At 38.7% G+C, this 72,089-nt stretch overlaps 2 protein-coding genes across 2 annotated transcripts; both read left to right on the top strand.

Annotated features, from left to right (window-relative positions):
- The first annotated feature begins 52,180 nt into the window (after positions 1-52,180).
- On the top strand, positions 52,181-52,813 carry LOC149212794 (uncharacterized). The gene has a single exon (XM_089388822.1). The coding sequence runs from the start codon at positions 52,181-52,183 to the stop codon at positions 52,811-52,813; it is 633 nt and encodes a 210-aa protein (XP_089244948.1).
- Positions 52,814-53,621: 808 nt separating this feature from the next.
- LOC149212793 (uncharacterized) lies at positions 53,622-54,626 on the top strand. Its single transcript, XM_089388821.1, has one exon. The coding sequence runs from the start codon at positions 53,622-53,624 to the stop codon at positions 54,624-54,626; it is 1,005 nt and encodes a 334-aa protein (XP_089244947.1).
- The last annotated feature ends 17,463 nt before the right edge of the window (positions 54,627-72,089 follow it).

Here is a 72,089-nt window from a genome sequence, read left to right as displayed (position 1 = left end):
GATAGGCCAAGGCTCCAACCAATGCATCTCCACAAAGTTGAGGTTGGAATCCATAGAGGGGATATTGAATTCAAAATGGGATGAAAGGGCACTGAGAGTAAAGATCTTGGGAGGTGGACGACAGACTTTGAAAATAGATTTATTTCTTAATAGCCAAATTTGTGAGTAGATATATTTTGGGAGAGCCACCTAGGAAACTTTGAAGGATTTTTTGGCCAGAAGGGAACCTGAATAGAAATTTGGCCAAGAGGAAAAGAACGGGGCTATGTTAGGGGGAAATTGATTTTTAGAGAAGAGATGACCCAAATCAAGAGACCAAATAGATCTGGTGTAGGGAAATGATAGGAAGAGATGGGGGATGTTTTCTTCTAATTCCTCATAGAGTGAGCTTCGAGAAGGGCCAAAAATTCCACCCTTCCCCAAGTTATTAGCTGTGAGGATTTTTTTATGCAGAAGTAACCATCAAAAGAAGTTCACTTTAGGGATGGCATTACGTTTCCAAATATTGCTCTATATTGATGACTTTAGAGGAATTTGATGGTTGAAGAGGAGGAGGGAATAACCTTCCTTCACAGAGTAGGAATAGTATCTCCACCCATAGTGGTATGATGCCTCTTGTCGAAGTAGGGGGCAACCATTTAATTGGTTTTACAAAGATTCCAGCGGCTGCAAAATATTAGCAGGAATATTCTCAAACCTCCGACCACTCCAATTGCCTTTTTCATCCCAATCTGAGATCTGATACAAGTGGGAAATACCAACCTAAAGGATATTATCCCGCAAAGGGGAGATGTAAATGTCAAAACCCAAAGAGGGGTGACCTGAAATGGATTTGGACCATAAGTTTGTAGATCTATCATTTCCCGAGATTCTGCTAAGGTTGTTAAGAATAAGGGAGGTAAAGGCTTGAAGGAGCTTCCAAATGGGGGTTGAAGAACTGACTTCACCTCGAGTATTCAGTTGTTGATATTTAGCATGTAGAAATTGAACCCACCATTTCTTTATCTGTATTTTAAATCTCCAGTAAATCTTAGCACCCATTGCTAGATTTTCCAAGGAGGGAGCTCTAATCCCCATCCCCCCATGATGCTTAGGGGCACGAATAATCTTCTAGTTAACCAAGTGAATTTTTTTGGTTTCATGTTTCCCCACTTCCCAGAGGAATTTTCTTATGTAGAATCCAAGTTGATGCATGACATTTGAATCCACTAAAGTATAAAATGGGCACAAGGGGATCGTGGATAGAATGACCTTCCCCATAATTGTCCTTCTCACGTTATTAAGCTAAGACATCCCCCAATTCAGAAGTTTATCTTTTATTTTATCCAAGATCTCCTACCACAGTTTGGAGGGAGTTCTATTTAAGAATATAGGGATACCAAGATACTTTAATTCCTACCAGTCCTTGATGTGTTTATACCCTAAAATATCTTCAAACTTCTTAGCTTTCTGTGCAGTAGTGTTCCAAGTGGAGATGTGACTTTTGTTATCATTTTCTTCTCCTCCATAGGATTTTAATAAATTTCCGAAGGAAGATTTGAATATTTTGATGATTAATGATGAACCTCCTCCAATGAGGATGGTATCATCGGCGAATTTCCCATGGTCTATGCTCTTTATCCCTAGTGTAAATATGATGCCTAGGAGGTTAGATCTTTCTCTTTTACACTCAGGCCTTCTACTCAAGGAGTCGACCATTATTATATAGTGGAAGGGAGATAGGAGGATTCCCTACCTCAACCCTCTAGATGATATAAAGAAACCAAAAGATCTTCCATTGATCAAGGGACCAATCCAGGGGGAAGAGACACAGAGGGCTACCCATTGGATAAAAGGAGTTGAAAATCCCATTTTCTCCATTAAATTGAGTAAAAATTCATGCCATACCCTTTCAAAATAATTAGCCATATCAATATTGATTATCATCCCCTAATCACCTCTTTTCCATTTCGAGTCCACTGCTTCCTTGATCAGAATGTCATTATTAATGATTTTCATACTAAGAACAAATCCTCCTTGATTAGCTGAGATTAGATTGGGAAGGATCTGTTTGATTCTGGAGGCCAACAACTTCGAGATGATTTTATAGGATACATTGCAAAGAGAAATTGGGTGAAACCTCGAGAAGGAGGAAGGGTTGGGTTATTTGGGGATTAAATCCAAGAAAGAGTTATTCCTGCCCCTATACATAGGTGTTTGAGAGAGTATCCTATTATTCTGCATAGATCCTTTTTTATTAAATCCTAGAAGCGATGGTAAAATAGGGTTGAAAATCCATCCAGACTCAAGGCTTTATCCAGGAGAAAGGAATGACAACCTTCAAAATATCCTCATTGGAAGAGGGCACAATGAGATGGGAATTAATTTCCTCGGAGATTAGGGTGGGCACATGTTCTAACATGAAGTCTTCTAAATCCTAATCCCTCTGATTGTAATTCTGGTAGAGGGCTTGGAAGTGTTTAATATTAGCCTCTTTGATTTCTTCAAATTCTGATATGATTTGGCCCCCATGCTGAATTTACGTGATGGAATTTTACTTTTTCTATGCCAAGCTTGTTTATGAAAAAAATTGTGTTTCGGTCATCGACCTGAAGCCATATGCTTTTGGATTTAATTCTCCAATAATCTTCCTCCTTTCTGAGAAGGGAGTGTAGATTCTTAAAATTATTTGCTTCTCTCTACATTACCTCTGAGGAGATAGGAGCTTGTTCAATATATTCTTGGATTGACACAAGATGTTGCTTTGTCTCCTTTATAGGATACTACCTTTCCGCTTTGTTTTCAGCGAGCCAGGTTTTGATGTCCTTCTTCAATATTTTTATCTTGGTTTCCCAAATGTACATTTGGCTTCCAATCACCCACACCGACCAAGATTTCCCAACCAGCTCAGAAAATTCCATAGATTCCAACTGGAGAGGGGAGAACCAAAAAGGAATGGGGCCAAGGTTCCAAGAATGGGAGAGAAGGAGGAGGATGGGTCTATGGTCAGAGCAACACCAGGGGAATATAAAAATTGAAGGACCATATTTTCCAAGAGGATGAGGTCAGAAATGAGGAAATGGTCAATACAGGTAGCAATATGGCCAAGGCCAGAGTGCTTGTTATTCCAGGTGTAGAGAAAGCACAAAGTTTTTACATCAAACAGACCAAAGGAGAGCATCAGGTCTTTCATTGCTTCTTAGGAGGCATCCCAAACAATTGAGCCCCCCATTTTTTCTTTTTGACTGATGGTGGTATTGAAATCCCCTCCTAGAATACAATTTATTCCATAATTGGTGTGTTTCAGGTCCATTAGGGACTACCCACATTCATGTTTTTCTCTGAAGTGAATAAGCATATATATATTGACAAGAGTACACATCCGCTTAATGTCCAAAATGTTAAAAGTTGTTGCAATCTAGTGAGTAGTTTTGTGAGAACTTACCAATTGCATATACTTGGGGTTCCACATTATGCAAAGACATCCTAAGGCTCCTCTCAAGCTAATAGCTACCATGTTACTTCCATTCCATTTTTTTTTTTTCTTGTTAGAGAGTTCAGACTCTCCTAGCTTCATCTCTTGGAACAGGACAACTGTGGGTTTTTCCTTCTGTATTAGGGATTTTTCTTCCATAGTCCTTTTCTCTGAGCCAAGTCCCCGACAGTTCCAGGAGATAATATTCATTATTTTATTTTGGAGGAGGTTGTCCCTTTCCAAGTACCTACCCTATTTCCTTTCTTTCCTCCTTTATTTCCATGTTCCGCTATTTTCCTAGGGATTATATGGTGGTACCCTAGTTCTTTGTCTTTTTCTATTTGTTCCAATTTGATCTCTTTATTGGATTTACGGCTCAATCTTATGAATCTCCTTTCCTTATGGTCTACCATTGTTTTTTCATACTTCTCATCCGTTGAGCTTGAGATTATGGCAGGTCATGTCATTTCTTTAGAGGACAAGAAGTCTTCTTCTTCTATTCCCCCCTTTGAAGAGTCTTCTAAACTACTACTGGAGACTTGCTTTAGGGGGATTAGCTCCTTCTGAGGTGACGAGGTTGCAAGAGGGGTAACTCCTTGATATTGTGAATTCTCCAAAGGAGGGTCATGTTGGTGCACATCCTTAGGCAGAATCCCAACAAGGGAATTATATCGATTGGAATTTTCTTTGGCATTACCACCTTGGCTAGAAGCACCAACAAACAAATTTTTATGTTGATTTTCTCCATGATTCAGAGGGGGGCCAAAGGCATTTATAGAGGGGGGATTTTGATGTTGATTATTTCCTTTTTTCTTCTCTGCGTGCTGCCATTGTTCATTTGGTCCATTCTGTTGAGGATCTTGAGGGGACCACACTTTTAAACAACCTTTAGAAAAGTGGCCATATTCATGATAGATCTTGCACTTAAAGGGGAGTTGTTCATAGTCCACCTCCTATATATGAGTCCAATTATCCATGCAGAGTTGGACCTCTACCAGGAGTCCTTTTTCAAGGTCCACCTCCATACAAATTGGTGGGCTCTAGTATTGTAGCAATAATGCTACAACTCCTGGAGCTTCCCTCTTTAATTTTATCAACCCGGTAGTTCGTAACAAACTTGGAAGCGACGGTGCTGTATGCACAGTACTAGCTCTTGTCGCAGCTGTCACTTGGTCAGCTGGCACAAGTCCGATAGGGGCTCAAGCCAAATTCTATGAGATCTTAGAAGAAGCTTTTGAACTGATGGGCGAAAGCTAATATCAAAAGAAGCTAATCTATTTGCAAAAAGGAACTGAAAGCCAACAAGAAACGCAAACCCTAGCAAACCCTAATTCTACCAGCTAGTCTTACTGATGCAGAGATGGGGATGCAAACTACTGAAAGCGATGCCATTACTTCTATGAAGGTGAAATGCAGGTGTTTAGACTACCTCTATCTGAAGAAAACACTTTTTGTATTTTTGTTCCAATTATTAGAATTATCATGCATGTGCTTTTAACTAGCTTTTTACTGTGCAGAGGTGGATCAAGGAGGCGGAAGGTTTGAAAAAGGTTGGGAAAGTTCAGAGAGGGTCTAAGGGGTCCCTAACACCCTTCCAGAGAGTCTCACAAAGTTTGGCTCCCAAGAAACCGTGTTTATGAGCTTCTACAGGAAGTCTGCAGGGGTTCTACAGGATGTTTCAGAACTTCTACAGGATGTTCAGTAATTCCTACAGGATGTTCTACAATCAGATTTTTGGGTGATGGGTGAGTGGAAGAGGCTGCATGGGTGGATAGGGAGGTAGGAGAGGGGTTTGTAATGACTTAGTGACAGAGAGATGAGATGATGAGGGGATGTGCTAAGCTAGCTTGTCTAAAGGAGGGTAGAGGGAATGGAAGGCCGAAAAGGTGGGATAACGTGGGTGGTAGAGTGGCTGAGAGACAAGGGGTCTAATTGGAAGATGAGTAACTGGTCTGGGTAAGGCTTAGAAGGATGAGAGAGTGAGGGAATAGTACTGCACAGTGCAAACTGAATCAAATTCTTCCACGTCCTGCATATAATCAAAACATTCCTAACTGTTTAATGGAACCAATGAACAACAACGTTATTCTTAAGGAAAACCATGTATAGTACTGAAGCAAGGAAATATTCCAAGAGGTCTGAACGCATGGGAAACTTCTACAAACGAAAATATTGCACCACAGATTGCATGAATTTGTAAACCAATGTTTTTGGTGGGCAGCACTGTCTGCAATTCCAGCCCCTAGAAAGAGGTGAAAATGAGTGTGCAGGCAACCCCTTTTTTAGAACTTTTATCAACTCCAATCTCTTCACTCTACTCTAAACAGCTGAAGCAATTTTGTCTTATGAAAATGACCTACTTAACCACACCAAGAAATCTAACTCAGCAAACTGCGTTCTGAATGCATGTAAATAAAAACCATAATGCTGAAAGAAAGGATAACAATACAGAAGAAGGAGGCCTTAGGCTCTCAGGTTGGGCCCAACCCCGAGAGCTATGGCTCCTTTAAAAGCTCAGAACTGAGATCAAATCCGACTGCTTTCCATTAAAAAATAATAATCATAAGTCACATAGTATGCCAACAATGGCTACAAAAGAGCAAAACTAAGCTAGCAGCTCGTAGTGCAGGATGTGCAACAATGTTTCCAAAAGTCCTTTTCGAAGGCTAAAGCCCTATCATTTATACATCTCGAGGCCCCAAGCTGGCCTCCTAAATCAGTGGGGCTTGGCTGACCAAACTAAGAGTGAACTGCTGCTTCCTCAAAATCCATTTGGCTGTCTTTAAATCCGGTTGTGGTGGCTGCTGGAGCTCGGAGTTGGGGGTGAAGATCCCGAGGAAGGTCATTTTAATGCTGTGGACAACCCTCCTACGAATCCTCAACCCCATCTTTGCTGTCTTCTGTCCTTATCCGCTCAGTTTTGTTCCAATCATGTGTCAAAAAACCTGAAATGAACACGTGTTAGCCACCTAGGAATAGTCACTGCCCTTATTCGTACAAATGACATAAACATACTAAAAAATGATGCATAAGTTATGAAAGATGAAGGATTGAGCAAAGGTAGTTAGGCCAAATGAGCCCAAAATGTTACCAAATTTGGGGCTCATCATCACCCCCCAGCTAAAATGATTGCTCATCCCTGAGCAACTAATCCAGCTCCTCGTCCTTCATTGCTTTCACCGCCACCCTCACATCCCAGGCTTCTGAAGTGGTCTCTTCTTCACTGGCATGGAACCCAGCCTTCCTTTCCACCTCCTCCCACTGCTTTTTCTCTTCTTTTTCTGTGCTGCCTTCCATCAATCCTAACAGCAGAGGTGGGCTTAGCTTGAGGCCAATCCAGCTGGCTTGAAGGTTCTGTAAGGACTTTTTGTAGAGGGGCACCCATGCTAGAGCTTCCCTCATTCGAGTTGGAATATGGTATTCTCTGATTTTAAGGTTGTGGGACAATGTGTTCCATCGGCGGGTGCAAGCATGAACACAGTTGTCCCCTAATAGTCGCTCCATATCCTCGAAATGTGCTATGGCCTGTGCCTGCTGATCCATGTATTTCAATAAAGTTTGAGGGTTGGTGGCTAAGTGTTGGTGGGCCGATATCAACGCAGTGGGATCCCCTGGCTCTGCTCTAATCAGCAGTGGCTCATGTAATTCTCGGTCCATGACCTCCTTGACTTCTGCTGCCCTCTTCTCTTCATGGTTCAACCATGAGGCAAATGCCATCAATTGCATATCCCCTACAACTGTGTTGGGATCCCATGTAGTCACATTAGGAAGGGCCAAATTATGGAGATAAAACTCCGAGAGTTTGGCCTTATCCTCTGATGAGCTGCTATTACATAATGTTGTGAACTACTGGGGGTCTTGGAGTTGGGAGATACCCCTCTGTGCCAATGCATTTATCTAAAATTGCAGCCACTGGTCTCGTAGGTACAGGCCATAGGATTTGGCTGGCTGTCTGCATTGGAGAGCATCCATGGCCCAAATGGCCATGCAAGCCAGTTGCGCCTCTTTTTGTTGCAACTGCTGTTTGAGAGCTTGTATCTCGATTTGTGCTTGCAGTTCCCCTTCCTGTAGATGCGAGGTTGGCTCCCCAAGACCAACTTGCAGTCCTTCTCTGCCTTGATGTTTTGCTGTAGTGTCCCCTGAGGATGTGCCCTTTTCCTTCTTTAGCTCCTGTAGCTGCAGTCTAAGTTTCTCGTTCTCTTCCTATAGGAACACCCGCTGGCAGTTTGCCACGTGTTTAGCCATAGCTAATTCCTTTCTTGCTTCCTTGAGTTGTTCCTCCAAGGGGCCTATATCTGCCACACCTTTTGATTTAGCTATTTTCATCCACGTGTGGGTCCTTACTCTTTCTTCCTCCAACGCAAAGAAAAGTGGCACGGTGAATTTTTGTGGAATAATTTTTCCAGCCTCCAAAAAGTTATAATACGAGCTCAAGCTTGGTTGGGGACTTGGTTCTGGAATATGCTCCTTCTCTTCTTCCCTTGGTGGCTCTACTTCGTCTTCCCTCGGTGGTGATGAGGGTGCCTCTCCCTCCATTCTCTCTGTCTCCTTAAGCCGGGCCAAGGTTTCCTGTAGAGTGGCCTCAGCATCCTGTAGTCGGTCTTTTGAAGCCAACCTGTCCATTCTTTCCTTCCAAGTAGTTGTCTTTGGGCTCCCCCTCTCATAAGTGACTGATATCTTTGAGGGGGACCTCTCCCTTGGCGAGGTAGGAGTATCTTCTATAGTAATTGGGTTGCTGGATGGAGGTTGTGGCCTGCCTGTTTTGATTCTCACACTTCTCCTGGATTTGAAGTACAGAGGGATCTCCCTCTTTCATTTTTCCTTCGGCTTAGGAGGTGTACTAAGGGCGGCCAGCACGGCTGCTGCCTCCCTTGCAAGAATTTTGGCTCTCTTCTCCTTTGGTTTTCCTTTCTCAGGGCTTCCTATAGAAGGCCCTGTATCAGCTGATTTCTGGCTTCCTGTAGAAGCCGTTTTGGGTTTTCCTGTAGGAACAGGTGGCACCGTTTTAGCTTGTTTGACTGAGGGCGCTTTACCTTTTGAATTGGTTGAGGCTGCTTTCGAGGTGCCTTTACTGACGTGGACAGGTTCAGTTCTTTCCATCCTACTCTGTAGCCTTTTCTCTCTAGGTGTCAATGTGGATTTGTCACCCTCCTTTTCGGCAACCTGGGGTTTCTCTTGCCTCCCCTTTTGTTCTTTCTTCGGTGCCTTGGCCGCGGGTTCTTGGCCTTTCCCTTTCTTCTCTGTGTGTACTGGCTCCTTCTCCTCGCTGCTGGAGGTGGTGAGCTCCTCGGTCAACATCTTGATATCGCCATCCTTAGTCAGATTTCGGAAGGCTTCCCACGAGAGCGGGACTGTGTAGGTGTGGAGTGCATCCTCCACGAGGAGCTTAATGAGCCCATGATGGGCTACCTGGTCTGGCGTGCCTTCTTTTAACTTGGTGGCACATTCAGTCATAGACTGCAGGAGAAAGTAAGGAATACTGAGCTTGTTTTCTGAGGGTAGGTCCATTTGGTGCCTCAATTCTGTGAGTAGCCGGAAATGGTACCCATAGACAATGTTGAACCGTCCTTCGCATGTGATGTATTTCATAATTTGGAGGCTGACCTCACTCCAAAGTGGCTGTAAGCTAGCTCTGCGAACCCCGTTCTTATCCTCTGAGAATTGCTCCTCCGGTGGGAAAAACTCCTTTTTAGCCTTTTGGCCTAATTTCCTCTCCTCCTTGTCCCACGGTACCCCCATTGGGAGGTCAGTGACTCTGCTGATGAACTGTGGGGTGAGTCTGAGATTCAAACCCCTGAAATTAACAATGGCCAGCGTTTTTGATTTTGGTTTCAACGCTCGCAGGAACTCCTCTGCCACCTCATCATCATAGCCTTGAAGTTTGTCGCAGAACGACATCCATCGCGCCCGAGTGAACAATTCTACCACCTCCAGGTTCTCCCGTAGTTTCTTTGAGTCTGTCGGTTCTTTTCTGATGAATCCACCCGGCATGGTGAAAGCCTGCTATGTTAGCCGGAGGTGGCGGGTGCGTATCAAAAGATGGTCTTTCGGATTTCTTTGGGACAGAGCGTAGAACTATGCCTCGGTCACACACACAATTCGAATTCTGGGCTAGCTACAGATGAGCCTTGACAGGGGCTCGATTACACACCACATCCTGTAGAAAACCCCGCATGTGCTTCGATGAAAACTTTCATGCAAAAGGAAGACTGTAGTTTTACATTTTTGAAGACGTCGACTTCGCCACCCTTTAAACCAATTGCATGGGAGGAACAGGTTCAGGCTTACCTTTTCCAATTCGCCACCTTTGACGTGAATAGACCAACTTTCCTTCGTAGCAGCGAGCTTCCTGTAGCGCAGCTTCTTGTAGAAGTCGCACACAGGTTCCGGAGAGCACGTCAGTGGTTCTGCTCCTTCTGTGCCACCACCAGACGTCAGAACGAGCCGAGGACTTGGAGTAACGAGCTTCAGAGAAATTCGGACGCTACTCGACTGCAAACAGCTGGTGATAAATGAGTGGAGTGACGATCTAGGCGGTGGATTTGAATCCCGGTCGAACTCGTGGCGCGGGGGTGAGCTGTCCCTGCCGGACCGTTGGTCGACGTCACCTACTCATTCCACTGCAAATCTCCCTGACTGCCGCATCATTCCCCGCAGATCTGCCGCCGCCATTTCCGTTAAATCGCCGCTTCTCCCCGAATGGACGCTTCTCACGTGTCCATTACCCATTTTTCTTGCCACGACTACCACTTCCCAAATCTGACTAGACCATCTGACTGGTCGTGGTGGCTAGTGGAATGGCTACCCGACTGCTCAACCCGTTCATTTCCACACTTGCAAACATTCTAGAGTATTATTCATGTAATTTGACGAAATAAAGGCGAGGCACTTACCTGTGCGGCCGCGACGTTGTTTCCAGGTTTCGAGATGAGGGTGATTGGATTTGCTTGCTGCTGCTATTTGCACAGGCCCGGGGGTCCTTCCTTGCAGACTGCCGCTGATGACGAAGCTTGTGACTCGGCTGCATGTGCCCGCTCTATGTGTTGCAGGCGCTTTGATGGTGTACACTCTAGCTGGATGAACTGCTACGGGATTCCTGTAGGATGTCCTGTAGCAGTTTTTCCTCCTCGGGTGCATGCTGAGATAGTGGAGATGGTGGCATCACAGTCACAATCGCAGGGCCCTCGGGTGGCTTTGATAAGTAGTGCATGGTGTCTCTGCAACTTTTTTCATTTATTTGAGAATTGCTTCCTCTGATAATTCAATGTTCTGCGTTGACTGTGCAGGTATTTTCATTGCATGGCAACTGGGGTGGTAGAAGGAGGTGACAGCAGTGCGTGATGGAGAAAATATTAGCTTGCATGCCTCCGTGTCGGACCTCGGGCATTAGATCTCCCCACACAATTGGTTCTGGGCCGTCCAAAACTTCTACAGGAAGTTTCCTGTAGAAATACAGAACTTCCTGTAGAAAGTCCTGTAGCTTCCTGTAGAAGGCTAAACTGTGATCAAATCGTGCCCAGACCTTGGAGAAGATGGGTGTTTCCGGAGGGGGTGCTAGTGAGGTCACCTGGTAGCATAGTAAGGACCCTTGTCTTTGAGTTGAGGGGCCTCTTTTCCTTCATAGAATACCTGCAACCTGCATGCATTGCCACATTGTGAACTTGCTTTCCCTGTTTTTTTTTTTTTTTTTTTTTGAAAGACAGCAGGGGCGCCTCCATGAGGTTTTCACCCTTACCATCTGCCTTGAGCGCCTCAAAGAGGTTTTCACTCAAGGGTATTTTTCAAACATTTTCAGAAAGATAGTAGGGACGCCTCAATGAGGTTTTCACCCCTACCATCTGCCTTGGGAGCCTCAGAAAGGTTTTCACCCAAGGATCTTTATTTTATTTTATTTTTTTTAAGATCTTCAAGGTATGCCCAAAACAGAGGTAGAACCCTGATCTATGACCAGCACTGATTTTTCCACAGTTTTGATGAATTCTTGTCTTGAGGGAAGTTTCCTGTAGATCTTTAGTCGATGCCCATTGAAAAGCATAGGGATGGCCTCCTCATCAATGGTCTGAATAAGAACAGATCCATTGTCATTACATTTTTCCACTGCATATGGTCCCAGCCGTCTGGTTCTCTGCTTCCCCTTGAAATCCTTATGCCTGGAATCATACAACAGCGCCCAATCTCCCGGCTGAAATTGCTTGTCATTGAGGTGTTGGTCATGCCACACCTTCCTCTGAAGTTGAACCACTTCTAAGTGGAGAAGGGCCTGCATTCGGTGCTCGTCCAATCCATTCAGCTGCAATAGCCTTTCTTGTTGGGCATGGCTGAGATCCAGGTCCAGCTGAGCTGCCATCCTCAAGGTGTTGTATTCAAACTCAATTGACAGCAAAGCTTTCTTCCCATAGACCAGCTCATAAGGTGTGAAGCCGGTTGTGGTCTTCCAAGTGGTGTTGTAAGCCCATGTGGCCTCAACCAGGCGATCTGCCCAATATTTCCTGCTGCTTCTCACCACCTTAGTCAAGATCCCTTCTAATGCTCTATTCGTGACTTCCACTTGCCCATTTGCTTGAGGATGATAGGGGGTGGAAGTCCTATGTTTGATTTTGTGATGAGCGAGTAGGTCTTCAATTAAGTTGGAGATGAACTGGCTTCCTTGATCGGTGACTAACTCTCTTGGGTAGCCAAATTTGTAGAAGATGTTTTCTCTTAAGAACTCGGCCACCTTTTCTTCTGTCGCTGCTTTGATTGCCTTGGTTTCTACCCACTTTGTCAGGTAGTCTATGCACACAATGATGTAAGACCTTTGCCTTGAAGGAGGATTGATCGGACCCACAAAATCCATACTCCACTTCTCAAATGGCTCAAAAGTCACTTGAGGTTGGAGAGGCATTTCATCCCTTGGAGTCGGTTTCCCCATCCTTTGGCATCGGTCACATTGGCTGATATATCTTCTGACATCTTGATGAAGCATGGGCCAATAGTAGCCTGCCTGCAGGATTTTGAAGGCAGTCCTTTTGGCTGCAAAATGTCCTCCACAAGGCCCGTCATGACAGGTTAGGAGGATATCAAAGACTTCCTCCTCCCTTACACAACGCCTTAAGATCTGATCAGGGCAAAGCTTGAACAGGTTGCCCCCGATCCATGTAAATGAGGCACTCTTCCGTATGATCCTGCTCTTCTCTCTTGAGGATAGGTGCGGAGGAAACTGTGCTGAGACAAGGTAGTTTGCTATATCAGCAAACCATGGAGAGAGTATTGAGATAGCAAACAGATGTTCATCTGGCATCTGGTCATCCACTGTTCCATCCTCTCCTGTAGGTAAATCCAATCTAGACAAAAAGTCAGCAACAACATTTTCTTTACCTGGCTTGTCAACAATAGTCAAATCAAACTGCTGCAACAAAAGTAACCATCTAATAATACGAGCATTCACATCCGGTTTATTCATTAAATATCTAATTGCAACATGATCAGTATGTACAAATGTTTGATATCCAGTGATATAATGTCGAAATTTGTTCATTGCATGGACCACGACCAAGAATTCTTTCTCAGTTACAGTGTAATTCAGTTCTGCCTTGGATAAGTTTTTGCTGACAAAGTAGATGGCATATGGAAGTTTTTGTTCAACTTTTCCTAAGGTTTCCCCTATGGCTTTGTTCGAGGCATCAGTGTGGATGTGGAAAGGTAGGGCCCAGTTTGAACCTCTCAAGATTGGGGCAGACACCAACTTGTCCTTTAATTCATTCAGAGCCTTCTGACAATCGTCAGTCCATTTAAACTCAACATCTTTTGTCAAGAGGCTAAACAATGGCGAGGCTAACTTGCTGAAGTCTTTAATGAATCTCCTATAATATCCTGCTAATCCTAAGAAACTTCGAACATCTCTTACCTTCTGAGGAGGTGGAACCTTCTTGATGAGAGCAATTTTGTTGGGATCCACCTGTAATCCTTGGCGAGAAATGGTATGGCCTAGCACGGTCCCTTCAGTCATCAAGAATTCACACTTTTCAGGACTAAGGGACAGGTTCATCTCAATGCACTTGGTTAGGACTTTTCCCAGATTGGACAATGCTTCCTGGAAGTTGGACCCATAAGGAGTGAAGTCATCCATATAGATTTCCACCGAATCATGGACCAGCTCAGAAAAGATGCTCAAGACGGCTCTCTGGAAGGTGGCAGGAGCATTGCATAGTCCAAAGGGAAGAACTCGGTAAGCAAAGGTACCCCAAGGACAAGTGAAGGTGGTCTTATCTTGGTCTTCCGGGCTGATTTGGATCTAGTTATACCCGCTAAACCCATCTAGGAAAGAGAAAAACTTCTTCCCTGCCAGGCCATCCAACACTTGATCTATGAAGGGTAGAGGAAAATGGTCTTTCTTGGTGGCCTTGTTCAGTTCTCGGTAGTCCACACAGATTCTCCACTTCCCGTTTTTCTTGGGAACCAACACCAAAGGGGACACCCATTCGCTATCTGAGATGGGGTAGATGAATCCGGCATCCAACAGTTTTTGTAATTCCTCCTTGACGATGTCCTTAAGGGCTGGATTCATTCTCTTTTGGGGTTGCCTAACTGGTTTACAATCTTCTTTGATGTAAATGTGATGGGTACAGACCGAAGGATTAACTCCTTTCATCTCCTTATAGTTCCAAGCAAAAGCATCTAGATGACTGGCCAACAGACTACACAGCTCCTTTTCCTGGGAAGGAGATAGGGAGGAGCTGATCTTTAATGTTCTCTCAGGACTGAACTCCACATTTTTGACTCTGGGAGTGACAGGGTCGGTCACACAAAGGTCCACTAAGGTGCTGGCTTGGGCATCCTCCACCAATTCTTCTAAGGACAATGCACTGGGAGGTGGAGTCTGGATCAAGGTCTCAATCAAATCATCCTCGGTTGGGAGGCCTCCCCTAGTGGTGTCTAGGGTGCACAAAGGTGTTGAGTACACCTCATCCTCTTCTCCTTCCTCCAACCAAAGTGGTAAGTCATGCTCTAATAAGGGTTGGGCAGGAGGGTACAAGACTAGCTCCTTGGACATAGGACCATTTTTGATGGTCATGTTTCCTGCACGGCAGCTTATGTAAGCATCTGCAGTGGCTAACCAAGGCCTTCCCAAAATGAGAGGGTATCCAGTAAGCTTTGCCTTTGGTTGCAGAACCAAGAAGTCTGCAGGGTACTCCCAAGAGTCAACCGAGACCAAGACATCCTCTACGATCCCTTCGGGAGTCACAGTGGAGCGATCTGCTAGTTGTAGGACTGTCGAGGTCTTTCTCAGGGAACCCTGAAGGTTGAGTTTGAGCATGGTATCTCTGGTCATCACATTAATGGCAGCCCCCAGATCAATCAATGTGTGAGGTATGATGGTGCCATTGATGTGGACATCCACTACAGGACTCCCAGGATCCAGATACTTTGGGCAGATGGCCTGCCCTAACATAAGATCAGACAGTTGTCCTATGACATTGATGGTTGAAGCATCTCTTTTTCGCCTGCCTGGGTGTCTGAAACACTTTTCCTTAACCAGTTTGTTGTATATCGGTACATCTTTGATGGCTTGGAGAAGTGGTATTCTCACACACAACTGTTTGAGTTCTCCCAGAAGCTCATCCTCCTCTGGGTTGGGTTGCGTGGTGGCCGTTAGTCTCTCAGGAAAGGGTGGAATGGCCTTTGGTTCACTTTCCTGTTTATCTTCCTCGTCCTCTGGGGGAGGAGGTTGGCGATCTGGAAGAGTCTTTCCAGATCGCAGATTGATCTCCTGGATCTCCATAGCATAGGTAGGGCATGATGTTTCCCCAGTATATACCTGTTGGGCCTGTCTGTTGTTGGGGTTCGGGATCGGTTGAGCATGCATTTGGGGTTGCCTTGGAGGAGCATGAGGTAATGGTTGTGGTTGAGCCGGTGGTGGAGGCAAAATGGCAGGAGGAGTATTGTACTGGGGCCTCCACCCCGGTTGAGGTGCATTCCACTGAGGTTGTGGCTGGGCATGTGAGTGAAACGAAGGAGTAGTGGGTTGAGTATGGTACTGAGGTGGGTAAGACCATGGAGGAGGTATAGACCAGGAAGGATGAACAGGGGGTCCCCAGGAAGCCATAGGAGCAGATTGGTTGGGGCTGTAATAGGTTTGGGGTGTCCCTTGCATCCCCTGTTGGTAAGGTCTAGGTCCATGTGGCCTTCTTTGGTTGAGGAAATAGAGAGGTTCAGTGGGCGCTTCTATCCCTTGATACATGGCTTTAAGCCCAGGTAAAGTTGGACATTGGTTTGTGGGGTGGTCCTCCTCACAGACAAAACATACCTCAACCGAATGTAATGGGCACTCGTTCTTAGGGTGTTTCCTTGTACACCTAGGGCAGAAAATAGCCAAAGCCCTCTCAGCTTCCTCTTTCTTCTGCTGGATTCGGAATGTATCAAGTTGCATGGCGATGGTCTGTCTCACCTCACTCTTGAGGTCCTCTAATTGATTTGCAAACTCACGTTTGGAGAAAGTAATACCAGCTGAGAGGATGTTTCCTCTACCTCTTTTCTGGGCTGCCCTAGAGTGGTTTCTAAACACAGTCTTTATGTCCTCATAATGTAGTTGGTAAATATCTCCTCCAGCTAGCATGTGAAGGGTATCTAAGAGGTCTTCAGGGACTCCTCGGAGCAGGACCAACTTGAGGGATTCAGGGTCAAGTGTGCACCTGGCCCGTTTATAGCTGAGTTGGAACCTTTCCTCGTAATCTTCTAAAGACTCATCATTCCCCATGGTCATCCGAAAGATTTCTCCCTTGGTTTCCTTGGACCTACAGTAGTCCCGGTACTTGGTATTGAAAGCTTGCTACATCTGGGCCCAAGTGGTGATACTGTTCCCAGGTAAGCCCATGAACTAGCGTAGTGCTGCATCCTTAAGGGTAGAGGGGAAGAGTTTCAGTTTTTGCTCATCTTCGGTATAGTCATAGGTTTGGCACAGGACATCAAACTCAAATAGGAAGGTATCAGGGTCTTCAATAGTCAGTCCATGGAAGTGAGGTAAAGCGGAGGGGCTGATGTTCTTCATTTTCATGTCTCCATTGGTCTCTCAGATGGGGAAGGCACCCTCAATTCTCTCATTTTATCCCCTATTGTTAGCCATAGCTTCAGATGGAGTGTTCTCTAATTCTTCTTCTGCTATAGGATCTTCGTATATCTCAGGAGGTTCGCCTATAGGTTCTTCTGGATCACTGTCACCAAAGAAGAGAGAAGGGTGACTTAGTGATGTGGTGGGGGTGTTGGGTAAGAATTTGCCTGTTTCTACGAGGCATGAAATGAAAAGACTTCTGATTGATTTTGTTTTTTCTGGTACCTGCAAAACTAAAACATATTGAACTGCAACTAACTATCTTGCTGAAATGGAAATGTGGAATTGAAATGAAAGCATGAAAGAACTAATCTATTTTGCTCAAATGAAATTGTAGGAACGAAATTCTATGCTATGCTTTGCAGAATTGAAATGCTAATCTACGCTTGCAGGAATGAAATTGCGGAATTGAAAAGTTAATCTATGAAAGCAGGAAATGTCTATGCTACTTTTGCAGAAAGGAAATTGCAGAATGGAAATGAAATACTACTTAGCAGAAGGCGAGAGTAGGAAAGTAGAAGAAAAGCAACAATCACCAATACTCTGACGCTTCCCCGGCAACGGCGCCAAAAAGATGGTGGGCTCCAGTATTGTAGCCATAATGCTACAACTCCTGGAGCTTCCCTCTTTAATTTTATCAACCCGGTCGTTCGTAACAAACTTGGAAGCGACGGTGCTGTATGCACAAGTACTAGCTCTTGTCGCAGCTGTCACTTGGTCAGCTGGCACAAGTCCGCTAGGGGCTCAAGCCAACTTCTATGAGCTCTTATAAGAAGCTTTTGAACTGATGGGCGAAAGCTAATATCAAAAGAAGCTAATCTATTTGCAAAAAGGAACTGAAAGCTAACAAGAAACGCAAACCCTAGCAAACCCTAATTCTACCAGCTAGTCTTACTGATGCAGAGATGGGGATGCAAACTACTGAAAGCGATGCCATTACTTCTATGAAGGTGAAATGCAGGTGTTTAGACTACCTCTATCTGAAGAAAACACTTTTTGTATTTTTGTTCCAATTATTAGAATTATCATGCATGTGCTTTTAACTAGGTTTTTACTGTGCAGAGGTGGATCAAGGAGGCGTAAGGTTTGAAAAAGGTTGGGAAAGTTCATAGAGGGTCTAAGGGGTCCCTAACACCCTTCCAGAGAGTCTCACAAAGTTTGGCTCCCAAGAAACCGTGTTTATGAGCTTCTACAGGAAGTCTGCAGGGGTTCTACAGGATGTTTCAGAACTTCTACAGGATGTTCAGTAATTCCTACAGGATGTTCTACAATCGGATTTTTGGGTGATGAGTGAGTGGAAGAGGCTGCATGGGTGGATAGGGAGGTAGGAGAGGGGTTTGTAATGACTTAGTGATAGAGAGATGAGATGATGAGGGGATGTGCTAAGCTAGCTTGTCTAAAGGAGGGTAGAGGGAATGGAAGGCCGAAAAGGTGGGATAACGTGGGTGGTAGAGTGGCTGAGAGACAAGGGGTCTAATTGGAAGATGAGTAATTGGTCTAGGTAAGGCTTAGAAGGATGAGAGAGTGAGGAAATAGTACTGCACAGTGCAAACTGAATCAAATTCTTCCACGTCCTGCATATAATCAAAACATTCCTAACTGTTTAATGGAACCAATGAACAACAACGTTATTCTTAAGGAAAACCATGTATAGTACTGAAGCAAGGAAATATTCCAAGAGGTCTGAACGCATGGGCAACTTCTACAAACGAAAATATTGCACCACAGATTGCATGAATTTGTAAACCAATGTTTTTGGTGGGCAGCACTGTCTGCAATTCCAGCCCCTAGAAAGAGGTGAAAATGAGTGTGCAGGCAACCCCTTTTTTAGAACTTTTATCAACTCCAATCTCTTCACTCTACTCTAAACAGCTGAAGCAATTTTGTCTTATGAAAATGACCTACTTAACCACACCAAGAAATCTAACTCAGCAAACTGCGTTCTGAATGCATGTAAATAAAAACCATAATGCTGAAAGAAAGGATAACAATACAGAAGAAGGAGGCCTTAGGCTCTCAGGTTGGGCCCAACCCTGAGAGCTATGGCTCCTTTAAAAGCTCAGAACTGAGATCAAATCCGACTGCTTTCCATTAAAAAATAATAATCATAAGTCACAGTGTGCCAACAATGGCTACAAAAGAGCAAAACTAAGCTAGCAGCTTGTAGTGTAGGATGTGCAACAATGTTTCCAAAAGTCCTTTTCGAAGGCTAAAGCCCTATCATTTATACATCTCGAGGCCCCAAGCTGGCCTCCTAAATCAGTGGGGCTTGGCTGACCAAACTAAGAGTGAACTGCTGCTTCCTCAAAATCCATTTGGTTGTCTTTAAATCCGGTTGTGGTGGCTGCTGAAGCTCGGAGTTGGGGGTGAAGATCCCGAGGAAGGTCATTTTAATGCTGTGGACAACCCTCCTACGAATCCTCAACCCCATCTTAGCTGTCTTTTGTCCTTATCCGCTCAGTTTTGTTTCAATCATGTGTCAAAAAACCTGAAATGAACACGTGTTAGCCACCTAGGAATAGTGACTGCCCTTATTCGTACAAATGACATAAACATACTAAAAAATGATGCATAAGTTATGAAAGATGAAGGATTGAGAAAAGGTAGTTAGGCCAAATGAGCCCAAAATGTTACCAAATTTGGGGCTCATCACAAATCCTAGCATAGGAAAAGATCCCATCCTTTGGCTTTGCACTATCTATATATTTTCCTAAAGAGTTTCCAATCAATCTGAAGGTTGCATCATTCCAACAATGTAATGGGAGATAGGGAAACTTCACCCATACTGAGACGGTTGAGGGGACGTCATAGTCTGGGTTGAAGTTAGGGTTTCATCTATGAATTTATAGACCTTAGGCCCCATGAAGTATGGGCCACTTTAAAAGACTAAGTCTCTATCTGATCTGTTTTCAAAATAGAAGGTGTAAAAAACCTTACCACAAAATGAGGCGATCACTTCCCCATTGATGAGAGGCTTATAGTTTTTCTCGATCCAAATTCTTACAGAACGGGGGGAGGGACAAAGGCCCATAAACTATCCAATGAGCCTTCAATCATTCAGCTGAAGAGCATGGGAATGAGCTTGAGAGGTCTTTATTTCGATATTCAGGATTGCAACAACTTTCTTCACAAATTTTAAAGAGCCATATTTATGAAATATTGGACCCAAATCCACTAGATATTTGAAGGTAGCAACTTCCATATCAAAGGCCAGGTACTGGGCCGGCCCAGCCATGGCAAGTTGACCAACCAAATGTAGGGAGAAAGCGTAGCAGATCAGGAGGAAAATAGAGAAGACATAGGGGAAGACGAATGGAGATGGGGGGAGGCAAACTAGAAGGCAGACACAATGCGGGTGCTCTTTCAACTCACTTCACCCACTCAATGGGATATTAATGTTAATATGCTATTATTATTATGTTTCATTGTGCGTAGCTTTGACTATGTGGAAAATGGGATATGTTTGTCAATTTTCCAAACAAATATCCACTCAATATTTTGTTGTGCTGTCATACTTTTATAAATTTCCAGATCATATATCATATATCGTATCATTGTTTACAGAGGACAGGGTATCTGCAGGAGAACAAGGAATATTATTATGTTTCATTATGTGGAGAATTTATTGTACGATGTACGAACTATCCATTAGAGAAATTTTGAGGTCTAAAATGGGCCTCCTAAGGAATATTATAAAATAATAGTGGAAATAATAAAATAAGATTACATTACATCATCAAATTTTAGAGGGAAACAAAGAAAACCTATTTTTTCAACTCATATTTTCAACTTACCTCCCTACGATTTTACTCAAATTTCAATTAGGATCACTCATTGGATGCAAAATTTATTTCCTCATCCAAATAGTACCAATTTTTCATACTTTCAATGGACCTTGCTACACAAAAAATGAAAAATACATGAAAAAACTTTATTGCAATCATGTTTTTTCATGTATTTCTCATTTTTTTTGTAGCGTGTCCATCAAAAGTATGCAACATTGGTACTCCTTGGATGAGAAATTAAATTTTTCATCCAAGGAGTGCTCTCGCTTGAAATTTGAGTAAAACCATAGGGAGATAAGTTGAAAAGTATTTTATTTTTATTTTTTGTTTTCTAATCTTTTTACTTTTTTACCCAAAAAATGGTGAATCATCCCCCATGGTTGACATCATCATCTTGAATCCTATTGGTTCTTATAAATTTGATTTTGGTTGTACATTTTTGTTTTGAGGACCATTTTAGACCTCAAATTTCTCTAATGTGCATGAGAGTAGTTGATGTGAAATGTGGTACATATGCATTTGTGTTATATTGGAAGCATATGTGTTTTGTATAAATGATAAAAAATCTGGAAAATGAGTTATGCACGGGAGAATGGGGTTTTTGAGAGTACTCTGGCAATGTGTTATTCCTCTTAATGGGGTGTGTGGTGAACATTTCATTGTGTGGAGCTTTTGATGTCCTAAGATTTTATATTAGAAACTTTATTCAAGAGGGATGAATTAGCACGCAATATTTTCGGGAAAACATGGGGTGTATATGGAAATTAATGTTAAACTATTATTGTTATTATTATTATTATTCATTGTGTGAAGCTTCGACTCCCTGCAAAATGAGGTATGTGTGTCGATTTACCGAATTAATTCTTACGTTAGTCGCAAAGGAAAATCACTCACGATTTACTTTGACATACGTTATAAACAACAAATTAAATATAGAAATACAGATAAACGTCATACCTGGAAATTAATTGTTATTTTCGAATTCAGCCAAAATTTCTTGTTCTAATGTTCAAAAATTCAAAAAAGAATCGACATTTTTCACAATTGGGCTATAAAAAATAAACCTAACAGTTATCTAAACTACTACATATCCATGATATCATATATTTCAAAACATGTACAAAACATTAAGCATCTAGGAACACGTGGTGTTGATTCTTTTCTTTATTTTTTAAAGAAAGACATTAAACTGCACATTCATAGAAAAAATCAGTTGAATTTCGATTAGATTTTTCATTATTATTATTATTATTATTATTATCTACCAATTCAACTATGTTGAGTGCCTAATACATATGCTTAATACTTATATGCTAACATCACAATACTACCTACTAATTTTTGTTGTGTTTTCCATAGAAGCATTCACCAGGTGTTCATCATGCAATATTTTTACCATGCACATTACAAATACATGTGAAACAAGTTTTTGGAAGAGTTGGTTACAACTAGAATTCTCGTGTGGGTTGTATGATATTGTTCTGGGAGTTGCGCACCATGAGGAACTATCATTTACAATGAAAGTGCAAAATGTGTAGCATTATTCAAAGGTTAACATTGCATTATTAGTTCTATTCGAGTACTAACAACATTTTGACAAAATATGTTACTATTGTATAGTTCTTATTATTGAAGTACTTATGTGCTATGGAATTAGAAACTCTTATTTTTCTTATTTCTGTACATTTGATCTGTTATGAAACCAGCTCACAAAAAGATAGAAAAGAGAGATCAACGCCTTAGAATTCAGCCTCTTCGAGGGGGCAACCTCCTTTACATTACACAAATCAACAATTTTTGTATGATTCAAATGACAAAACCTCCTTTCTATATATAGGAGTCTAAGGAGTCATAATATAGCCCAGCCGACCTAACAATTATAATATAAAGCCACAAAAATAACAATAGAGGGATTCTATGGGGCACAGTAATAAAAATATGGGGACAATAGGGGCACAACAATATTAATAAGGGATACAACTACAATAGTAATGGGGTAATCACTAGTATTATAGGGACCTAATGTTATCACTCAGGTTGTCCCCCAGGTCGGAGTAAAGGGATACAGCCGAGGTAACCACAAACCAACTTTGGACTGCAGGTTCTAGCCCACTTGCAGTCAGAGAGGGCTCTTTCTTTATGATTTAGCTTTGTTGATTATGATTTTAGGCTAGCTATTGAGTTCGGGGATTTTTTGTTTGTGTTTTGGTGGTAAAATTTATGTTTTCAAGTAAAGAGGCAAGTGTAGTGTGAAAGTTTCAAACCATTGGGCATGGAGTCAAGGAAGTAAGATTGCTGGTGTGTTTTCTTGGTCACAAGAGGGATGAGGAGTAAGGTAGCTGCACCTGGAACAATTTTCAAGTTTTAAAGGATGGAAAGAATGCTAAGGAAGGAGAGGCAATTGAGAATCTCTCATTCAGTTTAACAGAAAAATTGGATGAGCTCTATCTAAGGGCAGTAAAGAATCCCTAGATAACTGTCAAACAGATGTGAATAAGAGTAAATATGAGCCAGAACGAATTCATTTTCATGTCCAGTTCATTTCAAATGAAAAACATAAAGAAATAGCAGAAATTGAGCCTAGAGTGCAGTTAAACAAGTTCTAAACTAATCTTTCTTTTTGCTATTTAGATGGTGAAAAATGAAAACAGAGATAAGAGGCACTTATTGATTCATGTTGCAGCACAAGAATTCCATCATTCAGTCTCCAGAGACCATTAACGACACATCAAGCAGTCATTCTTCCAATCTCTTCAGCAATCTTTGATTAAAGAAAAGTATCAGACATACAGTGCGAGTCTCTAATGAAAAGTTATCAATCAACCAACCCTTGAAACAATACAGTGGGTGGTATATATAGGGAAGATTTTCCAAAATTGTTTATTACAGCTGTGACCTAAACAGGTCTGAAAGTAAATGATTACTTTAACCTAAACTTATAAATGCAAAAAATATCTATGAGCTGCACTGAGGGCAGCCATATCAGAACTGAATGAATGTGTTGTCCTCGGTCGCTTGGCGCAATGATTCTGTAATAACTGCGCATGGACTTCTGCTCCATTGTAGTTCGGTGGCTTTAAGTGCTTTAACTGTGATTTGAGAGCTGGGATGGGCTTACACCTCCTGACTTGACTCTGCTGGAGGCCAATCAATGCTGACCTGCCTTGGGAACTGAAGATTTCTATTAAAAAATTAACTGATACTCTTTGTCGCTTCATCTCTCCTTTGATACTCTTTGCCACTTCATCTCTCCTCTGATACTCTTTGACAAATGAATTGGGCCGGTTTCTCTCTTGCTTCGGGTCAAATCAAAACTTAATGGCCGCTGTTCGGCCCTCTGTTTTCTTTAGAATTGTCTTTTATTCATCTCAACATGCCTCGCGAAGAAAAACAGGTCATTTGGCGCCTTTTGGGCTTGCTGGGGGCTACGCAATGAGGAATTTTTCCATTTCAGCCATTTTCCCATAGCCATGCGCGATTAGCGCTAGGCCCTAATCGCGCATGAAAAACTGCCTCGGAATTTGAATCCGGGCCTCCTAAGCACGATTTTCGCCTTTCGCCTCATAAATTGATGATGACGTCAGCGGGTGGGACCATGGTACGGCGGATGATGTGGCAGGATGACGTCATCAGGGTGACGTCAGCATGTACGGTCGATGACGTGGCAAGGGTGACTCGGCAGAGGGCCGACGTGTGCAGATGACGTGGTGAGGGTGACTTGGCAGACACGTGGAACTGGACAGGCGACATGGGGCGCGCGTACAGAGGGCGGAAAGCGGTTTCATCGGACCGCTTTCTGTATGGGGGCGGTATCCGTCAGAGCCCCTCTGATGCAATAGGAAGTGGACAAGTGTCTTTGGGTACGGCGAAAAAACCGCCTCGCCATCGAAAGCTAACGTCCGAACAGCGGGGCGCCTCCGAAAACGCCAAGAGCCGTCGAATGGGGAGGGCCCGATCCAATGGTGGACGGAGCGCGGAGCTGGCAGGGGGATAATGGACGAGCGCGCGAATATGTGAATCTTCATACGGCGCGACGGGGGGTTTAAAACTTAGGAAATGTGGGTTATGGGGTTGTTTAACGAGCGGGGTTAATGTTTTATGCACACAACTTTAGGTTAAGGGTGGAAAAGAGGGTTTTTCAGGGCTTGGGTTAGGGAAAAAGGTTGTTAGCATGACCAGGTGTCACACTAACTCCTGTTAGGACACGGATGGGCTAAAAATAGTCCCAGATGGTCTGTTTTTTCCTAGACTTCAGAAAAATATGGCTATAGTGCCAAGGGGGGGGGGGGGGGGGGGGGGGGGTATTATTATATTTTTGGGATTTTTATACATAGTTTTAGTAGGGGAAGGGGAAACAGGTTTGGGAGTTAGATAATATAGTTAGTAATTAATATGGAGGTGACCAGAAAGCTCTAAGGTAGGGGACCTTAGGCCATTTTGGGGGAATAGGACTTTGTAACAGAAGAATGGAAATCCTTGAGTGAAGCAGATCTTCACTAAGGCCAATGATGTGGAAAATGATGACTAAGAGGCATCAAGCAACTCTTGACCTCTTTGGGAAAATTAGTGAGTGATTTGGGGAATAAGAATGAAAAGGGGAGTTAGTTATGTCCGGCTTGAATCCCTTCAGGTGAAAAACTGCATCATGACTATGATCTGGAAAGGTGTAACACTTTGAAACACAAAATTGATCATGAACCATCATTCTGCAACCTCAAACAATACCTACCCAGCCTACCATCCTAACATTTTTTCTTCTCTTTGGTTTGGGTGCACTTAGACTTGCAGACCCAGCTTTACAAATTTTTTCTTTTTTCTGTTATCCTATCTAAGTCTACACTTATTTCTGCCAAGGGCCCAGATTAAGCAGTTGGGCTCCTTTGATTCTCTACCTATCTACAACTCTGCCAAGATTAAACTATTTGGACAGATATCATTCTCTATATTCTAGAACAGGAAATTGAAACCTAGGGAGACCAAGTTTAAGCTATTTGGCTCTCCCTTTTATAGGACAAAAATGGTTGAGTCATCAAAATTGGAATTCAGCAGTGGCATTTGGATTGTCACTCTTTCATAGTATCTTCTGGAAATATGGAATACTGCAGCCTGAAAAGTATGACATATTTGGCCTGTAAAAATGTCAATCATGAAAAATGGACACCTGTTGCAACAGGAGGCTAACAGTGGCTCCACTTGGGGATGAATTTTCCTTGTGAAAAGTCAAGAACAGCAGGTCAGACTGCCTTGATCTTCTGTGGTTGCTGTGGATTGAAGGAACTTCTTTATGATGGCTGTTAGATAATTAAAACTTTGTAATATAAACAACCTCCTCCTCAACTGAAATATTGTGAAATGCATAGCACTGCCTGCTTTCTTCTGTGTGCTAGCTATTATGTAGGATGTTTCTTGAGCATTGCCTTTGAAACATTTTCAAAACATGGATCAAAACTGATATGTTTACTTTACTTTGCTTTGACCAAGGGTGCTGATATGAACTGAAAATACTGCTCTGTTTTTCTACCTTTGACTGAAGATTACCAACAACTTCCCTTTACCATGAGTTGTTGTGATTTGACTGTGCCATCTTTGTTGTTTTGTTGAGGTTAGTATAGAGACAGAGCTTTTGAACTGGAGCACTTGTATTGGCTATGTCTTCTCAAAATTTACTGCTGCTCACTTGACAATGGGTTTGCTTATATAAAAAAAAATGAGAACAAAGTGTTGATATATACAAATATCGTTGTACAAAAGATATATACAAAGCTGCACAGTGTCCCCTAAAAGGGATCATGGTAATGTTTTAACATACGGCCATTGACAGGGCCTTCTTCAATAGAACAATCCCATACAGACTTGAGAAAATAAGTGTTATTTCCCTGAACAGCAGAAATAACGAATGGTCCCTTCCATAAAAAATCAAACTTGGCATGTTTGCCTTTGTCTTCTCTTCGTGAGTCCCACCTTAGAAATTTGTCACCAATGTAGAAATCCTCAGCTTTAACTCTCTTATCAAACATCCTTTTGAGTTTTTCTTGCAAAATTTGAGCTCTGTCATAAACTTGTTCTCTGGTTTGCTGAAGGTGAATGGTCTGATTAATCCTTCTTTGAATGAAATTTGGTTCAGCCTGAATTTCCTGTAACATTTTGATAGTAGGGATGCCCAGGGATGATGGAAATTTGGCCTCCATGCCATATACTAGCTCATAAGGGCTCATCCCAATGGATTTCTTGCTTGAAAGTCTGTCTGCCCATAAGGCATTTACCAGCTTTTTGTGCCAGTTCTTCTTGTTCTCTTCCAGCACTTTCTTTATGATGTTGATGAGACTTTTGTTAGATGATTCGGCTAAGCCATTGCCTTGAGGGTAATAGGCTGTAGAGTGGCCCAAGGTAATATGAAATTTGTGGCAAAAACTAACCATATTTTTGGACTTAAAGGCAGCAGCGTTGTCAGTGATGATTTTCTCAGGGCAGCCAAATCTAGAAAGGATATTGCATTCAAGGAATTGGATAATGACGGTGTCATTGGCTTTCCTGCAGGGAATGGCTTCGACCCACTTAGTGAAATAGTCGGTGGCTGTTAGGATCCATTTGTGCTGGCCTGAGGAAGAGGGATGAATTTCTCCAATGAAGTCAAGACCCCATTGTTGAAAAGGATTCTCGGTAGAGATGGGTTTCAAGGGAAAAGGTAATAGCTTTCTCTTGCCCTCAAAGACTTGGCATTTGTGGCATGACATGGTAAACTTCTTTACATCTGCAAAAAGAGAGGGCCAATAAAAACCAGCCCTTAAAATTTTATCAGCAGTGGACTTCCAATATAGATGTCCTCCACAGTCGCCTGCATGGAATTCTTTAATGACATTGTTAGTTTCATTCATGGTTAAACAGTTAAGCAATATACCTTCCTGATTTCTCCAGAATAATGCACCATCTATGACACAAAACTTTAAAGCTTTCATTTTCAAAAATATTTTCTTGGTTCTCGACAATCCTGGGGGAGCAAACACGTTTAACAGTACAAAACATATATCAGCATACCAGGGAGATTGCAAAAATGTCTCACTGATTTGTGGAGTCGCCAGCTCCTGTTCATTGTCCAGTTGGTTAATGTCTAAGGCTTGAAAGTTTGTTTCGAACATCAGTTTGGCTAAACCTTGTCCCTTTATCAGCTTGGTTGGTTTTATTTCTATGTCATACTCAAGGATGTTTGCTATCCACTTGCCTCTTTTGCCTTCTAATCCCTCTTGGGTCAATATGTCTTTTATAGCAGCGTGTGGGACATAGGCAATCACATGGGAATATAAAATGTACACTCTGAAATCCTTGATGGCCTTAACAAGTGCATAGGCCTGCTTTTCCATGATTGGGTACTTCAAAGGGGCATCTCTTAAAGCTCGGCTGAAAAATGCAATTGGCTTTTCAGCTCCCTGTTCATCCTTTTGCAAAAGGACAGCAACTATAGTATGATCAGACGCAAAAGAAAAGATGATAAAATCTTTGTCAAATTGTGGGCTGGTGAGGACAGGGGTTTGTGTTAAGGCGGATTTGATACTCTCAAATGCCTGTTTGGTTTCAAGAGACCATTTTACCTTGGCATCCTTTTTTAGTATATTGCTTAATAGTCATATCAGTTCAACTAGATTTGGAATAAATCTTCTTAGGAAGTTGATTTTCCCAAGGAATGCTTGTAGCTCTTTTATGTTTCTTGGATATGGGATTTGGAGAATGGCTTGGATTCTTTCGGGATCAATTCTAATCCCATATTTTGATATGATGTGACCAAGTAATTTGCCTTCTTCAAGGCCAAATAGAGACTTCGTGGGATGCAAGGAAATGCCATATTTCCTGCATGTGATGAATATTTGCCTAAGATGCTTGAGGTGCTCTTCATCATATTTGGAAAACGGGGTTAGGTCATCAAGATAGACAACTAGGAAGTCATGTATTTCTTTGGAAAAAACAATATCCATTGCTCTTTGAAAGGTTTCACCAGCGTTTTTAAGTCCGAATGGCATCTTAACATACTTAAATGTTCCCCACGGTGTGGTAAAGGCTGTCTTGTCTTGGTCATCTGGGTGAACAAGTATTTGATTGAAACCTGAAAAACCATCTAGCAAAGAGATTCTAGATGACCCCACTACCCTTTGTAAGATGTGGTCCATTTTGGGCAAAGGATAGTGGTCTTTTTGGGAGACTTGGTTTAAATTTCTCAGATCTACACAAAGTCTAATCTCACCTGTCTTTTTTCTTGTAGGAACGAGGTTGGATACCCATTCAGAAAATCTGATGGGTGCTATTATGCTTGCTTCAAACATCCTCTTTACTTCCTTCTCAGTCATGGGAAGAAGCATAGGGTTAATTCTCCTAGGTTTCTGTTTGAAAGGTTTTTGGTTTGGTTTTAAGGGAATTGTGTGTTGGATCACCGAGGTGTCATAGGATTTCAAATCCTCATAACTCCAAGAAAATACATCTTGGAATTCTTTGAACAAATCAATGTACTTGGGCTTTTGATCGGGTGGTAAATTTCTGGACAATTTGATCATTTTGGGATTTTCTGCTGTCCCAATGTTGTGTTCTTCTATAGAAGTGTTTAATGGTTGCAATTTTGGCTTTCTAGGAACATCAATGGCGTCAAACATGTCTTCTAATGGGGTTATGCCAGCAGGCAGAAAATTATCCTTCAGGTCAATGATCTCTGCCTCTGTTTTGGCCATTTCCTCCAAATGTATTTGTTTCAGCTGTTCTATGTTTGTTTTGTCAAAAACAGTGGGTTTTAGGATTTGTTTGGCTGTTGTAGTTGTTACAACCTGTTGGTTTTCATTTGTTTGCTGTTGGACATCGTTCATAGCATCCATGTCAATGTTGATATTAGAGAACTCATGCTCAAGGGTGAGGAAATTGTTGATCTGGGCGTCATTTTCAAATACTTGCCAATCTTTCATGTTGTTTGGGACAGTGGGCCTATGTTTTATTTCAGCTGTGAAGTGATGGTTTGGGTCAAAAGGAAGCTTGCATGTACTAGCAAAGGTGGCTAGGCTGTGTGCATGAATGTTATGCTCTCTTGAAATTTTGGCTAGTTTGAATTCAGTAAATGCATTAAGTATATTAGTGGCAGCAGTCCTATAGGCCCTCATTCTATTGTCATTGGTTACAAAGTTACCTTTCATCTGTTGTATGACTAGGTCAGAATCTCCTAAAATAGACACCTTTGCAGCTCCTAGAGCTTTGAGCAGTTTAAGGCCTAAAAGCAGAGCCTCATATTCTGCCATGTTGTTTGTGCATTTAAAGTTCAGTCTGTAGGCATGACCTTCCGCATGGTTATCATGTGTATTGTGAATCCACACACCTGCCCCTGCTCCTAACTTGTTGACAGAGCCATCAAACTCTAAATACCATGTGATTTCTTGCTTGTGGTTTGTGCCAAGAGTTTCAGCTATGTTAGGATTGGGCAGAGTTGAAATTTCTATTTGGGGAGTTTCTTCTATCATGTTGGTTGCACTAATTGTTGTGACATTCTCATGGGTATATGCAACTGATTCTTCATTGATTTGTGCTCATTGATCCAGAGCCAACGGCTCATCATCAGTTAGAGAATTTGTATTATCATTAAACAAAATAAATGAATCCATATCAGAATGGATTGAGTAAATGGGAAAATTTTCAGGCTTACTCTCACTACTCACCACATATTTCATGAGGGTTTCTATGTACAGTCTCTTTGGTTGCCCAAAGACCGAAATAGTAGCATAGGAGAGGTCTAGTTGAAGGGATCCTTGGAGCTTTGCTCCCCATGATCTTGATAGGAGCATACCATATTTTGGTGGGATGTCAGCCACTACTATGTCCATGAGGATGGTCTTATTGGGATATTGGACTAAGGAGGCACACAAGTCTTTGATGAGGCCCAAACACTTGACTTGACTTGAGTCAAATGAGTACAAATCTTTGTAGGGTCTTGTAATATCAAGGTTCAGCTTTTCCATAACTGCTTTGGGCATCAGATTGTGTGATGCTCCTGAGTCAAACATAGCGTTGTGCAGAACTTTGTCATGTATATGCAAACTGACATAAAAGGGTGGAATAGGTCCATATGTTGATTTTCCATTAACTTCTGGGCCAAACAACAGTTCATGGGTATCATCCAGGACATTCACATCGTCCTTATTCTCTGGGATTTGAAGTGATATTTGAATTTGTTGCCTATATACATCATGTTTGGCAAGTTCTGAGAGGGGGATGGATATCTTCAACTTGGTTATTTCTGCCTCTAAATTAAATGGCTTTTCCAATGGAGTCTTGGTATTGATGCCGGTAGTTTTTTTCTGTTTCATTTGAATTATCAGCGTTTTGCTCTTTTTTATCAGTGTTATGGGAATTGATTGGTTGCGGTTTTTCAACTTCAGGAAGGCCTTTTGGAACGTTGTTCGAGTTTTGCTCAGAGGAAGAGGGTGGAAAAAGTTGATCTACAGAAGGCTGTGTTTATATAATGTCTTCTATGGTTACTTGATGCGGATTTGGGACAGTTGTATCAGCTGGTTCTGTTATGACAGCCTTGCTTTTAATCTTGTTGGGCTTTTTGCCATCCTTTATTTTGTTAGGTTCAGAAATGTCAATGGTTCTAGTTCTCAGCTTATATTGTTTGTGTACTTCATACACAGCAGTATCATATCCTTGTTTAAAATCAAAAGACTCACCAGACTTAGTCTGAAATTGACTAAAGTTATGCTCATCTTGGTCTTCTTGGCTCAGAAATGTCTGATGCTCACCCTTTAGATCCATCAGATTCATGTGAGTGTCTTTTGTTTGCTCATTGGATGTAGATCCTTCAACATAATTATCTTCAAAAGGGGGTCTTATGTCATGGTCTGGGCTTGACCTACCAACATTTGTGTTCTGTGTTTTCCTAAAATTTGGGTTTCTTATGGTATTGGACTGTTGCCCGTCCCATGATGATCTTCTCTCAACATTTTCTACTCTTTCTCCCAGCCTTTGTAGGCCATTGATAATCGCATCAAGATTTTGATCAAAGGCTGAGGGTTCTTCCTTAAATGTGGTTCTTCTTTCCATTCTGGCTCTATTTCTTTTGGCAATTAGGTTGGCCTCCACGCTGACAGCAACATTTTGCATGTCTGCAAGGGTTTGAGGAGCTCTTTCTTTTAACTGGTATGCCATATCCGGATCGAATCCATCAGGGAACTTATACAAGGCAAGCTCAGGTGGGGGTCTTAAGTTCTGTGGTATTGCGTTATAGACATTGTTAAACCTTGCACAGTACTTCAAGACAGTTTCCTGAGGACCTCTTTTAATTGTATCATATTCAGCTAGTATGTGCAAGGGGTCTTTCTTTTTCTCCCATCTGTTGGTAAAGGATTGGTAAAGCTCATCTGGAGTAGTTATGGAATTTGCAGCAAGTGATCTAAACCAAGTTCTTACATCACCGGTTAAACTTTGAACAAAAATTCTCATTCTCACGCTATCATCGTCTATCTTGTAGTTTTCAAAATAGTCTTGCATCTTTTTGGTATGTTGAAGGGTTGTGAAAGGACTGGTACTGTCAGAATAGGTAATTTTAGATTGGTACTCCTGAGGTAAAGCCCCGGGATTAGTATGAAATTGCAGGGGTGCATATCTATTAGCCATATTGGCAGGGATAAGTGGGACGACAGGGATAGCAGGCACAACAGGGATAACAGAAGTAACTGGAACAACAGTTGTAGTTTTTGTGGTATGTGTAGAGAATGGAGGTGTGGATGGAGTACTTTGAGATGTGGATGATGAATAAGGGGAAGTAGGGGTTGAACGAAATAAAACCTTAACAGGAGTTGGAACACAACTCGGAGGAGCTGCTTCAGGACTCAAATCAGCAACATCTTGTCTTTGCTCTTGGTTCCTAAGGATCTTTGGGATTAGGTTCGGATTTTTAAAAACAGCTGGAGGGTCTGGATCTGGATTTGACCTTGTATATCATGGATTCTTCTTGGGGGCCAGTTTCTGAATGTTGTTTTTTGGTATTTTTATGGGAATATTTTTGAAATTGGCAAGGAATTGTCAGATTTTGAAATGGCTGTGTATAGCTTAAAACTAGCATGAAGATTGACTGAAGCATATTTTATTTGCTTCTGTTCATGTAAGACAGGAACAGTTTCAAAGGTTTCCTAGCTGACATTCAGGCTTCATCTGTATTTAAAAGGGATATACAGCAATTAGAAAATCGATTTTCTTAGTGGATTTTTCCAACCTTCTTAGTGAAATTAACTGAGGATGTCCCCAGTGGAGTCGCCATTATGTTATCACTCAGGTTGTCCCCCAGGTCGGAGTAAAGGGATACAGCCGAGGTAACAACAAACCAACTTTGGACTGCAGGTTCTAGCCCACTTGCAGTCATAGAGGGCTCTCTCTTTATGATTTAGCTTTGTTGATTATGATTTTAGGTTAGCTATTGAGTTCGGGGATTTTTTGTTTGTGTTTTGGTGGGAAAATTGATGTTTTCAAGTAAAGAGGCAAGTGTAGTGTGAAAGTTTCAAACCATTGGGAATGGAGTCAAGGAAGTAAGACTGCTGGTGCGTTTTCTTGGTCACAAGAGGGATGAGGAGCAAGGTAGCTGCACCTGGAACAATTTTCAAGTTTTAAAGGATGGAAAGAATGCTATGGAAGGAGAGGCAATTGAGAATCTCTCATTCAGCTTAACAGAAAAAGTGGATGAGCTCTATCTAAGGGCAGTAAAGAATCCCTAGATAACTGTCAAATAGATGTGAATAAGAGTAAATATGAGCCAGAAGGAATTCATATTCATGTCCAGTTAATTTCAAATGAAAAACATAAAGAAATAGCATAAATTGAGCCTAGAGTGCAGTTAAACGAGTTATAAACTAATCTTTCTTTTTGCTATTTAGATGGTGAAAAATGAAAACAGAGATAAGAGGCACTTATTGATTCATGTTGCAGCACAAGAATTCCATCATTCAGTCTCCAGAGACCATTAACGACACATCAGGCAGTCATTCTTCCAATCTCTTCAGCAATCTTTGATTAAAGAAAAGTATCAGACATACAGTGCGAGTCTCTAATGAAAAGTTATCAATCAACCAACCCTTGAAACAATACAGTGGGTGGTATATATAGGGAAGATTTTCCAAAATTGTTTATTACAGCTGTGACCTAAACAGGTCTGAAAGTAAATGATTACTTTAACCTAAACTTATAAATGCAAAAATTATCTATCAGTTGCACTGAGGGTAGCCGTATCAGAACTGAATCAATGCATTGTCCTCGGTGGCTTGGTGCAGTGCTTCTGTAATAGTTGCGCATGGACTTCTGCTCCATTGTAGTTCGGTGGCTTTAAGTGCTTTAACTGTGATTTGAGAGTTGGGATGGGCTTACACCTCCTGACTTGACTCTGTTGGAGGCCAATCAATGCTGACCTGCCTTGGGAACTGAAGATTTATATTAAAAAATTAACTGATACTGTTTGCCGCTTCATCTCTCCTCTGATACTCTTTGCCGCTTCATCTCTCCTCTGATACTATTTGACAAATGAATTGGGTCGGTTTCTCTCTTGATGCGGGTCAAATCAAAACTTAATGGCCACTGTTCGGCCCTCTGTTTTCTTTAGAATTGTCTTTTGTTCATCTCAGCATGCCTCGCGAAGAAAAACGGGTCATTCGGCGCCTTTTGGGCTTGTTGGGGGCTACGCAATGAGGGATTTTTCCATTTCATCCCTTTTCCTGTAGCCATGCGTGATTAGCGCTAGGCCCTAATCGCGCATGGAAAACTGCCTCGCAATTTGAATCCGAGCCTCCTAAGCACGATTTTCGCCTTTCGCCTCAAAAATTGATGATGATGTCAGCATGACCTCAGCGGGTGGGACCATGGTATAGCGGATGACATGGCAGGATGATGTCATCAGGGTGACGTCAGCATGTACGGTCGATGATGTGGCAAGGGTGACTCGGCAGAGGGCCGACGTGTGCAGGTGACGTGGTGAGGGTGACTTGGCAAACATGTGGAACCGGACAGGCGATATGGGGCGCGCGTACAAAGGGCGGAAAGCAGTTTCATCGCACCGCTTTCTGTACGGGGGCGGTATCCGTCAGAGCCCCTCCGATGCAATAGGAAGTGGACAAGTGTCTTTGGGTACGACGGAAAAACCACGTCGCCATCGGAAGCTAACATCCGAACAACGGGGCGCCTCCGAAAACGTCGAGAACCGTCGGATGGGGAGGGCCCGATCCAACGGTGGACGGAGCGCGGAGCTGGCGAGGGGATAACGGACGGGCGCACGAATATGCGAATCTTCATACGGTGTGGCGGGGGGTTTAGAACTTAGGAAATGTGGGTTATGGGGTTGTTTAACGAGCGGGGTTAATGTTTTATGCACACAACTTTAGGTTAAGGGCGGAAAAGAGGGTTTTTCAGGGCTAGGGTTAGGGAAAAAGGTTGTTAGCATGACCAGGTGTCACACTAACTCCTGTTAGGACACGGACGGGTTAAAAATAGTCCCAGATGGTCTGTTTTTTCCCAGACTTAAGAAAAATATGGCTATAGTGCCAGGGGGGGTATTATTATATTTTTGGGATTTTTATACATAGTTTTAGTAGGGGAAGGGGAAACAGATTTGGGAGTTAGATAATATAGTTAGTAATTAATATGGAGGTGACCAGAAAGTGCTAAGGTAGGGGACCTTAGGCCATTTTGGGGGAATAGGACTTTGTAACAGAAGAATGGAAATCCTTGAGTGAAGCAGATCTTCACCAAGGCCAATGATGTGGAAAATGATGACTAAGAGGCATCAAGCAGATCTTGACCTCTTTGGGAAAATTAGTGAGTGATTTGGGGAATAAGAATGAACAGGGGAGTTAGTTATGTCCGGCTTGAGTCCCTTCAGGTGAAAAACTGCATCATGACTGTGATCTGGAAAGGTGTAACACTTTGAAACACAAAATTGATCATGAACCATCATTCTGCAACCTCAAACAATACCTACCCAGCCTACCATCCTAACATTTTTTCTTCTCTTTGGTTTTGATGCACTTAGACTTGCAAACCCAGCTTTACAAATTTTTTCTTTTTTCTGTTATCCTATCTAAGTATACACTTATTTCTGCCAAGGGCCTAGATTAAGCAGTTGGGCTCCTTTGATTCTCTACCTATCTACAACTCTACCAAGATTAAACTGTTTGGACAGATATCATTCTCTATATTCTAGAACGGGAAATTGAAACCTAGGGAGACCAAGTTTAAGCTGTTTGGCTCTCCCTTTTATAGGACAAAAATGGTTGAGTCATTAAAATTGGAATTCAGCAGTGGCATTTGGATTGGCACTCTTTCATAGTATCTTCTGGAAATATGGAATACTGCAGCCTGCAAAGTATGACATATTTGGCCTGTAAAAATGTCAATCATGAAAAATGAACACCTGTTGCAACAGGAGGCTAACACCTAACATGCCCCTCTCCTTCAAAAAAGTGTTGTCCTCAACACTTGAGTAGTTCTGGATGCTTCTGTACAAAATTCTCATCCTCCCATGTGGAATCTTCAGTGGATAAGTTCTTCCACTTGATGAGATACTCTAAAATTGATCAATTTCATAGCTGTCGAGTTCTTGTTTCTGTGACTGCTTCCAGTTCCAATATAATTTTTCCTTCCTCGTCAAGTTCTGGCAATATTGTTTGAACTGGGAGCTTGTCGCCTATAACCTTCTTTAAACATGAAACATTGAAAACTGGGTGCACTCGAGACGCTACAGGAAGCTCCAATTTGTATGCCATAGTACCAATCTTTTGCAACGCCTTGTACGGACCATAATACTTTGGTGATAATTTATTATCCTTCTTAGCTTGCTTGAGGGACATTTGTTTATATGGTTGTAGCCGTAGGAATACCAAATCACCTACATCAAAACTTCTTTCGCTGCGATGTTGATCTACTTGTTGTTTCATTCTATTTTGTGCCAACACGAGGTTATCCTTTAAGAGTTGGAGGACTTGTTGTTGATGTTCGATGTGACCTTCCACTGCTTGAACCTTAGAATTTTCTCTTAAATATGATGTGATGGATGGTGGCTGATATCCATAAAGTGCCATAAATGGGGTCATTTTTATTGTTGTATGGAAGGAAGTGTTATACCACCATTCAACCAGAGGCAACCATTTGACCCATTGTTTCTGTTTATCATATACAAAGCAACGAAGATATCCTTCCAAACATTTGTTTACTATCTTAGTTTTACCATTAGATTGAGGATGATAAGATGAGCTATGAGCTAACTGAGTACCAAGACAAGAAAATAATTCTGTCAAAAAATTTCCAGTGAAAATAGGATCTCTGTCACTTACAATAATCTTTGGGTTTCCATGTAGCTTTTGAATTGTTTCCATAAATGCAGTAGAAACTGTACTGGCTTTAAATGGATGTGATAATGCACAAAAGTGTGCATACTTGGTAAGTCTGTCAACTACCACCATGATGGCACTCTTTCCCTTAGACTTGGGTAAACTTGTGATAAAATCCATTGAAACCTCCTCCCAAAGTTGGCTTGGAATGGATAAAGGTTGTAATAGACCCAGGGTCTTAATTGTTTCAACTTTATTTTGTTGGCAAACCAAACATTCCGCCGCAAACTTTTGAATATCCGATTTAAGGCCATCCCAAAAAAATTCCTTCTTAACCCTGTGGTAAGTTTTTAAAAATCCTGAGTGCCCTCCTAAGGGAGAAGTGTGCAATTCCATAAGAATCTTTTTTTTGAGTTACGAATTCTTACATAGGTATAAGCAATCTTTGTACCATAACGAATCATTTTTCTAGCTAAATGTATTAGATGTACTGGAATCTTGTTGTAACTTTTGAATAAGTGCCCACACTTCTTCATCATTCTTCCATTCCTCCCTTGCTTCGTTTATCCAATCTGGTTGGATAATAGAAATGGCTCACAACAATGCTTCCACATCCTCATCCTTTCTTGAGAGTGCATCTGCCACCACATTTTGCATCCCTTTTTTGTAGATGATTTCAAAGTCATAACCCAACATCTTTGATCTTTGTGACCCACTTTTGTTGCTCTTCGGAGGATAATCTTTGTTCTAAAAAGTATTTAAGGCTATCATTTTCTGTTTTTACCTTAAAGTGTCTTCCCATTAGGTAGGGTCGCCATTTCTTAAGTGCATGTAGTATTTCCAACATTTCCTTCTCATAAATAGCTTTGTGTAAAAATTTCCCTTGATTGGATAACTTTCAAAAGCAATGGGTCTTTCATCTTGCATTAAAACGGCACCAATTCCATTTCCTGAAGCATCACATTCTACAATAAAGGTTTTTCTGAAGTCCGGTGTAGCTAAGACCGATGCTTGGCACATTTCCTCTTTAAGATGTTCGAAGGCCTTTGTTGCTTTTGGAGTCCATGAAAATGCATCTTTCTTCAATAATGTTGTTAGAGGTGCTGTTATTCTCCCATAATTCTTAACAAACTTGCGATAATACCCTGTCAACCCGAGAAATACTCGCACATGCTTTATGGATGTGGGGATTTTCCATTCCTTAATGGCTTTAATTTTGCTAGGGTCTACCTTAACTCCTTCATGAGATACAATATGACCTAGATATTCCACCTCTTGTACTCCAAAGAAACATTTGGATCTTTTGCATATAATTGTTTCTCCTCCAATAGTTGTAGCACCCTGTCAACATGTTCAACATGATCCTTCCAAGACTTGTTGTAGATTAGTATATCATCAAAAAATACTAACACAAATTTTCTAAGGAAGGGTTTGAAAATGTAATTCATCAAACCTTGAAATGTAGAAGGTGCATTGGTGGGGCCAAAAGGCATGACCAAAAATTCATAATGACCCTCATGAGTTCTAAATGTTGTTTTTGGAATGTCTTCAGTCTTCATTTTGATTTGATGATATCCTGAATGAAGATCCAACTTGGTGAAGTAAAGTGATCCATGCAATTCATCCAGTAATTCATCAATGACAGGAATGGGAAACTTATCTTTAATAGTGAGCTTGTTGAGCTCCCTATAATCTGGACACATGCATCATGGTCCATCCTTCTTGTGCACCAATACTATTGGAGCAGAGAAAGAACTTTGACTAGGTTGAATTATACCAGCCTCTATCATTTTGGCAACCATACGTTCAATTTCACTCTTTTGGGAATAGGGATTTTTGTACGACCTGATGTTTGGAGGAACACTTCCTGGAATCAGATGAATAGCATGATCATGATCACAAACATGTGGGAGACCTTTGGGAGTCTCAAGTACCTTGGAATGATTGTCCAAGGCCTTTTGGAGATCTGGAGAAATAGATGATTCCGATGTGGAAACATCTAGCGAACATAATTGTGCAATTACACCTCTTTGTTCCTTTTTAGAAGCTTTGTCATACCGTTAGAGTTGATTATCTTTCGTGGTTTCCCTGCAATAACCCTTAACTCAACTTCCTTTCCTTCCACAGAAAATTTCATGAAAAGTTCTTGAAAATTAAAAGCTATTGTACCCAAGGATTGTAGCCATTGGACTCCTAGTACAACATCAGCACCTCCCATTGGAATGGAAAGCATTGGGCTAGTCAATACATATTCTCCCATGGATAGCTTGATATTATGGCACTTTCTAGAGCAATTTATCATTCCTCCATTTGCAACCATCACTTGACACTCTGATGCTGGATATAGGAAGCAATTCAATTCTTTTGCTACCTTACAATGAATAAAATTATGGGTGCTTCCTGAATCAATCAACACTATTACCTTTTTCTTCTTGATTTGTCCTTCTATCTTGATGGTTTGAGGAGTGGTCATTCCAGCCAATGCATTACAAGATATGGTTGGATTCATTTCTTCTTTATCTAGGCTTTGTTCCTGGAGTATATCCTCTTCTTTTGACCTTTCTTGCTCCTTTTCTTCTTCCTCTTCACAATCTATGTAGAATAATTTCTTCTCAACACACTTATGACCTTTAGTGTATTTTCTATCACAACTATAACAAAGCCTTTTTGCTATTTTTTCTTCCAATTGTTGTGGTGTCAACCTTATAGGTTGTGGAAGGATAGGGGTAACAACACTTCCATATTTATAGTTGTGACTGCTATGCTTGTTGGTTGCCATAATTTTGCTTTCCATTTTTCTTGCTAACCTGAATGCCTTCTCTAATGAATCAAGTTCCAAAAGGCGAACATCATGTTGGATATTATCCTTTAAAGTCCCTATGTACACATCAATCCTATGCTCCTCTGGAATATTTTTCCCCTTATGTTCAATTTTTGGAACTCCTCAATGTGCTCCATTACTAAACCCTTTTGTTTGAGACTTATCAATTGGCTAAAAAAAGTGTTTCTTTTTGTATCCTCATAATGTGTTGTCAATTCTTCCGTAAAAATTTCCCAAGTGATAATTTTTTTACGAGAGCAAAGCCATTAATACCATACAAACTGATTTGGTTCCAAATATAAAGTTGCAATACGTACCTTTTGTGTGTTTTGCACATTATTGAGATCGAAAAATTGCTCCATCTGTAATATCCATGTTGCTGGATCCTTGCCATCAAACTTCCTCATATCGATTTTTGGAATATGGTGGGTCTTTGATCCAACATTAGAGTCTATGGAATCATGATTAACATTTCTTTTGTTCTCATCATGAGTTTCCTTTACTACCCTTTCACCACTAGTGACCATTTCTTGTAGCAACTTATTCATATTTATCTTCAATTCTTCCATCTTATCGTCCATGCCATCAATTTTAGCGTCCATGCCATTCATCTTAACTTCCATGCCATCCATCTTAGCTTCTACGCCTTTCTTTAAACAATCCATCTTAGCTTCTACACATTTCTTTAAACCATCCATATTAGCTTCTACATCTTTCCTTAAACCATCCATCTTAGATTATGTTGCATTTTGTGCAAGTGACACTTGTTGCACTTGGTCTCGTAATTTTGATATATCATGTTGCATTTCTTCCTCTTCTTCATGAGTCATGCTAGAGCTTTCAGGTTGCTTACTAGGTGTTTGCATTTTCTTTCCTCGGGGCATCAATTACCGATAATAATGCTTTACTATGCCCTTTGAATTCCTTCAAACTAATTTTTCAAACCAAACTTATGCAAAAATTAAAAAAAAAAACTACACACCTTTTTTTACTTTGTAGAAGCTTGATCTTGAATTTGATGTATCTCTGCAATTTCAGATCATCCAGTTCTAAAATTGCGACCTGTAGTAGCCCTCTGTGTCCTCTTTCCAATGTCACCAGTCTGATCCAAATTGGATTCTCCAAGGAATAGTTATGCACAATCTCCCAAGATAACCTGATTATAGACCTTTCCAGAAGAGCGAACTTGTATGAAGTGCCACGTGTCACTGTTTCAACCTTTGGCTCTGAAAACTATATACAACAAACTACGGTCCTTCCTCCTTCTGTACCTTCTTACAAAATTTGAATCCGATGCTCAAAGAGAAAGTTATGACGATTTTCCCTAGGTCACTTGTTTGGAATGTAATTCAGGAGTCTGCAAAAATACCAACTTCCTCATATCATATCTCCATAAATATAGCACGAAAAGCTCTGAAATTTAGATCCAAGGTTCAGTATGATTTTTTCTCAAATGGGTTTTTTTTCTCTTCTGAAACACCGCAGAAAAAAAGTTATAGCGAAAATTCCATGATGACCTTTTTGGAGCAGAAAAACCCTAGAATCCAAAGCTCTGATACCAAATGTTATGAAACCAGCTCACAAAAAGATAGAAAAGAGAGATCAACGCCTTAGAATTCAACCTCTTCTAGGGGGAAACCTCCTTTACATTACACAAATGAACAATTCTTGGATGATTCAAATGACAAAACCTCCTTTCTATATATAGGAGTCTAAGGAGTCACAATATAACCCAGCTGACCTAACAATATAATATAAAGCCACAAAAATAACAATAGAGGGATTCTATGGGGCACAGTAATAAAAATATGGAGACAATAGGGGCACAACAATATTAATAAGGGATACAACTACAATAGTAATGGGTTAATCACTAGTATTATAGAGACCTAACATGATCTAACTCATGTCGTCGTAGCAGAGGAAATGAATACAAAGAGAGCATATATTGTCAAGGACAATGATAACACTTCTAAAAGGCACATTTTTGTTTTAACTATCGTACTTTGATTGTATTTGCATTACATAGCGCAATCATTTTTTTTTTTTTTTACTTTTTCCCCCCATTACTTTTGGGCCATATTTTTTAATGTACTATAACTAAAAACAAGTCTTTTTAAATTTCTAGGAAACATATGACACTTAGAGATTTGGATTCATGACAACAATTACAAGGAAAAAAATACTTTGAACATTTCTACAAAACTTTGGTATTTTCTAAAACTAAAATCTATCTACACTACTAATGAGTTTGATTTATCTTATTTTGTTTTCATCAAACATATCTTACTTAGTTTCAATTACAATGTCCTTTTAAGCATTGATTTCAGTTTAATATTTCTAAACAGACAAACGTTATCGAATTTGAATGATGTCATAGTATACATAAACAAAAATGTAGAGATAACAATGAGTAGTACCACAAAAACAAAATTGTAAGAGACAAAACAAAATCAATGGAAACTAGTGAAGAAATAAACACAAATAGGTAATTTTATGCACGTTCAATTAAATTTGTATCAAATTTTTCCTTTTTCCCTTTTTATCCCTGTCTATGTCTTTCTATTCTTTTATCTATCTTTTTTCTAAACAAAAAACAAACAAATTATTTCAATTCCATGTTCATGAGTAGGAAAAAAGAGGTTGAGTCTATGCCATTGTTGATCGAAGATATTAGTAACAATATATATGGGTTTCATGGTGTTTTCTTGGTTACGTATCAAACATTTTTTGCCAAAAAAAATAAGTCAAAAGAAATATTTTGTGTAGACATAACAAATAAAAAAGTGGAAATGGCAATAACCTTGCTTGTGCCAACATCGGTAATCGAGCAACATGATTCAAAGCTTGTTGCAAATGTCAGTGTTTCTATTAAAGATTTCAAAATTATTCCAAAGAAAAAAATACAATAGAAGTGATTGTGAGAAAACTATTTGTCTAAATAGTTTTAGCAGTGTATAAAATGTTTGTCCTTCTTGCACAAAGTATTGGTTTTTTTCCAAACATGATAATTGCAAGTCTATCACGTCATGAAAATGTTTTTTTAGTAGGCACAATTGCAGTTATTGAAATTTCAAGAATGCAAACAACAATGCAATATGTTCTGGAAATCAAAGATAACAATGGAGAATAGGACAGGGATATAGTAAGCCTTGTTTTATTTGAAATTTTTATTGTTATGAAGTCATTGTCCATGTGCTTGTTTTTTCCCTCGCACCAGAAAACCCAATTTTCATTGAAATAAAAAACAAGTTACATATACGTGGGTTTGTATATCCTAATGTTCGAGGAAAAAAATATTCTTAATCTATTGTGTGGTTTTTGTGTATTGTTTTACAAGTGTTTCATATGTAATAGGTTAAAGTACACGATAAAGTTGTTTCAGAATGTGTTTTAATTCAAAGAGATTTGCGCAAAAAGTTTTCCTATTGATTTTGTTGAAAAATATAGTTAAAAAATAAGAAATATTTTTTTGTACTTTACAGTCAACATTCATATGTGTGTTGAACAAAGGAAAGAATGCTAACATTCTAAGAAAATTTATTCTCTCCAAGCAGAGTATGCATAGTAATCTATATCATAATGTTTAAATAGACATGGATAAAGAACAGAAAAAGAAAGACATTTGATTTCGTGTTGCTAAGCATCTGTTTTCTATATTAATTTTATAGCATTTTCAAGGATATCTGTAAGCGGTTAGCAAATATATCAACCCATTCGAAATTTTATGCGCAAGATTTAGTACTCCAATTACATCTACTAGGGCTATGAACAAGACTATGTTGTATTGCAGTTCTTGCAAGCAGGCCTCTCACTTTATTTATTTTCATCACTTGAACTACACAATACATACAAGTGAGAGGACTAAAAAATAGTGTATTATAAGGGGCGTCGAACTAGAAAGAGTATTACCTACACTACGACAAAATTCTTATGACCAATACTGTGTAGAAAAAACAGATGATATTGAAATCTTGAGCAACTTCAAAATGCATGGGACGTTTACGATGGACCAACAAAATGTACTTGTACGTATACAATGACAGGTTTCTTTGTTTACATTATTAAGCAATTTTGTAATGGCATAGTGCTCACTCATTGCATTGTCAAGCATCCTAATAGCTCTTTCATTTTACTCGACATTTGTGACATGATTTCACATTATCAATCAACATACTATACTAGAATAGAAATAATTATCATAGCAAAGAAGACAATTTTTTCTACCAACACAAATGCTAGTACGACATTGTACATAAATGTAATCCAATCAACTATTTTTTGTTCTGACTCTATGTTTTGTACTATGCTATGTCATTTTTGTTTATACAAGTTGGATAGCTTACAATTTTTTGTGATGTTACTTTACAATGACAGTTTTCTTGTTTACAAACCCAATATTTTTTTCTATTTAAACAACCATTCCATACAATAATTAATCAAATATCTAAATAATGCATTGCCATGCAAAGCTTAAATGAGTTTCTAAACTGATATAACTTATAAAGCATATCGTATTTATAAATAGATTTGTAATCCAGAATAGTTTGATATGTTTCTTTACTTTAACTCTGTCGAGAATATCACAATACATAGTGTTTAGCATATACTGAATTTCAAAATTTATTCAGCGAATAACAAAAATTGGTAGTGTTTTCTTTACTAATTAACCATTGTTTCTAGACATTAACGCTTGTATTGATTATGTTGTGGGAATCGATAACTTATTCATCTGTTCATGTTTTGAAATAGTTATTTTGACAACATTGTTACAGTACCTAGTTCATCTTCAAGATGCATAAACATTTGTTGGAGTTCTAGTATTTTATGCATTAACATTAAAATATATTTTTTGAGCATTAAGATATCATGCCTAAGCATTAAGATATATTTACTCCCTGCATGTACTTCTTCTTCTATCCTCCTTCCATTGCTTCTTTAAGTCATTTTTTTTTCTATTAGTAACAAATGCAAAAAACAATAGACAAATTATAAAGCAATACCTTAAAACACTTAATAGTTTCAGAAAATGAAGTAATTTGATTACCTATAACCTACTAACAAGTCTAAAAAAAATGAGCATTGACAAACTACTTTTAGGGGCAATCGTCGTATATATAATGCGTCAAAGGCAATAAGTCATCTAAATCATGAATTGACATTTAACTTCTGAAACAACATTTAACTACTATCAATTTCAATCATATCCACTAACAAGTAATCTTTATCAATGTGAATATTATTGATTTTCCTGATCTTTAGTTAGAAAAGACTGTTGTAAAATATTATATTTCATGATTAATCTGTTTTACACGCTTTAGAAATCAATGTCAAGATACTAGTTTATTAATATCATAAACTGCATTCTATTTTCATTAACTTAAGCTCTTTTGTCGATAAATAAAAGTCTTTTCCATAATTATTCACTGAACTAACGTGCATCCAATAGATTTACTATGTGGACTTGCTTTGTTATCTGCCATCTTTTACTTTGCAAAAGTCATCTTAGATTATAGATGTCAATTCGCCACTTGAATGTCTTTTTTCCTTTGTCGCATTATCCAAATGTTAAATGAACTTTGTTCATAGAAATAAGTAAAACTAGGTAGTTGGGCATGGGATTTCAATGATTGTGTCTCATTGATTTTGCAATGTTGCTTGCAACTACCCAGACATAATATAAAATAATTATGTAATAAAACTTATTTTATAAACATTAATGTTATACTAAAACAATAACGACTATAATATGCAATATCAAATTTGATAAATGAAAATCGATATTGTGCATTAGCTTTGAACTTTTATGCAATTGAAATCAACACTTACGCATCAATTCCGAGAAGAAATATATAAGGGCCTTTAATGTGGAATATAGGTGTTCGCAAAATCAAAACATGAAAGGTTTCTTAGCACAATGGAATACCTTCATACTTATGCGAATCTACTTCATTTCAATAACATAACCATAAAATTGTGCTCAATGATTAAATTTTCTTCGAACTATGCACAACCTTTACTCAATTGACTATTAATACTCGATAATATAAAAATACGTATTATTTATAATTAAAATATTGCAAGATAAAATATGGATTATTTAATACTAGAATATTAACAATAAAAACATTATTTATAATTAGAATACTAACAATGATATCGTATCAATCCACCGCTTGCCTCAGTGTTATTTGGAACAACAAATATGGATTATTTAATGCTAAAATATTAGCAGTAAGATCCTTTAATGCGAAGTGAGGATTTACACACAATGAAATATTCTAAGCTCCCTCGAGAATACATATAAAATAGAATAATAAGAATGAAATATGAACCTCATATTAGCAATTCACCTTTGCACAATGAGTTCCTTCTATAGTGAACTTCCTTTCACACAACAATCTTCCTTCCTCGCTATATGCTTACACGAAACTCAAAATGGAATTTTGCACAAGAGAGCATTACTTTATTTAAATACCATATCCATATGAAGGTGTCGACCCCACTGTGCAGAGGTGGTTGTGCATGAGAGTACAGATGATGGCTCATTATGTGGAGAAGTGCAAATGTTTAGTACTTCTACACAATGAGTTTCTTTCGTAGTGTATTATTTGTATCATCAAACGATTCAACCCTAACTTTAATTTAGCTTCATTTTGTTTTATTTTAATTAAAACAAATAAAGATTATGAACAAAAAGAAAAATGGTTAGCGGTTAATAGTGAATAAACGTAAAAATATTGAAAAAGGATGAAATGTGGACTTAGTAACGAATAAACAAAAAAACGACTAGGTGTGTGGATGTAGCTTTACAAAACTGAAATAAAATTTTGGAACCTATATTTCATTGTGCATCTACGAAGGCAGTAATAACGACATATTGTAAATGCAAAATAATAAGACTGAAATGCGAACCCCAGATTAAAGATTCATCTTTTCACAATGAGTTCGTTCTACAGTATTACAAATTATTGTTATTAGTTTAGTGTTATCTTTTAGCATTTTAATTAAAACAGATAATAATTATGCATTGTTTAATACTAAAATATTAACAATAAAATCCTTTAATGCCAAGTGTGGCAAGCCACACATTGAAAGCTTCCTCAATACAATGGACTTCCTCCACACTTCCACATATATTTCTTATTGGAACATATTCGGAAATATGAACATATGCATTATTTACAACTAAAATATTATTAATAATATAAGCATAATGTACGCATTTTTAATACTAAAATATATAATCAAATAGCAATAATATGCATCATTTACAACTAAAATATTATCAATAATCTAAGCATAGACAATGTTATTCAACAAATATGCATTATTTAATACTAAAATATTAGCAATAAAAGTCTTTTGTGCTAAATGATGATCATAGTAATGGAAGTCCTCAATGTGAAATGTAGAGATCCACACAATGAAGGCTTTAAATCTTCCTCTGTACAATGAATCAACTAGATAGAAACAATATGCATTATTTGCAACTAAAATATTATCAATAATATAAGCATACTCTGAGACGGAAATCTGCACTCACAACCATAACCACATTAAATATTAATGCGAACTTATACAAAATCACTTAAATAGCGGTAGTATTCATTGTTTACAATTAAAATATTATCAATGATATAAGCATAAACAATGTTATTATCCGCACAATGAACATTATCCTTTTGTGTGCACCCCACAATATTTTTACTCAATTGACTACTGATATGCATTATTTATAACAAAATATGAGCAATAATATTAGTAGTTAGTGCAAAGTGTGGAGATATGGACAAAGAGAACTTCCAACAAAGTTACCGATCAAACAAGAATTGTATTGAGTACCCGTTTTTTTGAGGTAGCAAAAAATATCATATTTTGAAAAGTGTTAATTCATAATACACCTTTTTTTAGGCATATTTTTAACACTTTAAATTTTCTTATGTATCAAGTATGAACATTTTTTTTAAATGTTAGCGATTTTCATGTTGATTTTTGAAAAGTGTTGATGCAACATCAACCCCTTTTTTTAGAGGACTTATTTTTTACACTTTAAATTTTCTAATGTATTAAGTCTGGATAATTTTTTTTAAATGTTGGTGATTTTCATGCGGATTTTGAAAATGAATATTTTTTACGCTTACAATTTTTTAAATGTTGATTATTTAACCTGTTTCAAGTTGGCTTATTCCTCTTATTGTTTTTCATCCTAAAATGTTTGTTTTTCTTTGCAATATTGTTTTGTAATGAAATTTTCAATTTTTTTTGCAAAGGTTAAAAAAAATAATAACATTAATATTTTGAGGTAATGGAAGTCCTCAATGTGAAATGCAGAGATCCACACAATGAAGGCTTTAAATCTTCCTCTGTACAATGAATCAACTAGATAGAAACAATATGCATTATTTGCAACTAAAATATTATCAATAATATAAGCATACTCTGAGACGGAAATCTGCACTCACAACCATAACCACATTAAATATTAATGCGAACTTATACAAAATCACTTAAATAGCGGTAGTATTCATTGTTTACAATTAAAATATTATCAATGATATAAGCATAAACAATGTTATTATCCGCACAATGAACATTATCCTTTTGTGTGCACCCCACAATATTTTTACTCAATTGACTACTAATATGCATTATTTATAACAAAATATGAGCAATAATATTAGTAGTTAGTGCAAAGTGTGGAGATATGGACAAAGAGAACTTCCAACAAAGTTACCGATCAAACAAGAATTGTATTGAGTACCCGTTTTTTTGAGGTAGCAAAAAATATCATATTTTGAAAAGTGTTAATTCATAATACACCTTTTTTTAGGCATATTTTTAACACTTTAAATTTTCTTATGTATCAAGTATGAACATTTTTTTTAAATGTTAGCGATTTTCATGTTGATTTTTGAAAAGTGTTGATGCAACATCAACCCCTTTTTTTAGAGGACTTATTTTTTACACTTTAAATTTTCTAATGTATTAAGTCTGGATAATTTTTTTTAAATGTTGGTGATTTTCATGCGGATTTTGAAAATGAATATTTTTTACGCTTACAATTTTTTAAATGTTGATTATTTAACCTGTTTCAAGTTGGCTTATTCCTCTTATTGTTTTTCATCCTAAAATGTTTGTTTTTCTTTGCAATATTGTTTTGTAATGAAATTTTCAATTTTTTTTGCAAAGGTTAAAAAAAATAATAACATTAATATTTTGAGGTAATGGAAGTCCTCAATGTGAAATGCAGAGATCCACACAATGAAGGCTTTAAATCTTCCTCTGTACAATGAATCAACTAGATAGAAACAATATGCATTATTTGCAACTAAAATATTATCAATAATATAAGCATACTCTGAGACGGAAATCTGCACTCACAACCATAACCACATTAAATATTAATGCGAACTTATACAAAATCACTTAAATAGCGGTAGTATTCATTGTTTACAATTAAAATATTATCAATGATATAAGCATAAACAATGTTATTATCCGCACAATGAACATTATCCTTTTGTGTGCACCCCACAATATTTTTACTCAATTGACTACTAATATGCATTATTTATAACAAAATATGAGCAATAATATTAGTAGTTAGTGCAAAGTGTGGAGATATGGACAAAGAGAACTTCCAACAAAGTTACCGATCAAACAAGAATTGTATTGAGTACCCGTTTTTTTGAGGTAGCAAAAAATATCATATTTTGAAAAGTGTTAATTCATAATACACCTTTTTTTAGGCATATTTTTAACACTTTAAATTTTCTTATGTATCAAGTATGAACATTTTTTTTAAATGTTAGCGATTTTCATGTTGATTTTTGAAAAGTGTTGATGCAACATCAACCCCTTTTTTTAGAGGACTTATTTTTTACACTTTAAATTTTCTAATGTATTAAGTCTGGATAATTTTTTTTAAATGTTGGTGATTTTCATGCGGATTTTGAAAATGAATATTTTTTACGCTTACAATTTTTTAAATGTTGATTATTTAACCTGTTTCAAGTTGGCTTATTCCTCTTATTGTTTTTCATCCTAAAATGTTTGTTTTTCTTTGCAATATTGTTTTGTAATGAAATTTTCAATTTTTTTTGCAAAGGTTAAAAAAAATAATAACATTAATATTTTGAGGTTAGAATTTTTTTATATATTTTTATATCTTTAATTAATACTTCAACACACATAAAATAATTGTCACTAAAAATAATAATTTTAAACATTTGACAAAAAAATGTGCATTTTGCATTAAAAAATACATATTTCAAGACCTTTTCGCTAAAAATGACATGTTAAATAAAAGTTTTTGTGAAAAAAATTGAATAAAAAAAGTTGGAAACATGACAAATTTTATGAAATTTTTATGAATTTTATATCAAAAGGTGATAACATTCGAAGCTTTTTGTTATCGGGAATCTAGTGTCTATGCAGAGCTGCTAGTCCCACTAAGGCTGGTAGCTATCTTAGAAACAAACAAACTAAAACTACTTTCGTTTTCCTTTATGAGAAGTAGATAAGAGGGGAACAAAGGAGACCAACATCTGTCTTGCGCTTGGTTCCTTGCTTGATTCCTCTCCCTTCTGATAGATCTTCGCCACTCGCTTTCTCGTCTACCCAGCTTCAAAGAGCACCTATGGAATCAAAGCAGCATAACACTACCATATATATATTGACCACACAAATGCATATATCATCAATCATACAAGAATGTGGAGGAAAACTTGAATGGCTTTATTAATATGAAGAATAACAAAGAGGATTACAACCAATTATTCTGACCCAGCGTCATCCTCTCAGCAAGAAAGCCCTTCTTCACCTCATGAAAAACTTAGATCACCCAACACTATGATGTTACACCAGGAAACCAACAACACTTCCTTACAAGATACAAAATTCCAGCCTCTGGATCTCTGGGATGAGGGATCCATATATAGATGTTTGCAAGGGGGGTGAGTCAGCTTCTGAGATTTGATTAGTGTCCTCTCTCTGACAGTTCTTGATTCCACTTGGAGATTGATGATATCTTACTCATCCCTGGGCAAATGCAGAGAGGCAAGTGTCACAGGAGAAGTTTCTGGAAGATTCCATGATCATCCACCTCGCAAATTGACTCTGTGATTTGTCCACTCTCGCCCATCGCACCTCATAGAAGGGATTTTCAGTATGCATCACACCTCCCGTGTGAATTTAGGTGGGATGCAGTGCACTTTGACCATGGAGCAGGTGAGATGGTCCAGTTTTGACCAATTCTGAGTAGTTTTTCATGGAGAACTTCTGGGAGATGATGTAATCAGCTAACCTTGTTCTTTTAGGGGTTGGAACAACACTTTTAGGGACTTAGGAGTCCTTGGTTTATGGACATATATGATTGGGGTTGCAGTGCCCAAAAATGTCTATAACACTTTTTTCCAAAAAAAATGATTGTAAAATTTTAAGTAAAAATAATAATAAAATGTTAAAAAAAATAAAACAGAAATTTAAAAAACACAAAACAAAATCCTTAAAAATAGAAATTATATGCTGAATTAAACGTTGGACCTTCTATTCAAATTAATTATAAAAACATATTACAAAATATTAAAAATATAGTTTAAAAAAAACACAAAAACAAAAAACAAAACAAAACAAAAACAAAAACAAAAACAAAAAAACAAAAACAAAAAATGAAAAACATTGAAAATAAAAAACACAGCAAATAACAAAAACATTAAAAAAATAAAACATTAAAATAAAAACACATTAAAGCAATTGTTTTTAGAAAGGGAGCCTAGATCTGGTACTGATTAGTATAGGAGAGATCTGGTGCTTCCCATGGCGACGAGTTTAGGGATTCAATACCACGACTGCTTACAACCCATAGCCTCTGATGCCCGCCTGCATCTGCCCCCATAACCCTGTGGACTTTACCTCCATTCCCCCTATGCTACTTGATCCGGGTTACTGCCTGACCGACCCCTACTGCTGAGCTATACACCTTTCCTCACAGGCTTACCTCCTCACCCGTTTACTAACCTTCACCATTTGCTGTTAGTGCTTCTGTCCTCTTCTGGCAGCTGTCATTAACAAATCTTGACAGTTATGGATGAGTTGGGTGACTTCGTGGATCCTTCGGAGGATGTGCCCATCTGGACACCCACCAAGACCACTGCTGCTGGTTTATTCCCTTTCATGTCTGACCTTACCGATGAAATTGAGGCCCTCCCTCCATTTTCTCGCCCTCGCATCCCGCCGGTATCCCTCCCAGAAGACGCTCCCTCTCCCCCTGAATTCATCTCTCAGCCCCTCTCGCCATGCTCCCTGGCCCTTATCGACCCTCCGTCTAACCCTAGTTGCCCTACTCTTGAAGGTGATTCTACCCTAAACCCACCTCTGGTGGTGATCAACCCCCCCTCTTCAGAACATCCCCAGGGTTCTGCGGTCCTTGGACCAGTACCATCTGCTCCTCTGTTCTCTTTGGCCCCCTCTCGGGGGCATTATATGGGCATTGGACCAATCTCTGGTATCTTTGCTTCTATTCCGTAGGCGGTGACCGAAAACCCTAGGGTTTCTCCTTCTTTGGAACCTGCTCAACCTTCCTCGACTCAAGAAACATCGGCTGCGAGGAGTTTTGGGGTTTCAAGAAAGAAAAGGGGTCTTAAGCTTCGGACCAGCGCGGTGCCCCTCAACTTTGTAGAGGACACTAAACTACTGGACGCTATGGACATTGCCGAAAAGGTTCTAGTGGGTCGGGTACGCGGAAGACATTACAGTGTGGAGAAATTACAACAATGGGCCTCGGAGGTCTGGGGTGAAAACCTGAAGGATACCCCGAAGGTTCAGACATTTGTCAAAGGTTGGTTTGCATTGCACTTCAGCTGTCTGGAGCATACGAACTGGGTGCTATCCATGGTCTGGCACATTGATCAGGCCCCTATCTTACTCAGAAGATGGACACCCCTTTTTGATCCGGAGCGGGAGAGGGTCGATGCCGGCCCTATATGGGTCCGACTGCTCAGACTACCTTTGCATTTTTGGATGGAAGATGTCTTCAAGCGTATTGGGAATGCCCTTGGCATTTACCTCACTTTCGACGCCTCATACCAGTCTTCGAGGAGGATGGCTTATGCCAGGATCTTGGTTCACCTGGATCTTTCAGAGGGCTTGCTCGAGTACATTGACATCCGATGGAGGAACAATACCAGAAGACAGCAGCTGGATTATGAGGGTGTACCATTCTGTTGCCGGAGGTGCCATAAGGTAGGGCATCTTTATAAAGACTGCCCCCTGCTGGGAAAATCTAAAAATCAGCCCTCGGCACAGGAAACTGCGACCCACCCGCATACTTCTTAGGACGTTCAACCTCGAAGCCAGGCTTCTACTGCTCCTCTGAACACGGTTGCTTCTGAGGTCCCGGCCAGACAGCAGAAAAGATTGCAGCACCCCCACAGCCGAAGAAGTGAGGGCGGCCTCCCAACCATCCTCATCCACCTCCTCCTACTTGTCCTCAGTCGCCATCCGAGGGCTCTCCCTCGTCGGGTATGAATCTTCCCTTCATCCCTGTTTCCACTTGCTGCTCATCTCATATTGATTGCATTTTATCAAGTTCTTTTTCTGATCTACATGTCATGAATCCATCCTCTGAACATCTGGGATTGGGTCAGGATTCTGACCCCCCTTTCTCCGCTCTGCTCTCCTGCCTGATTACATCTTGCCCCATCTTCTCACCTGCCCCCTCCACGCCTACTCCCTCTCACCTCCCAACATCTTCATCTATCTTCCAGGCCCCCCCACCTGGGGGGTACATGACTCGCTCGAAATCGAAGAGACAAGCCCAGGACCATGTCAGGCTTGATATACTCCACTCTCCCCCTCCCCCTAAACTCCATAGGGGCTGACCTTCCAATCTATCTAAAGCCCAAGGCACTGCTGAAGATGAGATTACTTTGGGGGTTCAATCTACTATCCCAGGGATGCTTAGAGCCAGAGAATCCCAGTCTATCCCCCCTCCATGAAGATTTTCTCTTACAATTGTAGAGGGTTGGCTAGGCCGGACAAAAAACTAGCTCTTCGTCATTTGCTAACCAATGTACCGCTTGATATTATTTTCCTACAAGAGACCCTGGGACCTGCATTAGACATCTCACAGTCCCTCCAAAACATGCTTCCTGGATGGATTTTCATTGGACTTGATGCACATGGGAGATCGGGAGGATTAGCTTTGGGCTATAACTCCCATACCATCAAGTTGCTCAATTGTTGGGGAGGTCTGGGCCATCTTGGAGCAGATATCAGATCTGTTGAACTGGGTATGAATTTTCGGATATATAATGTTTATGGGCCTTGCCAGAACAGACCTGCTTTTTGGCAGAACCTCCTGAGTACTGATTTATTCTTGACTGACCACCTGATCCTTGGTGGTGACCTTAATTTTTCCATCAGACATACTGAATCTTGGGGACACAGGGCACAACGAGACTCCCTTTCGGATTACTTTCTATCTGAACTGGATGCTCACCATTTGATTGACATCCCCTCTGCTAAAACTCAAGCGACATGGAGGAACAACAGGACTGGGGAAGACAGTTTGGCCCGCAGGCTTGATCGCTTCCTTGTCAAAGAAAAGGTTATGGACTTGGGTTTTCATATCAGACATTGGGTAGGTACAGGTGGGATCTCTGATCACCTACCCATCTACTTGGAAATTGATGGAGGGCAAACAAAGCCTAAAGGACCCTTCAAGTTTTGTTCTGTCTGGCTCAAGGAAGACTCCTACAAAAGAATGGTCACTGATTTCTGGAAGGCCAACCCCCCTGGGAGGAGGGAAGACAGTATTAAAGGGTTTATACACAATCTTACAATCCTGAAGAGAATGTCCAAACTTTGGGCACATAACAAAAGAGTACAGGAGGAACAATCTCTCTGTAGGATTGAATCTGAAATCGCTGCATTTGAAAACGATCTTGGAGGAATATACATTTCAGAGGAACATAAGGAAAGGATGGTTTCTCATTACGCTGCCAGGGAAAAAATTCTCAAAGATAAGGAAGAAACCTGGCGCCTAAGAAGTAGAGCCATCTGGATGCATGAAGGGGACGAAAATACAAAATTCTATCACAAATACGCCAATGGAAGAAAGGCGATCAACACCATATGGCAGCTATAGAATGAGCAGGGGCAGGTTGTTAATACATTCCCACAACTTGTTGAACTTGCGTCCTCTCATTTCAAGCGCACATACCGTGCTCCCAGGGATATCAACTTGGCAGAAATCATCAGGGTAGCACAACTCTTCCCCAGATTTGTGGATCCTGAGGAGGGAGGTGATTTAATAAAGGCAGTTACTCTGGAGGAATTGGAAACCACCTTAAAGTGGTTCAAAAAGGATAAAAGTCCGGGACCCGATGGCTAGTCGATAGAATTCTACTTGGCTTTCTTCGACACCATTGGGGAAGACCTGCTCAGAATTGTTGAGGACTCAAGAACCAGAGGATATCTTGAAACCTCAATCACCTCTACTTTCATTGCACTCATTCCGAAGACAGACAATCCAGACTCCTTTGAGGATTTTCGTCCCATATCTCTTTGCAACTGTATATATAAGATCATAGCTAAGATCATTGCAAACAGGATGAAACCTATCCTTTCTAATCATATCTCTCCAGAACAATTCGCCTTCCTACAGGACAGACAGATTCATGAAGCTGTGGGTACTGCTCAGGAAGTAATACATACTCTACACTCTAGGCGTGGGAAAGGTATGATTATGAAGGTCGATTTATCAAAAGCTTTCGACAGGGTAAATTGGCTATATATTAGAATGTTGTTAACTCATTTAGGTTTTCCTTACTTATTCATCAAATGGATCATGAGTTGCATTACTAATATCCCTTTCAGCATTCTGGTGAACGGAAGTGCCTCTCCCTTCTTTACTTTTGAAAGGGGACTGAGACAGGGATGTCCTCTCTCGCCTTTGCTCTTCCTGCTAGTTATGGAAGGCCTCAGTAATCTCATCAAAGAAGATCATCGAAGGGGCAGATTAAAGGGCATAAAGATAACAAAAGGTTGCATCCTGACCCATCTTCTCTTTGTAGATGATATCCTTGTATTTATCAATGGCAGTATTGGGGACATTAGTATCATCAAAGCCAATTTCTCCCTTTTTCAAGAGGCAACAGGTATGATCATAAACGACAGAAAGTCCACTTTGACAGCAGCCGAATGTACTCCGCATGAGATCTACTTTGCTCTGCAACGTTTCCATTTCACTCAGCTACAACTATCTGATGGCTTAAAATATCTGGGTTACAAGTTGAAGCCATTAGGCTATAAAATTGCTGACTAGACTTGGCTCATCTCCAAGATGGAGAAAAGACTTAATACCTGGTACCTCAAATACCTCTCGTGTGCAAGACATCTCACTCTAATCAAAAGCGTCTTGGAGGCCACTCCTATATATTGGATGTCCCTGGCTTGGATACCCAGAGGCATTCTCACTAGAATACAATCCCTCTGCTGCAGATTTCTTTGGCAAGGGAACAAACAGGGCAGGACTTTTGCATGGGTCAGGTGGGAGGCCCTGAACCTACCAAAAAAATGGGGGGGTTGGGGCCTAAAAAAGCTAGAAGACTTCTCATCAGCACTTGCTGCCAAACTTGGTTGGCAATTAGTATTAGCAGACAACCTTTGGACAAGGGTTACATATGCCAAATACATTGCTCCGATGCACACTATGGACTGGATTAGAAGACCCCACCTAAGCACCATGGGCATCTCTATCATTTGGAAGGTCGTCCTAAAAGCTTTGAACCCCATCAGAGAGGGCATCACATGGAGAATTCGTTCCAGGAACACAGTTTGAATCAGCCTCGATCCGTGGGTGGGATGTGGGAACATGCACCGTCTTCCTATGGAACTCATATAGTATCTCCAGCAACATAACATTTCTTATATTGCACAAATTGCAGACTTGGAGAACTCCTCTTTCCTCCAACAGGCCTGGAAAACTGCTCATCATTTAAACATTCCTCCTGTTTGGACACAGCACTGGGAGGACTACACTCAGGCCCTCACAAATGCCCACATCTGTATCCTTGATGGTGACGATGAGATTATATGGGCTCTTTCAAAAAATGGACGGTACTCACCAAAAGAAGGATATCTGACACTGTCGGCACCAAGGAAGCCTCTGATGCTTGTCGACTAGTGGAGACATCTTTGGAAGCTTAAAGCTCCTCCCAGAACTAGGCTTTTAATGTGGACCATCCTATGGAACAAAATCCCAACTGGTGATAACCTCCTCAAACGAGCACAATATGGTCCCCATTGGTGCAGCATTTGCAAGAAGGAAAATGAATCTACTTCCCACCTATTTCTGGAATGTACGGCTGCTTGTAATCTATGGAAACTTATCCTCCCTCCCATCGCCCCCTCTGCAAATTGGGCTGGCAATACTATTCTTGAGGCCTGGCAGTCCTGGTACAACACTTCATCATCGCATAAGCTCCGGAACCTCCCCCTTCTGATTTGTTGGACTATCTGGATTGCCAGAAACCGTATAATCTTTCAGGACACAATGCCAAACTGGGTTGTATTGGCGGCCAAAGTCACGGCTGATTATTCTCTCATTCCGGATGATCCTCCCCCACGTAGCACCCGCATCCCCACTCCTATTCAAATCGACCACAACAAACCTTGGGCTTACTTTGATGGTGCAGCACAAGAGCAAGGCTGTGGGGGGGGGGGGGGCGAGGGGGCTATTCTACATATAAACCATCAACATACTTTTAGGATGCTCATAGGCTTCCAAAGAGGCACTAACAATTATGCTGAGCTCCTTGCCGCAAAACATCTCATTCATTTCGCTTTGGAAAAAAACTGCAGAGATCTACAATTATTTGGGGACTCCAAAATTATTTGTGACTGGCTGAACAGGAAAACTAGATGTTCTACTTATGCATTGAATCATATCTTGGAAGAAACATTGAGATTGATTACATCTTTTGATACTTTTACATGCTCTCATATTTACAGGGAGCAGAACGGGGCTGCCGACAGCTTATCCAAAGAGGTTGCGCTCAGGGAGCCGGGCATCTGGTTGATTAGAGAGCACCATGGTGAAGCATTCTACCAATATTTCCATCGGCCATTCATGGACCTACAAGTTTAATTCATGTTATTGTTTTGGATTTGCATTGAACAGGCACATACCATTTTTGTATGTATATATTGACACACTGAACAATATGGATAACGGTATGCTAACTGTTTGGCTTACAACCTTTTTTATTGTTGCCCCCTGCGTGGAACAATGGCAACAATTTTGTTTATACATGACATGTTTATGAACTGCATATGCACCAACATCTACAGAATGTAATTTCCTTTCTTGATGAAATTACAATTTTTTCCTTATGGAAAAAAAAAATGTTTTTAGAAAATATTAAAGTAAAAATAAATTAATTATTAAAAAACAAGGCCTCGCGGGCCTTGGGAGGGCAAGGCTGATTCCTAGAATCATTCATACATGCCCAAGGCCCGTGGGGCCTTAGGAATCGGCTTTGACCGCATAGGACCTGTGAGGTCTTAGACCTGGGCGAGTGGGAGTTGCCCCTCTCAGGGGCCGTAGGAACTATATATATATATATATATATAATTTTTAATTTTTAATTTTTTTTAAATGTATGCTTTTTTTATTTTTAAGGTTTTAAAATATATTTTAATGTATTATATATTTATTTATTTATTTTAATATATTTTGTTTTTTTTATTTATTCAATCTTGTATTATTTAATTTGTTTTTTATTTTTTTTTAATTTAAAAAACAAAAAAAACCACTTAAATTATGTTTTTTTTTTTTTGAATATTTTCTTGTTTTATATATATATATATATATATAAATAAAAGTTAATTTTGTGCTTTTTACATTTTATGTTTGATATATATATATATATATATATATATATATATATATATATATATATAATTTTTTGTGATATTTTATATATTTTAATTCTTTAAGATATATTTGTATTTACTTTTTATTATTTAAAAAAAAAACCTATTTTTTGTTTTTGTATTTTGTTTTTCAATGTTTTAATTTTTTTATATTTTCCACTTTCAATTTTTTTTTTTTTTTTTTTTTTTTTTTTTTTTTTTTTTTTTTTTTTTTCTACAGGGTTTGTGTCAATCATTGACTAGCAACCTCATCCCATTATGTGTCAATTTGATAGTTGATTTTAAAGTTTTCATGATAATGGGTCGAGTCTGCCCCCACAATATGTTAATTTCATGGTTGTTCTTTAAGTTTTCATTACGACGGGTTGAGTTCGCCCACACTACATGTCAATTTGATGGTTAATACTTAATTTTTTTTTGCAATGTGTCAAGTTGTTTTAGGCTAAGGTTTTAAAATCTCCATGCTTTTAGCATTTCAAAAAGAAATTACTCTTGGTATAATGACTCTTTGATTCAGGTGTTCATTTTTAAACTTTTTTAGTCATAAATTTTTTTCATAATGCCATGGTTGATATATGTTGAAAATTTAAGGTTCTTTGTAGTCATGATCTTTGGTTTTAATTCCATGGTTAAAAATTTGTCAAAATTTTAAGGTTTTTCTAAATCATGATATTTTATCTTTAATGTTATGGTTGAAAATAATTATAAGTATTTTTTCTTTAACACTGTTGAAAATTGTTGGAATTTTAAGGTTTTTCAGGGACATAATATTTTATCCTTAATGTCATGCTTGAAAATCGTTGGAATTTTAAGGCATTTCAAAGATGTGATATTTTATCTTTAATGTCATGCTTGAAAATCATTGGAATTTCAAGGTTTTTTAGAGTCATGATATTTATCGTTAATGTCATTATTAAAAAAAGTTGAAAATTTACCCCAGGAAAAAAAGGTGTTGTTCCAGCATTAACACTTTTCATTTTTAGAGTGTTTTTTGCACAAAAAAAATCATTTTTATTGGCTTTTACTACCATTTTTAAAATTGCTGAAAAATTATCCCGAAAAATAATAATAATAATAATAATAAATAAAATTTAAGTTTAAAAAATAAAAAATAAAAAATATCAACAACAACGTTATTCCAGTGTCAACACTTTTCATTTTCATGCTATTTTTTCATGCTTTTTAGGGGTTTTTAAGCTAGAATTATCATTTGATCGATATCGCACAAGAGCCTAAACAAACAAATATTAAAAAATACTAAAATAAACATTATTTGTAATTAAAATACTAGCAATAACTTTGTATACATCAACTGCTTACTAAAATAACTACTTGCTCTGATGGAGTCTAGCCCAAAGCGTGTGGTTGAGACAGAAATGTGGGTGAAATTTGAACCCCACTTAGTTAGTTGTAGAGAAAGGTTGAAACACATTACTTATCACTAAAATATTTGTAGAAATTTACAGGGTAAGTTCCTCATATAGAACACTAAAATACACCGCTCAGAAACAGATCATAGATCAATACACCAATATTCTTGATGTGGTTAAAACCCTCAAAGAGGGAAACAGTCCACGGCCTGAGCCAACGCGGCCACTTCAGGAAATTTATTAGTAAAAGAAAGAAAATTTACATAAGCTTCTCTCATGAATGATTAACCTACAAATGACCCTCCATGCTCTTTAAATAGATATCATGGACCAATCAGGTGTTAAGCCATGGATCAAGTGTCGGTAACACCGAGGAGAGAATGAACCGTCGTACGACTTTATGTCTAGAACATATCGTGACCGTCAGATTGTAAGTACATAGTAAAGAAACACACTTTACCTAACTCTACACTAGACCATGTTATACTTAACTATTTCCTATGTGTCGGAATATTCTAACATCCCCCCTTAAGAACAACTTGGGATAGGATTGAAGGATCTACAAATATGACACAATAGGAGAAGGAAGGAGGCACTAGAGCCCATCCCCCCTTAGTGACAACTACCTGAACTCCAACCATAAATCGAAGTTTAGTAAACTTCGCCCCTGTGAGAGCCTTTGTAAAGATGTCTGCAACTTGATCATCTGTTGAACAATATTGCACTTCAAGAACATGGTCATGAATGAGCTTTCTGATGAAGTGCATGTGCAGTTCAATGTGTTTGTTGCGCTGATGTTGGATTAGATCTTTGCATAGTTGAGTGGCACTTTGATTATCGCACCAAAGTGTAGTTTGGTGCTACTGCTAAAAGCCAAACTCTGATAGGATCTGATGAAGCCACAGGGCTCATTTACTAGCTTCTATGGCACCACGATACTCTGCTTCTATTGAAGAAAGAGAAATGGCACTTTGTTTCTTGCAAGCCCATGTAATAGGTCCTGAACCAAGAGTGAACATATAACTTGCAGTAGACTTCTGATCATTAGGGTCACTAGCCCAATCGGAATCAGTGAAACCAACCAATAGAGGAGATGCTTCTGTATTGTAATGAATCCCAAAATGAACTGTACCTCAAACATAACGAATTATTCTTTTAGCTTCTTTCCAATGACTTTCATGTGGGTTTTGCATAAAGCGAGCAATAAGGCCAACGACAAAGGAAAGTTTAGGATGAGTATGGGTCAGATACAAAAGTTTTCCTACAAGTTGACGGTATAAGGTAGAATCAACTTCAGGGGAAGTACAAGTGACTGAAACTTTGGCTCTAGACTGAAAGGGAGAAGGGGTTGGCTTACAGTCTTCGATATGAAAATGGCGTAGAAGATCACATGCATACTTGGACTGGGAAAGGGAAATACCTTCCTTAGATTGCAAGACTTGAAGACCAACAAAATAATGCAAGTGTCCTAAGTTTGTCATTTCAAACTTCTTTTTAAGGCTGGACTTCACATGGTTTATAAGGTTGGGATCACTACCAGTAAGGATAAGATCATCAACATAAAGAACAAGAACGATAAGAGACTTGCCCACTTTCTTGGTGTAGATAGTATTGTCAGAATGACACCTAGAAAAGCTAGTTTCTAAAAGAAAGCTATCCATTTTAGAATACCAAGCCCGAGGGGCTTGCTTGAGACCATAAAGGGATTTCTTAAGCCGACATATAAGACTGGAGGTTGTTTATATAAAGCCAGTAGGTTGTTCCATATAGATTTCTTCATGCAAGTCCCCATGCAAGAAGGCGGATTTAACATCCATCTGATGGACTTCCCATTTGAAAGAGAAAGAAAGGGAAAGAACAAGGCGGATAGAGTTCATTTTGGCAACAGGGGAGAAGGTTTTAGTATAGTCAATACCTTCAACTTGTGAAAAACCCTTAGCAACAAGACGAGCTTTATGTTTATCAAATTTTCCATCTGGTCCATACTTGGTTCTGTAAACCCATTTGCATCTAACAAGTTTTCGTCCCTTTGGAAGAGGAACAAGATCCCATGTATCATTTTCCAATAATGAATGATATTCTTCATTCATAGCTGTGTCCCAATCTGGATGGCCTGAAGCTTCTACAAAGGTGTCAGGATCATAATCTGTTGAAGCTTGAGCCAGTAAAGAAGAGGCTCTATCGAACTGAGAACGTGTACGTTGTTGATCTGTAGGATCACCGACAAGAACACTTGCTGCATCTCGAGCAACACAACCCATTTTGGAAGCTGAGGAGCTGAAGGAGGATTCTGAGAAGGTGGGGGAGGATTGTCATCCTCACTGTCATCATCTGAAGAAGAAATATTTTCAGAAGTAGAAGGGATAGAGAGAGGTGGTACATCCGCCAAACTAGGCTCGTAGGCCGATATATTTTCAGCAAACTTTACATCTCTTCTAATGATAACATTTTTGGACTTAAGTGGAATAAGTCTATATCCTTTGACATCTTCATAATATCCAACAAAAGTACATTTTTCACTCTTAGGTTCTAAAGCTTTATGTTTCTCATCTGGAAAATGGGCCCATGCTTCACTTCCAAAAACACAAAAGTGACTTACATCTGGTTTAATTGAGCTCCATGCTTCTTCTAGAGTGATATTCTTTAAAACCTTAGTAGGAGTGCGATTTACTATGTAATTTGCACAGTTAATTTCTTCTGCCCAAAAATTAAGACCAAGTCCTTTAGATTGAAGCATACAATTAGCCATTTCCTTTAAGGTGTGATTCTTCCTTTCAGCTACACCATTTTGTTGTGAAGTATATGGAACAATGTGTTGCATTTGAATTCCATTCTCAGTGCAAAAGTTCATGAATTTGTTGTTAACATATTCTCTGCCATTATCAGATCTTAGCTTAAGAATTTGATGTCCAGATTGTTTTTCAACAAAGGCCTTAAAGGCCAAGAACATGTTAAATACTTCACTCTTGAGTTTTAAGAAGTATACCCAAGTGCGTCCGGAGAAATCATCAATGAAAGTTAAGAAATACTTGTAGCCAGAGAATGCAACAACTGGAAGTGAACCACATAAATCACTATGCACAAGCAGTGAAGGGGTTGATGCATGCCAAGAGGCACGTTTTTCAAAACTATCCCAATGATGTTTTTTTAGTACACATCCGGAACAGACACCATCTCTGCAGGATACCATTGGAAGACCTGTCACCATATTTTATTTGCATAGATTCTTAAGGGAGTGATAGTTTAAGTGACCAAATCACTCATGCCAAAGTTTTCTCACTTCATCATAATGAGCAACAAATACTGAGGGAAGATTTGATGACCCAAAGTTGTTAAAATTATACAACCTTGTAGAATCATCAGCAATGCCAGTAGCTAAAATCTGTCTAGGATCTCTTAGGTCCTTAATTACAACATTGTGAGGTGAAAATTCAACGATTTTACCTTCACCTGAATGAGTTATCTGATATACAGATAGAAAGTTGAAGAATAAGCTTGGAACACATAATACATCATTAAATTGACCATTGTTTAGATGAACAGTTCCAGTCCCTGCAACACTGAGAGATCTATCATCACCAACATATATATTTTTGGTGTTACAATCATTTAAAGAAGAAAACATCTTTGTTTTTGGCCATGTGATAAGAAGCTCCAAAATCAATGAGCCACTCATGAGAATGAGAAGAAGAAGATACATTTAGTGCATAATCAGACCGAGATGCTTGACAACCACATGCAGAAAAGGTTATTCCTAAAGATGAAGTTGAAGTTGAAGAGTGCTCCAAATGGATGTTATGCTTCTTCATTGTTGCTTACAAGGCTTCCATATTTTTAAAGCATTTGGATTCTAAGTGCCCATCTCGATTACAAAAGTGCTAATGTGTATTAGTCTTCTTCCTTTTGTTTTTATTTGCCTTATCATTTTGTGGAAATAATTTTTCATTTTGATGTTGAAATTGCTTAGGACCCTTTTTTGGTTTAGGACCATTCTTTTTAGGATACTTCTTCTTAGGATTCTTTGAATTTGGTTGCTGCTGGGCGGCTAAGGCTTTGTTAGAAGAATTTCCAAGATAAAGAAGACCAAGATATAAGAGTTTTTCTTGTTCTCTTATTAAAGAATCACAAAAGGCATCAAAAGAGGGGGACTTGTAGTCTTGTCCTTGAGAAATAAAGGCTTCTCTAGTAGAAGGGAGGGTGGAAACAAACACAGAGTATGTTGGTCCCAACTTAGTGAGAATGGAATAGATAAGGCTACCATCTTCTTTCTTAACCTTAACACCTTCCAAGAGAAGTCTGAAATCTTCAATGGAAGAAAAATTATTGAGGTCCAATGTAAGCAACTCATTTTCGAGTTGATGGGCTCTAATTTCATTTTTAATTCCAAAAACTTTAGTGAGTTTTTTCATTGCTTCATTAGAAGTATCAAGTTCTGCGATATGGAATCTAAGGTCTGGAGAAATAGACATCCCTAACCATCCACATGCTTGATCTTGCCTATTTTCCCATTTGGTTGCCTTATCTTCATCTTGAGGTTTGGTTTCTTGGCCTAAGGCTATTCTGTAAAGACCTTTACTTCTAAGTAAATCCACAATGTAGGACCACCATTGGAAGTGGTTGGTGCTGTCAAGAATAACTTGGCATAGAATTTCCATTTTAACAAAAATTGAAGCTGTATATGTTGAAACTAAGTGTTCCAATGGAAAGATCTAAAAACATTAGGCTGATTAAAAAAAACGGCTTCCGGATGAAGAAGTTATGGCTTTTTGAAGAAAAGTTGTTGAAGATGCCAACGAAGTGCATGAATGTGCGGAAATGAATGATAATGTTATATTTAAAAAAAAAAACTGTCCCCTTTCCAAACTTAATCTAATTAGATCACTTTAAAAAAAAATTATGTGACTCAGTTTTATAAATAAGTGAAAGTCACTTTTACAAATGGTACTTTATGAGCTATCCACTAAATTGTAACTTAAATAAAAGATAAAGAGACTTTATAATTATAAGTGACTCACTTTTTATAATGGGTGAGAACACTTTTACATAAAGTAACTTTAAAACATAAGTTATTTGTGTTTTTTGAAAAAGTAACTCAACAAAATGAAAGACTTGAACTCGAGACCTCTATTCTCATAAAGTAACTTTGAACCAAGTGAGCTAGTTTAAAATGTTAGTAATTTTTGGAAAAGAGGAAAGGTTTATTATTATTATTATTATTATTATTATTATTATTATTATTATTATTATTATTATTATTATTATTGAAGCTTTGGGGTGCGTGCTTACTTGAAAAAACTATTTTTTTATTACAAAACAAAAACCACAAAACCCAACACGGACATACAAAAAAACAAACCTTACGGCTTGAAGTTAGTTTTAGCTGGAAACTATATATAACATTTCTGATTTTCTGAGATCACACTAAGGCGCAACGGAAAAGAGCATACACATGAGAAAAATCCTTCATTTTTGTTTCTGATTTGCCCAGATCGCACAGAGTCGCAGGGAAAAGAGCATACACAGAAATGAAAGGTATAGATCCCATAATAAAAAACAGAGAGCTAAATAAACCAAAATAAACAGAGAGATGAATAGCTAGAACTGCAAGTAAAGACTGTATACCTCCAGATCTTAAAAATGACGTAGCTAGGGCTACCAGAAACCTTTTCGCGTGAAACGAAAGGGGTTCCTCACTGGAACAGATGTCCCTAACACAATAGAGCAGTCCTCTCGGCCCGAAAGCAATTAGAAATAGTAGATCTAGGAAACGACATTCGGATGCAGTTGTACCGACTTCAGATTTGGATCACCGACGGATGCGGCCCTCAAATTGTTCTGATACCATGTAGGAATTTACATGGTAAGTTCCTTAGATAAAACACCAAAGGACACCACTCACAAACAGATCACATATCAATACACCAATATTTTTGACGTGGTTAAAACCCTCAAAGAGGGAAACAGTCCACGGCCTAAGCCAACGTGGCCACTTCAGGAAATTTATTAATAAAAGAAAGAAAATTTACATAAGCTTCTCTTATGAATGGTTAACCTACAAATGTCCCTCCATACTCTTTAAATAGAGATCATGGACCAATCGCGTGTTAACCCATGGACCAAGTGTCGGTAATATCGAGGAGAGAATGCATCGTCGGATCACTTCATGTCTAGAACATATCGTGACTGTCATTGTAAGTTACAAAAGTACACAATAAAGAAACACACTTTATCTAACTCTACACTAGACCAAGTTATACTTAACTATTTCCTATGTGTCAGAATATCCTAACAATATTAGCAATAATATTGTATAAGTCCAACGCTTGCTTCAGTGTTATTGCGAATAGGAAATATACATTGTTTAATACTAAAATATTAGCAATAACAGACTTTAGTATCAAGTGCGGCGATCTGCACATTGAAAGTTTCCTTCGAACTTCTGCACATATGCCTTATTTGAAACATATTCGGAAATACGAACATATGTATTATTTACAATTAAAATATTATTAATAATATAAACATTATTTTTAATACTAAAATATGAAATCAATTGAATAGCAATAGTATGCATCATTTATAACTAAAATATCATCAATAATCTAAGCATAGACAATGTTATTCAGCAAATATGCATTGTTTAATACTAAAATAATAGCAATAAAAGGCTTTTGTGCTAAGTGAGGTGATCCACACATTGAAAGATTTCTCCACACAATAGAGTTCTATTCAAATATTAATAATGGAAGTTCTCAATGCAAAATGCGGACATCCACACAATGAAGATTTCAAAGCTTCCTCTGATGAATCAATTAAATAGCAATAATATGCATTATTTGCAACTAAAATATTATCAATAATATAAGCATACACAATGTTATTGTGAATAACAAATAGGGAATATGTTTTGATAAACAAAGAGATATTCTTCCTCCATACAATGAATCAATTAAATAGCAACAATATTATTGTGAATAGAAAATATGGGATATATTTTGATAAACAAAGAGATATTTGGAAAATATCAATGATTACTAAAATATTAGCAATAAAAGCATTTAATGTGAATGTATTTATCAATTAATAATACGGTTGTTCGATAATTGTTACTGAATCAGAAAATAGCTTCCACTCTATGAAAAGATTTATGCAAAGAGAACCAATTAAATAGTCGTAAAGGCAGGGACTATATTGCATCATGACTATTCCCCTTATTAATACATAACTTAGACATGGACAAAAGCGTATCACCTTTAACCTCTGTTTTAGTCTAGTCTATGTTAATATAATTCAATGGAGACACTTCCATTACAAGATATTTGCAACCATTATGGGGACTGTCACCAACTCGATGAGTAAATGGAGTGGTCAAATTCAAAGATATTTGCTTATTTTCTTGCATATGATTGTTGTTGCTTTGGACAAGAAAGATTCATGCAATGACAAGCTTTTTAACATAACAATGAATAACAACGACCTAACTTCAACATTAAAAAAGCTTTATACCTTGATTTGTTGTTATAATTAAGACAATGTTAAAATTATACCTATTCTATCAAGTCTAATAGGGACTTGCAAGTATTTGTCCAAAGAGTTGGGTGTAACTTACAGTATAACAATCTCTTTATATCCCTTCTAATATTTTTCAAAAGATCATGGTGTTCTTTTCGCTGCCATGAAAAACTCTTCATAAACTAAACATAATTTGATCAAGCTATCTAGGAAGCCTTATCCATCCGACCCATGTTATGAATACATATTTTTTTAAGTATGGTTAATTGAGTAATAATTTGAGATGAGATATTGTGAGTAGTGAAACACAACTTCCAGCCAAGAAGAGTTGTTAGCTCCATAGTGTTTTCGCGGAAGATAATGCCTATGTGATTTCTGAAAATTGATGCATCTTCCAATAAATAGAGGTAAAAAGAGAGAAAAATCATGTGGAAAAACTAAAATATATGCCACCTAGACCTAATCAATTCTATATACTAATATTCAAACATGTCATAGCGTGGGATTTGAATCTGAATGAGGAAAAACAAAACAGACAGTCCCTACCGCACCACCTACACCATATAATATTAATTATTATATGCATGGCAATGTTGGGCCACTTTGTTAATCGCTTTTATTGTCTCCTCACTTTGAATTTCATTATTTCTCACACATCTTCTCCATCCCTCATTGCTCACCCTCATTCTATTCCAATTTTCTGATCTTTCCTATTCTATTTGTTTGCTTCTCAGGTGTAGCCAAATTTTAACCTTTTTAAACATTTGTATTGTTTGTTTGTAGATTGTTATTAGAGAATTTTCATCTGTCATCTCTCTGGTAGATAATTTAATATTACGAGGTATTCTAACAATGGGTAAACATTTATTTTTATTTCTAGTATATGTTATATCATCAATTCTAGGGTGATCTTAATATCACATCATAAGAAAACATGACATGAGTCAATTGTTGCTTCTTTCACTAGATAGAAGCTTGAATTTCTTTCTTTCTTTTATTTTTTAATAAAGGCACTTTATATTTCATTCCAAAAACTAAGAATTATGTAAGTATCTGGGTATAAATAGCTAAATGAGCTCAAGCTAGCCCTAAATCCCCAATTACCATAACAAGGTCAAAGAAAACATATCTCTACCAGATTTAAAAATTATCAGAAAGTTCCACCCCCAGTTAATCGGTAAATTACACCTACAAGAATGAAGAAACACCTAAAAAACTAAGGGAAAATACAAACACATAGTGAAACAAAATCACAAAAATACACATATATTCAATGAAAACCAAAGTCCAATTTCTAAGTTTCTCAGAAAGAAAAAGCATAATTGTATTATATCGAGACTATATAAAGGTTCCAGATAGTACATTGTCAAGCTTTTGAAGCTGGAAAGTCTAATACATAGGAAACAAAAACTAGAGGATGAGTCCCTCTATGAAGGAAAAGGCGATTTGTGCTGCTGCACATCAAAAACAGATACAAGTTGATTATACACCACATGCGGATTCTGGGATGAAATTCAGAGATTGTTTAAAATCATTCATATACCATACATATGCCATGATAAAACAAAAAGGATGAAAATAGCAGACCTGGAGATAATGAAAGGAGATTAAAAGCCAGGGATAGAGAAGTCCTGAATGATAAAGGATTCCTCGCCATATATTACCTTCATGGACCAGGTACCTGTTTCTAGTAGAAGACCATCCTTTGACAGGCTGTCCGCTTGCTAGTTCTGAGCTCTGAAAATGTGCTGAATGGAGCAATCTCTCATAAGTCCCCAAAAAAACATAATCTTGTCCATCCAACCTGCGAGGTGTGGGCTCCTAATATGGCATTTTCCTTTGACATGATCGACCATGATCTTGGAGTCCCCAAAAATTGAAATGGGCTATATATCAAAAAAAATACAGAAAGCAAGAAGACCCACAAGGGCCCTGGCCTCAGCCATGCTATTAGTGCCCTTTCCTGCATTCCATGAAATACAATATTGAAGATTCTCGTCCATTATAATGTGTATTCCGCAACCACAAGAGTTTTGTTGAGTAGCACCATCAAAAAATTCCCTTGGGGTCCTAGAGAGATAATATTCTTGCATATTTTTGTTGACAGTTTTCAATTTGGGTTGCTTTTCATTACGGAATCATAGATGGATATGATATGTTGTAAAATATCCTTGAGAGGCTCTTTCATTTCTTTGAAAATTATTCTGTTCCTCCACCTCCATGCACACCATAGGACAATAATAATGAAAGATCTCCATGAATCTCTCTGCCCACTCCACCATTCAAAAGCTGCATGCGTTGAAGCATGAGAAACAAGAGGGAAGCCATATAATATTGCCAAATCATGCCATATTTGCTGAATAGATTGGCATTGGAAGAACATATGAAAATTGGTTTCCTCTTCTGATTCGCACATTAGGCACCTGCTCGGCCCATGCCACTTCCTTTTCTTTAGATTCTCCCAGGACACATTTTTATTGTGGAACACCAGCCACGAGAAGTATATTAATTTGGGAGAGCATCCTGTTTTCCAAATCGCTGATGGGTATTTAGGATTAGAGTGCATGGTCTTTAAACCAATCAGATCTATATAAATATCCTTTACGCAAACCTGTATATTTGCTTTTGGCGCCTTCCAGATTAGATAATCATGCGACCTGGACCAATGAAAACCGCAGCTTCTCAAGACATCCCTGACAGTGTTCCATTGCCTTGCCATAGACTCTGACATACCTAGATCAAAGGCCTCTTTCCATAGAGGAAGTGGGCCTTACCATCCCGCTATAAGCTTGTCCCACGTAAAAAAGCCTTTAGTATGGAAGAAGATTAGAAGCCTTTTGGGGATGGAAATACTCTCTCGCCCGCACATGATGGGGTCTATTCCAATGAGGATTTTGCTGCCAGATTGTAAGCACCATTTTAGATTCTTTAGGAAATATTGCTCGATTTTGCGAAAACTGAGCCATACAGCTGACCCATACTGGGCTCTGATCCTTCCTAATCTGAACCAATATTCCATGTCCTTGCCTTTCATATATTTCTTTTTTATAGTAATGCTCCAAGACCCTTCCCCGAATATTCCTCTCCATAGTGATTTGCACAAGAGTGCTTTCCCGAAAACCCTCAAATCCAATAATCCCCATCCTCCTGAATTCTTCGGCATAGAGATCTTTTCCACTCTAGTAAGATGATATTTTCCCTGTTCCGATTTGCCGCCCCATATAAAATTTGCAATTATCTTGTTCATTTTTTGGATGATACTTGCAGGTAGAAAGAAAATGTGTGCCCAATATACGGCAAGTTGAGTTAATACTGCTTGTGTTAGAACAGTTCTTCCTGCCAATGATAGACACTTGTATTCCCAGACAGATATCTTTTTATAGTATCTATCTATTAACCATTGCCTATATTTTTTAGAGTAACCCTTGGCCTTTAGCTGAAAACCCAAATATTTTAATCCGTCCTTAATTGACCTCGTCTCTACCCCGAACAATGAAAACCAAAGTCGCACATTACAATCTGACAACGAACATCATATACACCCAGAGGAGCGTGGTAATCAAAAGAAAGCCACATCCATGTCATCCATTTGCAACCTGTACCAAAAGCCTTATATTGATAACCTTCCATCACTCCACCACTTTTGTGGAGCACGTAAGCACGCCATTGAGTTCCCATACCTATAGAAACCAGTCATCGTACATAAGAGAATGTACCAAAACAAAATGTGAGTCATAGATCCACAAACGAGTCCATCACTTCGAAGCCAAAACATGCTCCCGTAAGAGAAGTCGAGGACATAACATATCAAAAGGCAACCAAATTAGCATCCTAAGCGTCGCCCAAAAGACCAAAAAAAACCAAGAGCATCTTTCTCCAGCATGAATCTGAAAACCATCATTCGTTGGAGGGTCAGTCAAATATCCAAAAAATCACTAAGAAAAAACCCCTCGTAGACCAAAATCAACGTTATCCCATCAAAGTTTTAATTTTCACAATAAAACCTTTAACATTATTGCTCTCTTTGTCACTATAACACAAAATAAAAAAAGTTAGACATGCGAGCCATTAAGTAGAAGGATTGGGGATTACTAATTTATTTTATAAAATTTGTATTTATATTATAATAAACAATTATTTTATTCCACATGTATGTAATGAAGGCTTGTTAAAAAATAGTTTAGTCATTAGATTTTTAACTAAATTTTTTATAAATAAGGTTGTTATTAAAATTTAACATTTTTTTTGGTAAAATAAAAATTTTATTTATAAAGTTAATAGGGTTGTAGGTTATAAAGATGTATTCTAACAAACAGATGAAATGGTTTTTTTGGCAAGGATCCACCAATTTGAATGAGTGAATAGATTCAATACCCTAAAAACTTTGCAAATTAAACAACTTAATCTTATGATTCTTAAAAAAAATTATGAGTTTTTAACAAAATTGACCAGAAAAAATGGGCAAAAAAAGACCTTTCTTCTATTAGTTAAATTATACGCTTAGAAATGAGAATGTTATTTTATTAATTTATTTATTAAAATAATTTATTTAAAATAAAAATAACTTATTAACATTAAATTAATATAAACATGATAAATATGATTATTACTCAAGTGGAGATTTCCACAATTATTTATATCGTAAGAATCTTTTGAATATTAACTGTGTAGAAACTTTCCATGTTCTATGGGTGGACACTTCACCCATCATAAGGGACCAAAAAGCAAGCATTTGGTAAGCGTGAGAGCTTATCAAACTTAAAAGTATTGAGAGGGTGAAGATTGAGATA

Source organism: Pinus tabuliformis, chromosome 1_1, assembly GCF_031772625.1.
Source record: "Pinus tabuliformis cultivar Carrire ecotype Pingquan chromosome 1_1, CPIR1, whole genome shotgun sequence".
Lineage (NCBI taxonomy): Eukaryota > Viridiplantae > Streptophyta > Pinopsida > Pinales > Pinaceae > Pinus > Pinus tabuliformis.
This window is presented reverse-complemented; position numbering and strand designations above follow the sequence as displayed.

What these genes read in the sequence shown, in the direction of transcription:
- LOC149212794 (XM_089388822.1), top strand. Translation starts at nt 52,181, where the DNA reads ATGGACATTGCCGAAAAGGTTCTAGTGGGTCGGGTACGCGGAAGACAT.
- LOC149212793 (XM_089388821.1), top strand. Translation starts at nt 53,622, where the DNA reads ATGCTTCCTGGATGGATTTTCATTGGACTTGATGCACATGGGAGATCG.